Source organism: Muntiacus reevesi, chromosome 1 (genome assembly GCF_963930625.1).
Source record: "Muntiacus reevesi chromosome 1, mMunRee1.1, whole genome shotgun sequence".
NCBI classification, from domain to species: domain Eukaryota; kingdom Metazoa; phylum Chordata; class Mammalia; order Artiodactyla; family Cervidae; genus Muntiacus; species Muntiacus reevesi.
This window is the reverse complement of record NC_089249.1, coordinates 84,330,085-84,402,173: the sequence shown is the minus strand read 5'-3', so window position 1 is coordinate 84,402,173 and position 72,089 is coordinate 84,330,085. Positions and strand designations below refer to the sequence as shown.

Genomic DNA, 72,089 nt, shown 5'->3' with positions numbered 1-72,089 from the left:
TGTGTCGCCTACGTAATCAGTGGTCACTCTGCATCTTTGCTTTTATTTCCCTTTGTCTTTCCTGGGTCTCTAGCAAACCATGTGCTTACTCATCTCACCCCACAGGGCCACTGATTAACCCTTAGGAGCTGGTGGAGTAAATGTCTTACATCCTCAATGCCCCTTTGATAAGGAAGTCTGGCCTCCAGGAAACAGAGCCATCTTTATCTTTTCTTTTTGTCCTTGGACTTCCCTTCAGCCACCTCCATGTCTTCCTCACTGTCCCCTTCCGTGAGCTCCTGTACTGAGGTCCTTTGCCCAGAACACTTGCACGTCTCATCACGGTCTGAGCAGTGGGTGTCGCTAGTCTCCAGCTTTTTCTCTCTTGGGGCACTTCCTGGTCTCCTTTCCTCTGGGTGCAATGTGCTCCCGCCTCCCTGCAACAGCCAGTGATGTCAGGAAAATCAGGAAGCAGAGACAGATTCTGGGCAAGGAACTGAGAATGCTACAGTGTGGGAGCCCAAAAGACACTGGTCCAGGAAAGAGAGTCACCCCGGCTCTGCCTCTAGCCTGCTGTGTGACCCAGGCGAATTTCCTTTCCTGGGTGGGAAAAGGAGAGTGCTGGATGAGGTCAGTAGTTTGCAAACTCTTCACCACCATGGACCTCTTGTATTGTTTCTATCTGCATGAACGTTGTTTTGAAAGATTTGATCTCCCCTTCCCCTAACCCCTGAGTTTTAAAGAATTTATTTCTCCATATGTAATTAATCAGAGACTTTAATCAGCAAGAGAGAGCTTGATAACACAGAATTGACAAAAGCTTAACGAAAACATAAATAAATCAGACTTTAAAAAACTTGGGGGTATAGTTGCTTTACAATGTTGTGTTAATTTCTGCTGTACACCGAAGTGGACCAGCTATATGTGTACATATATCCCCTCCCTCTTGGACCTCCCTCTCTCCTCATCCCACCCATCTAGGCCATCACAGAGCACCAAGCTCAGCTCCCTTTGCTATACAGCAGATTCCCACTGGTTTTCTATTTTACACATAGTTGTGTATATATGTCAATCCCAATCTCCCCAATTCATTCCCTCCTCCAATTTATTCATTCCTTCCATTCCCACCCCCATGTCCACATGTCCATTCTTTACATCTGCGTCTCTATTCCTGTACTGCAAATAGATTCATCTGTACATAAATCAGACTTTTAAAGAGAGTTTTGTCATAGGATTCTTGGTAAGCGTACGATCTCCACTGGACTTTTTGAAATATTGAAAAGGACTCTGGCTCTCTCATTGTCCCTTTAGTATATTCATGAGAATGTAAGGTCTCTGGCCTGGAAGAACTTGGTCTCTAAAGTCTCTTCTGTTCCACAGATGTTCTAAATTTGTGACATCTTATGTGGTTGTTGAGTTGAAATGCCAGGAGGCTGGAGATCTAGCCAGGAGAGGCTTGGCGGGTAGGGGGCTGCCTGCAGTTCTGTGTACAGAACAATCCACCTCTGGCCATTTTGATGCCATCACTCAAAATTGGTGTTATTTTCTCAAAGATTGAAGTGAGTCTATCTTAACTAAGTTGATGAAATTAGTTTACTAACCACAATAGCATATGCCAAATCTCCCAGTAGCTTATGGGGGCAATAATAGGGCAGGCACAGAGTTTTTAGCCTCTTAATCTTCTAACCCTATTTATGTACCCCACAAAAATGATACCCTAATAATGAATCATTTTTGCTATTGTAAATAGCTAAAGTTCTCTGGCATTTTATAGCATTGATAAAACCATGTATTAACTGATGAAATATTTTTTAATTTATTTATTTTTAATTGAAGGATTGTTGCTTTACAATGTTGATTTAATTTCTGCCATACTGATGAAATATTTTTTGAGCCAAGGACTGTGCTAGGCATTGAAGAATGGTCTACAGGAGTATGTAAGGCATAGCTTAATTGCATTTCTACAAAAAAATTTTTAGCAGAAAAGCCTTTTCATGGGGCTTTCCAGGTGGTGTAAGTGGTAAAGAACACACTGCCAAAACAGGAGATGTAACAAATGCGGGTTTGACCCCTGGGTCGGGAAGATCCTCTGGAGGAGGGCATGGCAACCTGCTGCAGTATTCTTGCCTGGAAAATCCCATGGATGGAGGATCCTGGCGGGCTACGGTCCATAGGGTTGCAAAGAGTCAGTCATGACTGAAGTGACTTAACATGAACGCAAACCTTTTCATATGGTGTGCATTAAAGGTTTTGTTCCTATTCTCACTTATGGGGAAACACAGAAAAGAGATGAGTAGAAAAGAGAGACTGGAAAAGCTAACTAAGGGAGCTAGAGGTTGTTTACTGTTGCCAAGGCAGCCGACCCAACAAAGAAGTTAGGACAATTGACTTCTGCTTCTTGAGGCTGGAGTCAGCTCCACTGCACCTGTTGGGCATCATTGCTAGTAGAGGTATAAAAAGAGATGTTGAATGCAGACCAGAAATACTTCAATAGGTCTATAGAAGAAATATTTCTAGCCTAGCTGCCATATGCCAAACCCTGTGTGAGAATAAAATGCCAAATAAGTCCCCATCCTTGTCTTTAAGGAGTTCTGAAGCCCAAGAAGAAGTCACACAGGGAAATATGTGACTTTCATATCCCCAGATAAAAAGTGCCACAGGAGCACCCAGAAGCACATAGAAGAGAATGATAAATTCTGTCATGGTTATTGAGGCCACCCCATAGAGCCAGTGACATTGAGGCTGGACCCTGAAGTAAGTTTCAGCCAAATTACTTAAGGCATTCCAGGCTGTGAACATTCATAGTCAGCTGGACTTGAAGGGAGGGCAAAGGTGAGAAACTGAAGATGAGACCAGCACGTTAGGCCATATTGAGGAGAATCAAGTATTGCTACAAGGCATGGCTTTACTTAAAATATTTAAGTATATTTCCCCCAGAACTCAGTAGGGTATGGTTCTCAGGTGACTAGCCAAGCCAATGAATAGACAGACGTTCAGTAATTATGAAAATCATATTTTAGATATTGACAAGTAATAAGTAAGGACTTCTATTTAGAAGCATTTTTACTTTGTCTTCTTGAAAATAATCTTAGAATCCCTATAAATTACTCATTTTGTGTAATATAATGTATTAAAATCACACATTTTATTTAAATGCTTTTAAATAAAAGCACCTAAAAAATTGAACATATTTCAAGTCTGTCATAGGAATAGTCACTTTATAGAAACAACTTATACCATCGAAAACAGTTATTAATGTGTTAATTAATAACCATATGTTGCTCTCTTAAGAGTTTTATAATTGGGCTTACCAAGTATAAATTAACTGTATTTATAATAATTACATGAATAAATACAATATTATTAATGTTTTATGGTAAGTATTAAATTCTGCTGAAAGAGGTATATGTTGAACTGTCGATCGGAAGTTAAAGGCATCTAGATTATGGTATGTGTTGTGTGAGTGTGTGTGTGAGGAGGAAAGGGAGAAAACAGAATAGTAATACATTGAGAAGAGAGGCTTGGGAATTAAGGAAGCTCCTTGAGGTTATTTTGTGAAAGCAAATGCCAGTTGAAAAAGTAAAGCAAGAGGGTACTTCCCCGGCAGTCCAGTGATTAAGTCACTGCACTTCCACTATAAGGGGTGGGGGTTTCATCCTTGGTCCAGGAACTAAGATCCCACATGCTATATGGGGCCAGGGCAGTGGGTGGGGAAGAGAAAAAACAAAAGCAAGAAAAGAACCAGAGAGGGAAGATTGCATGAATTATACAATGAAGAAAAGAAAGGAAATTTTTTAGAAGTTTAAGAAAATACAGGTAAATATACATAAAGCATGCCCAAGACTCTGTGTTCGTAGTACATACAGTAGGTTAGACACTGCCTTATTGAATTTGTACACTATGCAATAAATATTTAAGCATTTGCTGTGTCCTAGGCACATACATGTTTATTTCTTCCTTTCTTGGCATTTTTACTTTATACATTTAACAGAAGAAACATTGTAGAATTTTCTACAATAACTTGAACTTTTCCCCACCTGTATTAAAATTGCAAGGAGAATTTTTTTTACATTTTTAAATACATTATGTCAGAGCCAGGGTGTGAGTATGGGTGAGTTTTAAAATAACCAATGGGCTGTCTCTTTTGTGAATGAGAGGTGCCATTTTTTTGGTCTCAGTCCAAAGCATTCTTTCAGGATTTAGTTTCTGAGACACACCACTTTCCTCATTCATTCATTCATTCATTTTCTATTAGACCTCAGGTGCAATGAACTGAATTGGTCACACTCCCCAGTGCATGGCTCCTCATCACTTGTTTACTCAAGGACTTTTAAAACTTTTCTATCCCGCCCCCCTTTCATCTCCTCTCTATTCTTTGCCTCTGCCCCATGAGTCCCTCCTCCTGTGTTTTTTTTTTTTAATTGGGATATAGTTACTTTTATAATGTTGTGTTAGTTTTTGCTGTACAACAAAATGAATCAGCCACATGTGTACATATATCCCCTCCCTCTGGGAACTCCCTCCCTGCTACTCATCTAGGTCACCACAAAGCGCCAAGCTGAGCTCCCTGTGCTACACAGTAGGCTCCCACCAGCTATCTATTTTACACGTTAGTGCACATCATGCTCCTTTTTTTTTTTTTTAATATCTATCCTTTTTATTCGATTTTTCTTCATTTATTAGATCTAGGTTAGAGGACTCACCAGAATGGCAACTGAACTGGTTACTCTGAATTCGCTTTACTGACAAATCAGGAAAAGGGCAAAGCACTGCAGAAGGTACTCATCAGAGGAAGAAAATGTGGGCTGAGTGGCTCCCTGGTTCCTGCTGTGTTCTCGTCACGGACACTTGCCTGTGAAGCTCCGTGGTCTCAGCATCTCCTGAAGACTGAGGAATTCTCCAGATCACAGGAAGGCAGAACTAGAGGCTCACTGCCTTTTGCCCCTTTTTAGCCTGGAGGATCACGACCAAGGTTAGGGATGAGGTTGCTTCAGGCATCTCAGCCCAGACTCTATGATGACCTGTAAGAGAGCTGGGGTGGGGCTGGTTGGGGTGAGAGAGCGGGATGGAGTTTCACCTCGAAGGACAAGGTTTCGGTTTGGCAATAATATTCTTCTTTCCAGGTGTCTTAGATATTTGGAGATTTTTTTCATGCTATTCCCCTATTGAAGAAGAGGAAAGGAGCTTTTGTGGGTTAATATTTAGCAGAGACTCAAAGCTTGGCAGAGGCCATGTGATCGCCCCATGATCTGTGGAACATGGGCCTATAGCCTCCTCGGCTTCCCCGTGTGTCAGCAGCAGGTTTCCTGAGATCCTCTCCAGGGGAGTTCTAAAGGACCTTCCTAACGTTTTCACATCGTATGTAACAGTATCCTCCCACTGCATGGAACAGACAGCTTGCACACCTCTGGGATAAGGGACAGAGGCAGAAGCCGAATGGGGACAGAGGGGCTGAGGAAGACGTTGTTTTTAAGCCCTGACTCAGTCTGTTTTCTGTGGAGTCACTTCCGGTCTCAGTTTTCAGTTCTATCAGTCCCCCAGAGGTCACTGGGGACAGCTACTTTGACTCTTGCAAACTGAGCTGAGGGTGTGGTTGCCGTGACAGCTGGAGTTAAGAGTGTGGCTGGACGGGGCCCAGCCTCAGCTGTGCCTGTGGTGACAAGGACACCGCCGCAGTCCCCTCCACCTCCCTCTCCTGACTCTTCCCTACTCAGTGAGCGTGCCAACAAAAGATCCCACCCCGTGGCCTCCTGAAGGAGGCGAGGGAGGCGGTGGAGCCCACAGCAGAGGGTGAGGAGGGGGTGAGGAGGGTTTGCATTCTGCTCCGATGCCCAGTGAGGCTCAAGCCCCATTCCTGCAGGAATACACGCAGCTCCCGTCCCGAGGCTGGATGGGCACCCAGGAGTTTTATGGCGGGGTGACTTGGGCAGAATGAGCCTCCTTGGTGACCTCTTCTGTGATTTCTTATTGTTGTTCAGGATCATGTGAAGTCGGGCAGGGTTCTAGCCCCCAGCCTCTGGGGGCACTTCAGACTGGTATACAGAGGGGACCCCTCTGTCCTCAGAACTTGGTGACCATCTACAGCTGCTGCATGCAGGGTCCTCCCCAGATTACACAACCCACGTCAGACCACAGTAAGCTCTGTCCTGACCTGAAACGAGAGCTCAGAACTGTGAAGGGTGACCATTTTTCCATTTTATGTGCACAAGAGCACTTCTCATAAACAAAGTAGTATACATTTGTTTTTAAGTCAGTTTCCAAGAATTTCACAGACCAAATCCATTGACCTAGATAAACATTACCAGATCCCACTTCCTCTGTCTATTGGCTGTGGGACCCTGGGCAAGTTATTTGAGTCTCAGTTTCCTCCTTTGTAAAATGCGAGTAAAAACTGCCAACCCACCTTGGAGGGTTATAATAAGGATTCAATGAGTTCCCCCAAGTAACAAGCTCATCACAGAGCCCGGGATATTCACTGAGCCATAAATGTTAGCTCTCACTATGATTTTTACTTACCTCTGTTCCATGCTTCACAAGAGATAACACATTAGTCATGAGATTTCACCAAGAAATCACTACTACCCACCTTCAGAGAGAGATGTTGGGATCAACTGGGCCACTAGCAAATTCGGCCAATCAGAACTCAGCAAGGACTTCCTTATAAGGCATGTGCACCCAGATGGGTGGGCTCCCACCAGCTCTCAGAACCCCATAACTGAGCAGTGGTGGTGAATGGAATACTTTTGAAGGTAGCATAGAGCAATTGAAAAAACTAGTGACCCATCAATGGCAAGCAATTACAAAATGTTTAACTTATTGCAGGAATGTCTGCAAGTGGGAGGGGATGGAACATGGGCAGATTCTAAACCAGCTTGCTCAAAAGGGCAAAGTGGGCACCAGAGGAAAATGGTTTGTTTCCCAAGGGCCTTCTTCTGAGGACTCCCTGCTTTCTAGTGCCTTCTCCTGAGAAACACCAAGGGGCCATTCTGACAGGCGCCTGGAGGTGTTTCTAGTGTTGTCCCAAATAAGATGAAGCATGCCTCTTATTTAAAATTGGAAACTTTTCCAGGAGACTAGGCTTCTCTTGTTTGGATTAGAAGAGTGAGCATTTTTTTTTTTTTAACAGCTTGTCCAAAGAGAAATGTCAGCTTTGGGATAAAAGTATGGAAAAACAGAGGACAAGAGTTAACAAGCCACACCTCTTAGGCTAGTAGAAAAACAGGATTGGGTGCTGCCTTTGGGTATCCTGACTGCACATCCTGGCTTCTGTATCACCTCACTGCACCACTAAGTTTGAAGAGAAGAATGAGAGGCAGTTAAGGGTAATGGAAAGAAAAGTAGCTTCCATTCACATGGCCTTTTGCAGTTTACAAAGATTTCTTAAGGATGTCTTCATGAGCACCTCCCAACAACCCTGAGATTAGGAAGGATCATTGTTCCCACCTAGCAGATGATGGAACTAAACTCGATTTGCTCACCTGTAGAAGGTCTGGGTTCACAGCCTGGTTGTGCCACTCATTTTGTGTAACCAGAGACAAGTTGGTTAACTTCTTTTCAAAAATTATCTAATTCTTTATTTGGCTGCATCGGATCTTAATTGCATCTTGCAAGATCTTTTGTCATTGCGCACAACTCTCTAGTTGTGGCACAAGGGCTCAGTAGTTGCACACAGGGGCTGGAACATGCTGACTTAGTTGCCCCGTGGCATGTGGAATCTTAGTTACCCCCCCTGGGATCAAACCCAAGTACTCTGCATGGCAAGGTGGATTCTTAACCACTGGACTACCAGGGAAGTCCCTGTTTAACTTCTTTAGTGTCAGTTTCCTCTATAAAATATGGGGGTGGGATTAGCTTATCTTAAAGATTCTTTCAGTTCTAATGTTCTCCAACTCCTCTTCTCAGCTTACAAATCATGGTCAGTGAATGTCCATTCCGTATGGATGGCCAGTCCAGTCAGGACTCCCATCTCAGATGAAAACATTTGAGTTCCCCCTCTTCCGTGCTGCTAGGGACACTTAGGCACCCACTTAAATACTAGAAGCTTCAGAGACTCTTCCTCGCTGCCATTTATACTTACTGAGGAGCCAAGGCGCTCAGAGCTTCTGCCACTGTGGTGGCCCCAAGGAAAGGGACCCCGAGGAAAGTGGGCTCTGCCCACTGTGGTGGTGCAGAGGAAAGGACCTCCAGGCCTATGCTAAGGCTGTGCTTGGTGAAGATGGCATCCCATATTGGAAGGCAGAATGCCTTCTGTTGGAATCAGACTTTAAAGGCTGCTTGAGTTCTATAGTGTTCAGGTACTACAGTTAACTGCATTGTGAGTTCAATGGGCTCTTGTGTGAGAGCCCGGAAGCCTCACCCTCCTGTTCATTGTTTCTCTGAAGCAAGCATGCTAAGTTTCAACACATGTGGTTCAGGAACACAACCTATTTGTAAGCGGCAGACTGTCCTGACTTGTATTTCACCATCATTCTTCTTTTTTTTTTTTAATGTTTATTTATGGCTGCGTCAGGTCTTAGCTGTAGCATGCAGGATCTTCATTATGGCATGGGTTCAATAGTTGCAGCGCTCAGGCTTAGTTGCCTTGGACATAGCCTGTGGGATCTTAGTTCCCCAACCTGGGATTGAACCTAACTGAGTCTCCTGCATTGGAAGGCTGATTTTTTTAACCCCTGGACCACAGGGAAGTCCCTTCACCATCATTCCTAACCTTTCAGGGTTGTGTTTTCCCAGTTTCAGATCTAGAGCCCAGCATATAAGCGTGCTCAATAAATGACCTCAGATGGCCGCTGTTCCTCTTAAATAACCATTCTCCTCATTTCTGAGTGGCAGTGTTCTCCCAAAGTCTTTATAAGACTAAGCAGCATGTCAGCCTCAGGTTATAGACGCACAGTGGGAGGAAAGGGACTCAAGCCGTGCAGTGGATCACATCCTGGTGTTTGGATACTGATGCCGTGCCTGTCCTGGCTCCAGTTAGACACAAACCTGGACTGGGAGGGCTGCGGGAGATTCTTGGCCTTCTTAGTAGCATTTCTTATCTAGTGCTGGCCTCACCTACCACAAAACAAGGGGGTAGGAAGTGTTTGGGGCTTAAAAGTTCAGAGTGTCCTGAGCTCAGAATGGCTACTCTTACTTTTCAAATATCTATAGAACTGTCCCCCATGAAAGTTTATAAACTCTACTAGCCAACACAAGATGGTCAAGTATGTATTTCAACTCTATTTGTGCTCACTAAGAGTGCACAACATAACAGGAGGAACAGGCACTTATAAATAACTCTGATACTAGGCAGACAGATAAGTGCTAGACCAGATACACTGGAGATACAAATGCAGTGTCTTGAGAGACTATTTTAGACTAGAGGATCTTAAAAGGGTTTCTAGGAGACATGAGGTTAGACCTAGGCATCAGAGAAAAACAGATTTTCAATGGTAGGCTTGAGAAAAGGTAAGGGAGGCTGCAGAAGGGAAGGAGAATCAGCAGAGAGGAAGGCATGAGTCAGCCAGGAAGGTGGGGAGAGACAGGGGAAGCGCTGACTGGCTGGTGTGGGTAGGTGTCTTGAGGAGAAAGCCGGAAAGGGTGGCTATAGTGTAACTGGGGAGAGGGCTGTAATGTAACAGAAGGAGGCTGTAGTGTAACTGGGGATGAGGCTATAGTGTAACTAGAGGAGGCTGTAGTGTAATTGGAGAAGATTGCAGTGAATCTGTGGAGGAAGTGGGAACAGGCTTAGGAGCTGGACTGGAATCAGTGAGGGTCCACTGAAGGAGCTGAACGCGGGAGTGCCATGCCATGCCATATTTGTGTTCCAGGGGAATCACTGCAGTTTCAGGATGGAGGATGGGTTCATGTTGGGTGATGGAGCCTGGACACCTGAGCAGAAGCCTGGGCAGCATGTTTGGGCATCTGAAATCAGACGGGCAGAAATGTTGGATGAGAGGAAGAGACACCATGAAGTGCTTGTAAAAGGTTTTTGTAGTTCAGACATGTGTATTTTTAGAGATGATCTTCCCTGAGCACAGCCACTGTTCTTCTGGTAACCCTTTCATGAGATGTTTCTCTGCTCAGAAAGTTACAGCAGTTCCCTATTGCCTACAGGATCAAATCCAGGTTTTCCCTACTGACCTTCAGAATTGTCGATTAACTCGACATGGCTTCATGACTTCCTTCCCACTGTAGTTCTCTTTGGACCAGGACAGCCTTCTCTGGTCCTGCCAGGGCTCCTGGCCCTGCAGGCCTCTCTCCTCTCAAGAGAGGCCATATAACACCCCATCTGCATCTCCCACATAGGCTTGAAAAGATTGGCCCACATATAATTTAGTTCCAGTTCCTGCCCCATTCAGCATGTCCCTTCCTGCTAGGGCAATCTGGGCCTCACACTGATCCTCCCTGAGCTATGATGGAAGGGATCCTAATAGATCATCCAGGCCCACAGGAGGGAGGGATTGACATGGAGCGAAGTGGGTAAGGCCCAGCCACACATCGCTCCCTGCCTCACAATTTGATCAGTGTTGCTCAGGTGGGCCAGTGGCCTATATGAGCTTACAGGACATTGTATTCAAAGAGTTGCACAATACAAAAGGACTTTCAATACATTGACCTACACCTGACCAACCTCTTTTTTATGTAAAAATGGAGTACAGAGTTGGAAAGACTTGCTCTTTCCATTTGCTTCTTGGTCAGGCACCTACAGGGCTTCCTCTGCTCAGTCGTAAAGAATCTACCTGCAGTGCAGGAGATGCAGGAGACATGGGTTCAATCCTTGGGTCGAGAAGATCCCCTGGAGGAGGAAATGGCAACCTACTCCAGTATTCTTGCCAGGAAAATCTGAAGGACAGAGGAGCCTGTCAGGTTACAGTCCATGGGGTCACAAAGAGTTGGACATGATTGAAGCAACGGAGCACAGCATTATGATAGTGCTAGTTTCTATAACAAAGAATGGTGGTTGAACACAAATAAATATTGATTTCTTGATCATGTAATTGTCCAGTGTACATGTTTCTCATTGGTAGGTTGCAGCATTCCTTCATGTAGTACTTAGGAGCTGTCTTGTGGCTCCACTCTTTCCTGGAAACTCAGAGTTCTTAACATCCATGTGGCAGACAGGAGAAGAAAATGTGGATTTCCCTCATCAGCCTCTTTAAAAGTCTCAGCCTGGAAATGCCATCATTTCTACTTATATTCCGTGGATGATAGTTGCATAGATAAAAGGATGCTGGGGAATGGAATCTACCTCATTGTCAGTTCCATACTATATGAATACTGGGTGGACCACTAGCCATGAGCAAGTAACTCAGAACAACACATCACAGGCATCTACAGGGGCACAGAGGCAGGGGCTTAAGCATGAGGGAGGGAAGACCCTGTCCCAGGGCCTTGGAATTTCCACTCAGTCTCTTTCTGGGGACAGCAGTTGTTCAGTACAACTTATTTTGAGAAACTATAATCCTGAGTCAGAAGGTGGTGGCTTCAGGAATCTATATTGGGCAGGAGGTGGGGAAGGAATGTGAGGGGAGAATGATGGGGCTGTGGTATGTGATGGTGTTAGAGGTGGAGGGTAGGTGGAAGTCTTGGGCAAGAAAGCCAACTTCACTGCCACCATCAGCAGCCCTGCCTCCTGGCAAAAAGGCCCTCGGAGGTAGTTGTTTTCAGGAATCAAATCCTACTTCTCTGAAGCACCTGTTCCTGACAATGTCTGTTTCAGGGTTTATTTTTACTCAATGTTAGCTACATCTGCCCTCTGCAAAGTTCTGAAGAAGCTATGGATTAAAGTGGTACCAGGCATCGGGTTTATCTTCTCAGAGGGAAACATCTAGAAGCACCACATTCCCATCCCTTCACCTCTCAGGAAAGCCTGCCTTGGGTCAGAAGGAAGTGAGGCTGCTTGTATTGAGGGGTGGTGGCAGCCGCAGAGTTCTCTCTATACACAGGTTGTCAATGGTGGAGTTGCCCCAGCCGGACGGCACCTAGTGGGCGAGCTCTACTTTACCTCATTTCCCCCCATTGTGTGTTCTCTGCTCTTCCCAGTCCCAGGCACACACCATGTTCATTCTTTCAATGAGGGCTGGGAATGGGCCAACCAGGCAGGTTCCCAAAGTTCCATTTACAAGAATTACGGAAACATGACCAGGTTGTTAACCATCCCTGCATATAATGAAATGAAAGAAAATATGTTTATCAGAATATCTCTTTTGTTTTTAAACTAGAGGATATTTGCTTTACAAAGTTGCATTGGTTTCTGGCTTACAACAAGTGAATCAACCATAAATATTCATATGTCCCCTCTCTCATACCTCCCTCCCCACCCTCCTCAGAATATCTCTTAAGGAGAATACTAAATGTGTTTCATTCATTTACTATGGGGCATCCCTGGTGGCTCAGTGGTAAAGAATCCACCTGCCAATGCAGGAGACATGGGTCCGATACCTGGTCAGGGGATCTTTCTGGAGGGGGAAACAGCAACCCATTCCAGTATTCTCATCTGGAGAATTCCAGGGACAGAGGAGTGTGGCGGGCATGCTGTAAGTAATATTCCTGACAGAAGCATGGTGGGCAGAGATGGCAAATGCAGAAATATCTATTTCAATGGGACTTCCCTGTAACTCAGTTGGTAAAGAATCTGCCTACAATGCAGAAGACCTGGGTTCAATCCCTGGGTTGGGAAGATCCTTTGGAGAAGGGAATGGCAACCAACTCCAGTATTCTTACCTGGAGAATCCCATGGACAGAGGAGCCTGGCGGGCTATAATCCATGGGGTCACAAAGAGATGGACATGACTAGCAACTAACACACTTACTATTTCAATGAGAAGCAAATTTCTGCCTCCTTCATGATAAAAGCATTTAATGTAGTCAGTCTTCCAGGCAAGTGGTTGACAGGCACCTCTAGGTCATGGTACCATATTGAGGGTTCAAGGCTAGTCACTGCTTCTGGAAAGTTAGATTCTCAGCAGTGATGGTGGCGAAGTCAGCCTAGGTAAAGTCTATTGCATGTTGTAGACTTTCAATAATCTTAACCCTGCCACCAGGATGAGGTTCATAACCTCACTGAGCAAATACTGGGGTGACTGAGAAAGAGGCTAACATTCAAAGGGCAAGATATCTTGTACACTGTTTGAGAGCATCTTGCACTGTGCACACATTTGGAAGAACATTCTCATGGAACGAATCTATTTCACATCCTGGGCCCATTATGACTGGTCCGTTCATATACTTCTTTCCAAAAATTATTTGTCACACATCCTTTGGTCTTATTTCTTCAAATTCCCTGACTATTTTTCCAAATCATTAGTCATTGTCTCTGAATTTGCTTCAATCCAGAGGCCAGGTCATTTCCTCTTGCAGACAAAGTACATCATGACAAGAACCAATCAGAGCTCTGTACCATGGTAGGATTTCTCTCCTAAACAGTCCTTTAGGGCCACCCCTTAAATAGAGGTGTAAGCAGAACGTTATTTGTGATTTTGATGCAAGACCCCTTTTAGAACTGAAGGACTAATCTTGTCTCTCTAATATACTTGCAGGCCAGAACTATTCCTATATTTTAACCAACTTATTAGCATTAGAAAGATGAACAGAGGAGATGAGTGGGATCTCAGGGCAGGCTACAATTTATCTATATCTACAAATACCACCCTCTCTGATCTGCTAAGATGGAAGCAGGAGAGAGAAAACACCGTTAAAGCCACACGTGTAGTGGGACAGAGCACAGGCCTGGAGAGAAGACGAGATTGGAACCGATTCTGAACCTAACTAGCTCTGAGGCGGGGGAAAATTCACTCTCTTATCTCACCTTCTAAAATGGGAATAAAGACAACAGTGTTTTATTGTGGCAGATTGCTTTCTTTTTCAGTTATGCAGCTAGTATTTCAGAGAGAGCCTGGCCCATGGAGAGATTTGGGTTCTGGTCTCAGTTCTGCCATAACTCACTGAGTGACTTTGGGCAATGCACACAAGATGGAAACTACAGGAAAACAATTTTAACTAAAAAGGAAAATAAGTTTCTAACAGATCCATCTGAAGATTGACTGGGCTATTTTGGAAAAAGGCGTAATGACAACTAATACTTATTAAGTAATCATTTGATACTAGGTATTATTTCCTTAATTTATTCTTCACGACAAGCCTATGAGTTAGATACTATTATACTATTTCCTAGATGAGAAACAAGAGCTCAAAGAGGTTTTATAAGTAGAAAGCTAGGCTCTGACTCTGGGTCTGAGAAGCCAGGCAAATTAAACCTAACCGTTCCAGGGGCTTTGTCAATGGAAGTGTCAGGAGAAGCTGGGCAACCAATGGCAGCCAGCAGCAATTAGGAGGTTGGCCTAAATGACTGCTCAGTACTGAGGTTCTAGAACTCTTGATCCTCCAGGATTCAGTTTCCTGGAAAAAATGAGTTAAATTTGATTGCTAGAGGCCTCTCCCTATTTAAAAATCCTATGATTCATATGAGAGGGACAGAGGACAACAGAAAAGTCAGATGTACTCTGACATTCTGGGGTTTATTTGGGAAGACGAGTCATATACACATGCATCTATCTGCCCATGACCCTGGGGTCTGCTGGGTGGGGAAAGAAGGTCAGCAGGGTGGACAGAAAGTGTTGGAAGGAGTGAGCAGGGGGCTCGGGATGGCAGGGTCTAAGTGGGTGCCAGGAAAAGGAAGCAGAAGAGCGCACACTGGAAAAGCCAGAGGTGTTTTCCTTTGAAAGCTTAGCTGCCACCTGAGCTGCTTTCTCCACGCCCTGACAGCTCCCAGCCCAGCTGTCAGAGGGCGCCTTTCACTCTCTCTACCAGCTGAAGTGCCCTGGCGGTCTGAACTCAACATCTCCACACTCGAGGCCTCCTGCATGAACCCGACACAGAAGGCCCAGAGAAAAGCCAGAATCACTTGGACTGCCTCCCTCACCCAGAAAGCCCTTTGGCTTAAGGGCAGCTATAAATGTGAAGATAGAGGCCTCTGTGTGTGTGTGTGTGTGTGTGTGTGTGTGTGTGTGCGCGCGCGCGCGCATGCATGCATGCATGTGTATGTATGTAGCAATTTTTAATTTTCCCCAAATCTTTAGACTATTTGAGGAATGGGGAAGAAGAGAGGCAAGTTAGTGGCAGTGAAGTCCTTGGTTAACTGGAGAGGGGAGAATAGTTTCTTTCCACACTTTTAATTCCTTTCCCACTGAAAATTTGAACAGAAATAGGGAGCTGTCGTGGTTGTCAGTGGTGGGTGGGTGGGGGATCAAGGGAGCAGGAATGCTCTGGATAGAGGGATACAAGGGCATAAGAGCAGCAAGCAGCCTGAATATTTCCAAGGCTGGAGCTCCAGATCCACTGCCTGGGGGAGGCAAGCTCTTGGGATAAACCACGGTATAATGGCCCAGGGTCTGCTGGAGGGCCGCAGCACCACCATGCTCCGTGGAAGTTCCCATCGGTGCCACTTCGCTGCGCACAAGCAGTACAAGCAGAAGGACATGCCCTTTTGGAAACTAGTCTCTAGATTAAGTGAGGCCGCTGTAGATTATGTGGAATTCAGGGAAGTAAAAGGGAACAACTTCAGTTCAACTTGGCAGATGTTTTTTGGCATCTTCTGCCTACCCCACAGTGTCCTAAAGGCCTGAGGCACAGGGTCTTGGAGGTAAAGATCCACACAGGCAGACAAGACTAACACATAAGAAACTATGAGAATGCCTATACGTGCTGGACTTCTGAATGCTGTCAAATGTCAGGATTTGTGACCTGCACACCTATACTTGTTCTAAGAATGAACTGCCAATTTTGGCTTGGACTGAAGGCTCTACACTTCTGAGTAGAGTGAAAAAAGCTAGATTTTCAGATTTGAATTCTCTGATTTGAAATTTCCAGATTTCAAACTGGAATCATTGGTTCAGTCTGGATTCCCCAGGGAGCAGAGCCCGAGGCAGAGACTGATGTGGTAACACTTTATCAGGATGTACAGTTCCAGGAGCAAGAGTGAGAACCAAGGAGAGAGAAGCAGGGAAGGACTCAGAATAGGAGACACATTATCAACCTGGGTATTGGTAAGTGCAGTGGGCTGCTCAGCCCATTGTGGAGAAACCCTAGTGGCCAGGGCTTGGAACCATCAGGGGCGTGGTGGCAGGGGCGGAGGAGGGGCTTCTGTCTCTACTACTCAGAGGTGTATCCTGTGTTTGCACTGATGACCCCCCACTTCTGGTTGTCCACATACCAATGTAGGTACTGAGCAGAGCTCTACCACTGGGTCAGTAGGACACCCTGGAGTGGGGTCAGATGCACCTTGCGTGGCTGATCAGCACCCACTGGCAATTGAAATGAGAGGCAGGTAAGGTGATGGGCTCCCCTGGTGGCCCAGTTGGTAAAGAATCTGCCTGCAAAGCCGGAGACTACCTGCAGGAAACCTGGGTTCAGTCCATGGATCAGGAAGATCCCTTGCAGAAGGAAATGGTAACCCACTCCAGTATTCTTGCTTGGGAAATACCACGGACACAGGAGCCTGGTGAGTCACAGTTCATGGGGTCATGAGAGTCAGACTTAGCAACTAAACCACCACCACCAAGGCTGATAGGATCTGAAGTAATATGTAAAAGGGATCTAATATACCCATTACCCTCTCCTGGAATTAATTTTGTTGAATAAATAAATAAATGTTCACAGAGAGCTGAAATCTCTTAGTTATCTCTGGCATCCTTCTCCTACCACCATTCCCACTTCATTCCTCACCAGTCACCAAGTCCCATTGGTTGAGGCTCTGTCTGTGGCCCCTCACTTCATCCCCAGATCAAAAGGGGATGGATAGTCAGCCTCGATGGTCTTCCCTCCACAGCCCACTGGCCTTAGTTGACTTCAAGAACAGCACTGATCACCCTGCTCCCCAGAAAGAAACTCAGTAGCTCCTTACCACCTACAAGGTGAGAGGCACACTTTCAAGAATCCTCTTACCCCTTGCCCTCATCTTTCCCCTCAACGTTCCCTTCTGGGCCCCTCCCAGCTCCTGGAACATTCCATTCTATTTCTTCCCACCAGGAAGTCTTCTCTCTCTACATAGTAAAATCTTATTCATCTTGCACACCCAAGTTCAAGGGGCACCTACTTGGTGATTCTTTTCCTGAGCTCTCCCTCTCCCGAGGTCTCCTCCTTTCTCTGAGAACTACATTTCTTCTTTTCTCTCATTTACCATACTGTGCTTCTGCTCTGTGCTTTAGCATCATTCTCCTCTCCCACTAGGTCTGAGCATCTGAGGGCAGGCTTCTCTTCCCCGATAACCTTCTAAATCATCCCAACAGTGCCTGGTGGTCTACAGCCCTGACCTGATGCGGAGCAGGCACTGTCCACAACCACCACACTGAGGGTGCGGGTCATGCCTCCCACCCTCCCTCAGAAGCTCAGCTATTTCCAGAGACGCAGCTGGCAGACCATCCACCGTCACGTAGTCGGCAGCCCAGACCCTGGGGTGGGTGCCTCCTGCTTAGTCTTATTCCATTTAAGGGTGGCAGTCAGAGCCCAAACAAAGAAAAATGTTCCCAGGCATGAGAACTGCGGAAATGAAGAGAGGCAGCTCCTGGCAGCCACCCCAGGGAGACACCAAATTTAGCCCAAAGGTTGAATATAAATATAATTTAAATGTTTTAATTACAAAAATAACATAACATTAAAATACTTTAGAAAATAAGGAGAATTAAAACAACCCCACAGATCCACCATACCGGTGTAACTGTTTTCATTTTTGTTCTTTTCAGATCTTTGTTCTTATAAATACCTATTTTATATGTTATAATCATAGCATAAGTACAATTTTGTGTGTTGCCTTTGTACTAAAAATACATATGATAAGCTAGGCTTCCCTGGTGGCTCAGACGGTAAAGATTCCGCCTGCAATGTGGGAGATCGGGGTTCAATCCCTGGGTCAGGAAGATCCCCTGCAGAAGGGCATGGCAACCCATTCTAGTATTCTTGTCTGGAGAATCCCATGGACAGAAGAGCCTTGCGGGCTACAGTCCTTAAGGTTGGAAAGAGTTGGACACAACTGAGCGACTAAGTGAAGTACACTGTAGACTGAGAGATGAGTGTTTGTATCACAGTTCTGCCACCTATAAGCTGCGCAGGTTATTGCATCTTTCTGTCTCCTTATCTGTAAAGTGAGGTCAACTGATCTTACAGGATTACTGTAAGGGTAAAATGATCATTCATGAAATCTCAGCACAGAGCCAATGAAAGGGTGAGAGGTCAACAACTGCAAACTTGTTATGTGATTATTACCAAAATATGTGGAGCTTTTTTTAATTGACTTGTCCCTAGTCAATGACACCCTACACGGTTTTTTACATTGGGTTTCAAATGCATAATTTTACCTCAAACGTTTGCAAGCTTAAATCCCTCCAAGTTATATTTCAGCCTAATTTTTTTCTTTCTCCAATCTTTATTTTTTTCTTAATATGCATATATTTTATTGAAGTATAGTGGACTTACAATGTTTTAGGTGTACAGCCAGGTGATTCAGTTATACACATACATGTTTATTATTTTTCAGATTATTTTCCATTAAAGGTTATTACAAGATATTGACTCCAGTTCCGTGTGTTATACAGTAAACCTTTGTTGCTTGTTGCACATCTGTTTTTTTTTTAATTAGAAATCTAGCATTCTATTCATACTAAGTCAAACAAGTGGAATCAAAACATCATAATTTTTTCAGTTAGGCAAAATTCATAAGTTTTCTAAAATATATATGTTATACATACTATTTATATGTATGTATACAAAAACTTTTCTACGGTGCTTGATAAAGGCTTGAGAAAAAATATCAAAAGAAAAAGAAGAGATGAAGAAATTAGAAAACATAAACTGAATGAAATGGGAACATTGAATATGAAACAGAAAAAGTGAAAAAAACTAGATACAAGTAAAAGATCCTCATATAATCCAGTTGTTTTTAAACATGACTACTCATTAGAAACAATGAGAGAAATTATTTTCTCCAAGGCTCCAGATATGGTTCTAACATTTCAGCTCATTTGAAGAGGAGTCCCAGGAAGGCATAAGACAATTCCACCAGCCTTGAATGTCCCCTGTTGCTGGAACAGCAGCGACTGCCTGAATGGTTGAGCAATGGCCAGGCTACAGTGCCCAGGGCAATACCCTCTCCAGAATGCATTCACACATGGCTCTCAGCTTCTCTCTGAGGAAACTGTTGTTAGCAAGTAAATGTTGCCTACCCTGTCACACAAGGGTCTTGAATCAGGGTAATGGAAAAGTCAGCGGGGTTGAAGGGACAGAGGGGACTTAAGACTTGTGTCCAGGTCACGACTTCCCCAGGGCTATGCTTACATGCAGGTGAAGGAAGTAGATGCCAACTTGGGGTGATTTCTGACCAATGCTAAGTTCCATGCCAAAAATCATCTCCCCGTCCACCATCATGCTTGATGGGGAGCCTGGAAGTCTCAATCGGTCATTCCTATGGTTTAAGGTTTCAAAGGCATCTATTAAATCATACATATTACTGGCAATGACTTTATCAGCACCTTAGTAATTCTGATAAGGGGCACCCACCTTGTACTCTGTCCAAGACACTGACCTGGTGCTCCGCCTAGTGATCCAGCCCCGAGGATGAAGCTCTGCTTTGCCCAAGTCAACTCCCTCTCTGAGTCTGGAGGTCTAGCTCCAAGTCCAGATCCAGAGGAGAGATGTCCCCAGCACGCCTGCCTGCCTGGTGTCTTGCACGACTCCTGTAGCCTGGCTTCCCTGCGGATGTGCTACCCTCCCACCCACGTCCCCTTCTCTGTGCACTCAATGTTTTGCTGTTGTGATTTCTCCGATGCCAAGGCTCCTCTGGACCACGCCTTGCTGGCTCCTTCCCAGCCCCTCCAGACACAGTCTTGCGCCCACCAGTTTCTGCGGCCTTTAGGGAACAGGCCTAGTTTAGCAGGCCCCAAGTGTGTTACCAGAATTGATATTGGTGGAAATAATAGTTGTAGCATCAAACAGAGCTTTCTAGAATGTTAACAACATATATTTAATTAAGATCTTTTATATGTTCCTTTTGCTTCTTTGAGAAAAAGACTTCTCTGTCCCTTGAGGCTTGGTTGTGTTTTGCAGCAGTTGATGCCAAACATTCCTGCTTTAGGTGCTATCCAGGTGCCGTGTGAATTCTGTGTCTTTCAAAAATGTTGGATCAGATTGTGGTCAGGGACAGCTGGATTCTGGGGTTTCCTGGAAGTAATCTGGGTTCCCCTACTTATTACCCAAGTAATTTGGGTTCTTGTCCTCCTTCTCAACTGTCAGATCTGAGCCTCAACATTACCTCCTTAGAAAGGAACTTCTGCCCATCCTATCTGATAGCTATATGGACTATATGAGGATCTTTTACTTGTATCTAGTTTGTTTCACTTTTTCTATTTCATAGTCAATGTTTTACAGTTTATGTTTTCTAATTTCTTAGGAATTACAAACTTCCTCACCTTTGTTAGCTAAATGCTCCCCAACCCCACCCAGTCTGTTTATTTCTAGGCACTTACCACAATTTGTAATTATTTTGTTCACTTGCTTGTTTGAGGGAGTCTTCCCCATTAGGTTGTAAGCTCCAAAAGGAGGGAACCATATCTATTTTGTAAAACTGTATTCCTAAAGCCCAAAAGAGTGCCAGCTCAAAGTAGGTGCTCAATAAATATTTGTTGAATGCAAGTTTTCCTCTTTTCCAATTGAAATGACAATAAAAAACTATAGACCATACCCATCTCTGATGACCATCAGGTGGCCCCTGAGGATAAACCATCAATTCTATTCTATTTACATAGAATAGTTGTCATTTGTAAATTTGTTTGTTCACTGTATGGACAGTAAAGGCCAATACATGGATGGGCTGCAAGGGCTTCCAGCATCTCCTGGGGACTGGGAAGCAGGCAGCTTATCTTTGGCTCCCCCTCCAGCCTCGCTCCACTCTTCATTTCCAAATCACAAAAGCAAACCCTCAAGACACCTGCCAAGGGCCTAGTGCTCTTTTGTTTTTTCCTCTGCTATCAAAGTTTGCTATCAAGAAGAAATCTGGAAAAACTCATTCATACTATTAATTCTTCATAAGAGTGTTACTAGCACTAACCACATCAACACTTTAGCCATAAGAATGAAACACTAGTGGTCTTAACTGGCACTGGAGGAAGGAAAGTAAGGAACAGGGCCTGTAGGGACCTACAACCTAAGGTGTGTTCAAGCTCAGCTTACCTCTTTAGCGGTGAACATTTAGAGGCAGAAAGGAAGTAAAATGAGAGTAGATACATGAGGCTGAAATCCTACTCACTATAAAATAAGTCCCTTGACTTTGGAAGTCTCAGTGTAACATAAACTGTCAAATGTTAACAGTCATGTTTATAAAACTATGAGATTCACTATTTTTTTATCAAGGAGAAAAAATGGATCCCAGGTGCTTTTTCCAGCTGACCTGCTCAAGCACTTCTGGGCTGAGCACCTTACCTTTGGACAGGTGCCAGCTATACATTCAACAGTGGTGTTGCAAGATGTGTTCTGCGAGCACCTTGCAACCCCTCTTTAACAGAACTTCCCTGCCCTGATAAATAGACCAATTGGTAGTTCAGATAATACTTGTTTGCTTTTTCCCAGCCTTTGGTTCTTTGTTTAGGAAATGGCACCCATTTGCTGGTGAGGGACTGGGTGTTCCCTGGACATTTTTTTTTTTTTTTTAGCGTGAAGCATTTTTCTCTTCCAAAGAGATGTGATCCCAATCAAAGAGGCCAGTGAGAAGATGCCCACTGTCAGGGAACCTTCCTGGGACTCAGCTTCCAATTGTGAAATGGGGATGGTGGTGGTGGTTTAGTTGTTAAGTCATGTCCAACTCTTGTGACCCCATGGACTGTAACCTACCAGGCTCCTCTGTTCATGGGGTTTCCCAGGCAAGGATGCTGGAGTGGGTTGACACTTCCTTTTCCTGGGGATTTTTCCCAACCCAGGGATTGAACCCAAGTCTTCTACATTGCAGGTGGATTCTTTACCACTGAACCACGTGGAAAGCCCAATATCAGGCCTATTTCACTTTTGGGTTTTCCAGGTGGCTCAGTGATAAAGAATCTACCTGCAATGTAGGAGACTTGGGTACTCAGGCCAATTTCACAGGCTTCCCTGGTGGCTCAGATGGTAAAGAATCTACCTGCAATGCAGGAAACCTGGGTTCGATCCCTGGGTTGGGAAGATTCCCTGGAGAACAGAGTGGCTACCCACTCTAGTTATTCTTGCCTGAAGAATCTCATAGACAGAAGAACCTGGTGGGCTACAGTCCATGGGGTTGCAAAGAGTCGGACACGACTGAGCGACTTACACACACAGGCCTATTTCACAGAGTCATTTTTGAGGTCTTCACTTTTCTAAAACCTTAGCCACTCCTTAAGGACAAGTCAGGTATCTCCTCTTCTAATGTAGTTTTTTCATGTGGATAACTTCTTGGAGTCTTATAGCTCCTAGAATTGGTAATTAATGAATTTCTATTTCATTCTCTTTTGTTTCCTTTATGTAATTTAGTTTAACCATCTTAGGTAGTCTGTGAGCTCCATAATGGCAAGTTCTGGAATCATTCCTGAACATCCCAGGTTTTCAAATACTATGTAGTCAACATAATAGCAAAAATAATGAAGATAATAGCAATAATTTCAATTTAATGACAGACTATGATTTTCCCAGGCAGCCTGCTGAACTTTTTACAAACACTATCTCATTTAACAACCTGTGAGGTAGACATTACCAGGTTCAGTTTACAGATGAGGAAACCAAGCTTCAGGGATTAAGTAGCTCGCTGGAGTCCAATTGTAAATCAGCAGCTGCAATGTTCACCCTAGCATGCATGATTCCAAAGCCCTTTGCAATATTGATCAAGGACTCCCCTCCCCTATCAAATCTGCTACCTCTATCTTGTAGTCATACCATGAAAGGGACACAAAGAAGAGTTTTATGGAGGGCCAGACTTTATTTGGACAAGCTACACGTATTATTTCCTTTTTCCTTTCTGAAAGCCCCTTCATGAAGGACTGATATCATAAAATTTCTAGCCCAAGAACACTTATTTCATAAAACAAACACACTTGAGAGATGGTGGGAAAGATAGACTTGTTTTGTTTTGGAGAGTCTTAATGCCAATGCCAGACAATAGATTAAAAGGTGTTCCCTCCAGGGATCTGGGATAACCAGTCATTCTTCCATAAATGGCATCCCAGTCAGTTTCCTCCACCCCTCTGCCCACATCCTTCTCTCTCCCCACCAATAGCATTCAAGTCTCAGCAGAGGGGCCCAGAGATGGGCAGGTGGGGCTGAGTCTCCTACTGAGCCTTCAACCTCCTCTATCCTGGCCTCTCATGCCTATATCTTTAGGTTGATGACACTGAAAACAGTGAGTCTCAGCCCTCTGCCAGGAATCTAGAGGAAAGCAGGAAAACACAAGTGTCTCTAAGATATCCTTTCCTTATTTCAGGACTCTCCTCCCCTTTACCCACTTTATCAGTGTACACACACACACACACACACACACACACACACACACACACACACACATGCATTTTAAAAAGTAATCATCTCCCTATAAGTTTCAGCATCCAATTCTGAGCATCATTTATCTTCATCCTAAATGGCAACCACCCATTGTGGATGGACTGAAGAGAGAAACCCAGCCAGTCCCTGGGAAGGCAGGGCTTTTCTGCAGTCCCCACTGCTTTTGGCAGTCTCTTTGGGAGCACTGGGAAGACACAGGCATCTCTGTGCTCTTAAACAAGGGCCCTGCCAAGAGAGCTGTAGATTCCCTTACTGCTTTCATGCCCCTGCTAAATACTCCAGGGAAAGGGAAATCTGGGGGCCTCCATAGTTGTCATCACACCTCCTCTTGGCACTCTAAGTTGGCAGTCAGCAAGGGAAGCAAACAGGAGGGAAAAATAGTTTTCCAGTATTTTCTCTCCTTTTTTATTTCTATCTTCACAACAGAATTATTCTTTTTCCCAAGGGGAATCTGAGAAGCACAATGCCCTCTTTGTTTTCATAAGACCTAGGGAGATTCCACTGGCCTGCACGGCTGGTGATCTGGACAGGATTCAAGAGAGGACAATGGCTTCTTGGGCATTCTGGTCAATCAGGTGTTTAGGGGAGCACTCGAGGACCACCAAGGGGGTAATGGAAGGGATGGTGTCTATCATCAGCTTGAACTGTAAAAGAGCTGCAGGCTGACAGGTGGTGGCAGGAATTCTAGTGGAATTGTGTGTACAGTGACTCCCCTGGAGAGCCTTCCAGTCCCAGGGGCTGGTTGCACACCCTGGCAGAAAGAAAGACTGCAATATCACCAAGGTGAGACATTTGCCAGAGGTGCATACCAAGGCACTTGTAAAGTTGAGCCCCCTGGTCGAGTTCCAAGGACCTCTTTTTAAGTAAGACTGGGCAGAGGGAGGGGCAGCCAAGGGCAGACCATGGCAACCTCACCACCACTGCAAGGTATGGTCCAAGGAGACAACACAGTCAAGAGCACGTCTAATGCAAGTTCCTTGACTCATGCTCATTGTTGGGCTGGGAATTTTGGGTTCCTTCTTGCCGGAGGAAGAGTGTTCAGATCAAGGAAGCCAGAAGGACCTAGAGAATCCATCTGCTGTGTGGCTGTTGTGTAGAGAGTCATCCTATCCCTCTGGCTATCCCTCCCAGGCCAGATTTGCTATGATCCCCTCTCTTCTTCTGTCCCATTCACAGAGTAATCTGAAAGGCTTCACTGAGGATTCTGGGTGGAGGAAGGGGAAGAGACAGCAGGCTGGACAGGTAGCTATGTCTCTGACCGCATCCATAAAGACCTGCTTACATCTTCTGGAGAGAATGAGCAATGCCATTGAGACCCAGAGTCCAAAAATAGCATAGCAGTGATGAGAATGAAAGAGATGGGGTCAGAAAGGACATGTCTTCCCTCTCTGAGCTCCTCTGTTCCCATCTGGTTCTCCCACACTGGAGGTCACACCGACAGGTCATCTGACCTGGCCTTGCTACTGGCCTTGCTGAGACGGCGCTTGTCACTCTGATAGCCATGGGGGAGGCTGGGTCCTGGGGAGCCCTCATTGGGTACCTCGGGCTTCTGGGCATAACGGATGTGAATAAAGCCTTCTCTTGGAATCTGCTCCTGACTTCGCACCTGCTCCGTGGCCAGGTTATCAGTGTTCTGCTGGGAGGCCATCTTGTTACTGAAGGGACTGAAGAATTTCCCCCCAGGGCCATTCTCCAGGCACTGATTGAAGTCAGGGGGTGGTGTGCAGCTCTGGACCATGCCGGCCGAGGGACCAGGAAGCTGGCACTCACCCACGCCTGGCTGGGACTTGACAAATCGCTGCCTAATCTTTTTCCAGCCCAGGTGGTAAAGTTCAGCAAGGCTGAGGAAGAGGGACAGTCCAGCCACCGCCAGCATAAAGACGATGAAGACATTCTTTTCCGTGGGCCGGGACACGTAGCAGTTGACGGGATGGGGACAGGGACTCCTGCGGCAGACATGCAGGGTGTCCAGGAAGACCCCGTAGAGGAGGTACTGGCCCACAATGAAGGCCACCTCCATGGTGGTGCGGATCAGGATGCTGCAGACATAGGTGTTGAGCAGACTGCCCTGCAGGGCAATCCTTCCGTTCACTTCTTCCCAGCAGGACAGCTCTGTCTTCTCGGCCACCGGGTACTCGTAGGAGCCAGCGGCCCGCACCTCTTTGGCCCTCTCAGCCTCCCGCAGCAGCTTCCGCTTCTCCTGCACGCGCACCATGTGCACGGCGTGGCCCAGGTACACCAGAGAGGGCGTGGAGACGAAGATGACCTGCAGCACCCAGTAGCGAATGTGGGAGATGGGGAAGGCTTGGTCATAGCAGACGTTCTCGCAACCAGGCTGCATCGTGTCACAGAGGAAATCAGCCTGCTCATCCCCCCAGGATGACTCGGCAGCCGTGCCCAGGACCAGCATGCGGAATATGAAGAGGACCGTGAGCCAGACCTTGCCGATCACCGTAGAATGCTTGTGTACTTCCTCCAGGAACTCTCCCAAGAAGCTCCAGTCACCCATCTTGGCTCAGCAGAAGACAGACGCCAAGACTCCTGCCAATGGGGCAGAGAGAAAAACAGAGGGATGGTTCTGCAAATGTCTGGGAAGTCCGATCATGCCCTGTGATTCCACTGACCCAAACCAATGCGTTCCTTAAGAAAGGCAACTTAGAAATCAGATTCGCCTGAAAGGCTCTCCTCCCCCATGCCCAGCAAAAATGAAAGAGAAGACTCAAAGGACTCGTGATGGCAAGATTAGAGTATGAGTCCCACACTTTAATGGATCTAGAAATCAACTGAGATGTGTGTTAAAATGTGTGTGGATCCCGTGCTTTTACCTCCAGAGATTCTACTCTGGGGAGGTCTGGGATGGCCCCCAAGGGATCTTGATTTGCAGCAAGCAGCCTGAGTTATTCTGATGCAGATATTCAAGGACCTCACCGTGAAACATTGGAGTAGTGTAGGACAGGAATCTGCAAGTGTGACTCTGGACTTTTGCTTCACTGAGTCTGTTTCTTTGTCTGTAAAATGGGAATAGCTACACCAGAGGATTTGAGGGTTAAATGAGATGAGGTATGTGATATGCTGAAAATCATAACTCACATGTTCCAAATGGTTGAATGGCTGTTGGGTAAAAAACAATATTTTTCTGACTTCAGCAGGTAGAACTAGGTGGTAGAGAAAAAAGAGGGTGGGAGTAGCAAATGTGGCTCCTCAGGAAGCATTTTCTAGCAATTGGAGCCTTGCAGCATGGGCCAGTTCTGCAAAGGTGGCAAAGGTGGCTCAGATGGTAAAGAGGTGGCAAAGGTGGCTCAGATGGTAAAGAATCCACTGGCAATGTGGGAGACCTGGATTTGGTCCCTGAGTTGGGAAGGTCCCCTGGAGGAGAGCATGGAAACCCACTCCGGTACTCTTGCCTGGAGAATCCCCATGGACAGAGGAGCCTGGAGGGGCTATAGTCCATGGGGTCGCAGAGAGTCGGACCTGACTGGGCAACTAAACACAGCAGCACAAAGAAGACATTCAGGGGTTTCTCGGGTTCCCCCAGCAGGTGAGCAGCTGGTAGTGGTAATCTACTTCTCACAGCAGTGCAACCATTCCAGCTGTGCCTCTCAGCTTGTCCTTCTGCATACAGAAGGTATCCACCCCCAGACCTGACCACCTCACACCCAGAATAAATGCCCCAAACCTCTAAGTCTCACCTAGAACCTTCTCTCATCAGGTCCTTGCATATTTCATCAGCCTCATTTCCTGCTGGTCCCCAGCATGCCAAGTCCTGGAAGATTCCTGAATGCCCTCCTCCCAACCACCTCCTACATGTTTCCTCACCCCTAGCTGAATCCTATATACCCTTCAAAACTGAACCCAGTCATTGCTTCTCCAGCCGTCCCTGCTTCCTCAAGCTGAGTATCTTCAGTTCTGCAGTGACCCTGGGGACATTCAATCCTCTCCAACATCTTGTGATCCTCTTCCTGTCTATGTCCTTCCAGTAGGAGCTCCTTGAGAACAATACTTGTCTTTCCCCCTGTACCATCATCACCTGGCCCAGAGTAGGGGCTTAGTAAGTCTTAGTTGAACGAATGAAGGAGAGGGTGGCAGGCACTGATGTTTCCTACTCATGGCAAACCAATCCCCTATTCTTTGCCTGTGTCCGTTAGCAAGATAAGAAGGTCAGCTATCACTTTCTCAGCCTTCACTGCAGTTAGTTCTGCTCTGTGAGGTGAGGTGGGGAGGGTCTAATGTGGAGGGAGTGCTCTAGAAAATGTTTTTCCATCCCCCAGTAAAGAGAGAGAGCCTCCCTTGAAGTCCTCTTCACCCCCACGACTGCCTGTGGACAGGCTGTGTGAGTCAAGATGCCTGAAGCTGCCCAGAGAATCTCAGAAATGCAACCAGTGCCCCAAGGCTTCTGAATCAACTCCTGACTCTTCTATGTCCAGAATTTTCACTTGATGAGCAATAAATGTTCTTATGGCATAAGCCTTTAATCAACCAGTCCTAATGAAAAAAAAAAAAAAAGGAGGGAGTTGAAGATAAATATTCCCTTCTTAGAATCTTAAACCCTCAGACTCTGATGGGACTTTAGAGGTTGTCAAGTGCAAACCTTAACCTTCACATCTTTGCTGCCAGCATGCCCCTGATTCCTATCCTATCCCAGTTCCAGTTCTTATGCATATGAGGAAGGAAGGACAGGACCATATTTCATGGTCCACGTTTTGGCCTCTGAGTTGATATCTTGACAGAGACCAGCCTCCTGGCTCTGTCTTCTCCCAGCACTCCACTCCCCAACCCTGAGAGTACTCAGAGTCCCTGGGAATGAAAGGGTCCGTGAGTAAGCAGAAAGGACCTTATCTCTGCTCGCCTTCATATCAAAGACCCTTCCAAGTCTTGAGACCTTTCCTCTGGTTTGTGACCAGACATCTGCTCTTTTCCTCACATGATTAAGGGCCCCCTCCCAAAGTGGAAAATTGTGGAGCGTTTGTCCCAAAGGAAAATAGCTGATTAGATAAGAATTTGAATGGTCTGTGATCCCTTCTGGGCACGTGCGCAGTGTTCAGCACCTTCAGGGTCATCAGCACACATGCAGAGACAGGATGTGGCGAGTGTCAGAGAGAAGGGAGGGAGAGAAGGGGAAAGGGGAGGATTAAAAAGAGGGAAAAGACAAGGGAGTGATGGAAATGGCGGAAAAGAGACTCTGTAACAGTTCAGGGAAGTCAATTTGGGGGTTAGTTAGGTGGAGTTCAAATCCTTCTGAATATCTGCTGAGCTTGGAGAAGTTACTGGATCTATGTCTCAATTTCCTCCCATGCAAAATGGATATACTGCTATTTAGCTCATCAAGTTATTATGAGGGGATACATAAAAAGCACTTCACACAGTGCTCAGAATATAAGAACCAAATAAAAGGCAGCCATTTCTTGCAAGGAAAGTGGTGGGGAAAGACAAAAATAAGAGAAAGTGGAAGGTAGAGAGATGCACATTATCAAGCAGAAGAGAGAAACAGAGGAGAAGAAGGGGAGAAAGCCAGAAGAAAGAGAAAGGTTAATGAAAAAGAAACAAAATGAAACAGATGTATATTCTTCCAGGGCAAGTTTTTCAAACTCTCCTCCATCCCTGAAGACTTTTCCCTTGATCTTCTGGCACTGTCATTCATTCCTTGCAAGTCCCCAAGGAAGTATAAAAATAGTTCAAGGCAAAGAATGTGATGCTTTGGTCTGGTCTGCCAGGAGGCTTGCCTGCTGACTCCCTCACTTGTGGTCCAAGGGGTCCCACCTGGAAGAAGTAAAGCACAGGTACCAGAAAGGAACACAGTCTTGATAGAATATCAGAAAGACAATCTTTGTTGTTGTTGTTTAATCACTAAGTCGTGTCCAACTCTTTTACAACCCCATGGACTGTGGTCTGTCAGGTTCCTCTGTCCACAGGATTTCCCAGGCAAGAATAAGGAAATTTGTTGCCATTTCCTTCTCCAGGGGATCTTCCTGACCCAGGGATCAAACTCACATCTCCTGCATTGGCAGGTAGGTTCTTTACCCCTGAGCCTCTGGGGAAGCCTCACTGGGAGAGAACAAGAGAAACTAACTAACCAGGAGGTATGGGCTGAGGCAGACCTGGGAGCTCTGGTGGCAGTATATAGGGTGAAAACCCTCTCATCTGTAACTTCCTGGGCGACTCAGACAAGGTCAGAGAAACTTCAAATTGCTGCTATGTACAAGCTGCTCAGCTTATAATAGGAAAGTTCCCTGGCTAAAGTCAATTTCCCGACTCCTCTGGGTCTCTTTGTGCCCCCTACAACCTCAGTCAAAGAAACTTGTAGATTAGATACTCATTGAGTTTTCCGGGTGAATAGCACACAAAATACTTTGTAGATTACTATCTGTTTCTTGGCAGGAAGTGTGTTAGGAGGGCAAAGGAAGCTGCCCATGCCATGAATAAACTCTATCAAACACAAATGGTAGTATATGCCACTGCTTTGTCTGTGATCTTCACCAGCTTCCTACTGTTCATAAAGTTCAAACTATTTAACTTGCTCTTGAGACCCTCCACAGCAGGTGTGTGCTCAGTTGTGTCCAACTCTTTGCGACCTCACGGACTATAACCCACCAGGTTCCTCTGTCCATGGGATTTCCCAGGCAAGAATATTGGAGGGAGTTGCCATTTCCTACTCCAGGGTATCTTCTCAACAGAGGGGTTGAACTTGAGTCTCATGTCTTTTGCATCTCTTGCATTGGCAGGTGGATTCTTTACCTACTTCGCTACCTGGGAAGCCCTCCCCATCCTATCTATTTCTGCTGTTCCCCTCACATACTCAATACTTAAGCTACACAACTCCCCACACACATATTCATGACCCACAATTTCTCATCTCTTTATCTTTTTTTTCCCTATATAACTGGCATTATTTTCTTTTTAATTTTTATCGGAGTATAGTTGCTCTACAATGTTGTGTTAGACTCTGCTATCATACAGAGTAAAGTAATTCAGAAAGAGAAAAACAAATACCATATATTAATGCATATGTGTGGAATCTAGGAAAATTGTACAGATCAATCTATTTGCAAAGCAGAAATAGAGACACAGATGTAGAGAACAAACATAAAGACATCAAGAGGGGGGACAGTGTGGGTGGGGTGAATTGGGAGAATGGGACTGACACCTATACACTATTGGTACTATAAATAGATAACTAATGACAGTCTACTGCATGGCATAGAGAACTCTACTTAATGATCTGTGGTACCCTAAATGGTAAAATCACCTCTTTATCTTGGCTTCTCATATTCTCTTAGACTATGATGTCCTTCCCTTTCAGTTGTTCATTTAATAAACTTATTGAACGTTTACCAGTTATCAGGCATCATTCAGTGAGGACAACACTGAAGATACTGCAATTAAAAAGACAAGCACGGAGTCCCTGCCTTTACTGAGCTGAACTGCCTTTATTGTCCTTCATTAAGGAGAGAGAACAAACACATAATTGCAATAAAGCACAATGTGTGTTAACATTAGGGAAATAGAGGGGCCTGTGGCTCAGTGGTAAAGAATCCGCCTGCCAAAGCAGGAGACTTGGGTTTGATCCCTGGATCAGGAAGATTCCCTGGAGAAGGAAATGGCAACCCACAGCAGCATTCTTGCTTGGGAAATCACATGGACAGAGGAGCCTGGTGGGCTACATTCCATGGAGTCACAAAGAGTCGGACATGACTCAGAGACTAAACAACAACAATGATGGAAACAAAAGACAGGAGGTTGACTCTGGTTCAGGTGGGGCCTGGGCCCTTCATAGAGCCCTGGATGGTTGAATTCTACAGCCCTTTGCAACTGATACGAGTTCTGAAGCCCCCAAGGCAAAAAGAGATGGTCCCTAGAACCTGGACAAGAACATCCCAACCCTGAACGTTCTTTATTCCAAGAATTTCTATGTCCTCTTTCAATGTGTCACAGCGTGGGACAAAGCAAAACTTTTGGAGAAGTCATTAGGGAACTTGTTTGATAACAGTAACGTGGCACTTGGATAAGAGGGAAAGGGCCAAAGGAAGGTTTCTGTGCAAAGTGAGCATCATTTTATTCCTTCACTTCATGTATTATATGATTAGGAATAAAATTCAGTGTCTAGTTCCCAATCCAGCACTCCTCCTTATGTTGGCACTGAGGCCGCCCTACACAGCCAATGTTTTTAAAGAAAACCAATTTAGAGCAGCCCAAATTAACCTAAACTCATAGCCAGCAGCTCTTTCTCTGCCCCACAGTTCCAAGTGGAAATGGTGACATCGTCTCAAATTGACCTCAGTCCTCTTTGATATCTCCTGAACTCTGAAGATGCTAAATTACCATCCAGTAGTCAGGATATACTCCCACACTGGGTTATATGCTGCCTTACTTGTTCTCCAAAGACTTCTTGTCTATCAGCTAACCTGAACTATGTGTCTACTATTGTTCTCGGTACTGAAATAATACCTCAGAGCTACCAGGCCTGGCAAAGACTAGGCAGTCAATATCTGTTGAATTAATAAACAGATCAGGGGACATCCCTGGTGGTCTGGTGGTTACAACTCCATGCTCCCAACATAATGGGCACAGGTTTTCTCCCTGGTTAGAGAACTAAGATTCCGCATGCTGCACAGCCCAGCTAGCCAAACAAGCAAAAACCCAGATTAGACGTGATTTGTGCCCTCAAGGATTTAACAGCTTTCCCTGTAAGATGGGTAATAGACTTCTCAAAGTAAATACTTAGTATTTTTATTGCATTAGGTTTTCTTATTCAGTGTATAATAAATGCTTTCTTAATGACCAGGGAAAGAATATTTGATCTAGTAATAAAGTTGCATTACCTCTGACCCAGCCCCCAAATGGAGTGGGGGATGTGAGACCCTTCCCTTGGTAGTCATCCTGCTCGCTGCCGTCCTTTAGTCATGACTGCAGCATGAACTAGGCAAGCTGCAGGTGACAAATGCCACCCAGCACATAGCAGAAACTGCACCTTCATCTCTCCTGCTCAGGAAGGTGTGTTGCAAGTGAGTAAGAAGCTACTGTGAGGAGGCCTTGAAAATTCTCTTTCTTTTGTTGATTCTAGTTCTGTCCTCTGGAACCAAACATATCAGTCCTTACAACATGCTGTTTTTTAATTAATTAATTAATTTCTTTTTGGTTGTTTTGGGTCTTTGTTGCTGCACATGGGCTTTCTCTAGTTGTGGAGAGTGAGGGCTGTTGTCCTGCTGGAGTGCGCGGTTGTCTCATTGCGGTGGCTTCTCTTGTGGTGCACAGGCTCAGCTGCTCTGCAGCATGCGGAATCCTTCCAGACCAGGTATCAGACTCATATCCCTTGCATTGGCAGGTGGATTCTTATTGAGAGTACCACCAAGGAAGTCTATGGTATACTATTTGACAGCAAATTTGTGTTCCCACCTCAGGAGCTGGGGCTTGGGTTTAATTGTAAAACCATTGAGTTTTGCACACATAATGAGAATTATTTGCTCTGCTGACTCTATATCATCTCTCCAACTCAAGCCTGAGTTGAGTTGTCCTTGAAGACAAGCCATAACGATTCATCTTTGGATCCTCCCCCTGAAATCTCTCTATCCTCTCTTTACCCTTAGAGCTTAATATTGTGCCCTGAAATTGATAGGCGGATTTGTGTACTTTTTAGAAACAACAGTGGATGAATGACAGCATTCATGTCACTCAAAACACCTAATGCCAGTAGAGTCGGCTCCCTGGGAGGCCATCCTAGGGTCACCTGTGCAGTGACTGTGGTGACCGGGATACCAGGGAAAGAAAAGCCATGAGCTTTCCTTCTGCCCATGAGGGAGCCCTCCACTTAACTGAACAGGACTGAGTGTGTCTAGAGCAAGAGACTTGGTCACCACAGACTATTCTTCTCCGCCTCCTCCCCACCAATCACTGGGAAACTCATCCACATTTGTCAAAATTAGATTTTAAGATCACTCTGCAGAGTCTGCATCTAATTCTGGACAATGACACATGTTCTGGATAGTATCTACCAGACCTCTGGTTCTCAATAAAGATTGTTATTCATAGTAATAATAACAATCCCCTGGGCCCATGTTATAATTTCGCTCACCATGCAGTGGAATGCGGCAAGGGCAGGGTTGACTTGCTTCCCAATGAAGAGAATTCTGTCAGAAAAAGACCCAAAGGGTGCCACTTCCAGGATGCCTTAGATGTAGTCTTATGTCAGTGCAGCTCAGTTCAGAACGTGTTCATGAGCCCCAGTGCTACGCCAGATATCAAAGGTGGCTTTATAAAGTGAAGTGTCAACTGTAACTGTCATCTCAGAGCTCTCGTGAAGCTTACTTATGATTGTACATTTTTCTAATTTTCCTTCACCCCCAATAGTTTCTCCCTAAAATAGACTTGTAGGGAGAATTATGGGAGAGAGTGGTCTCGATCCTCAGCCACCTCATTAATCTTTATTATCCTCACAGATTCTCAGCTTCATTTGCTAGTTTACCCAGAGTTACACAAAAAGGTGAGAATAAAAAGAGAATCTAACACTTTTTGAGACCCTTCTATGTGCCAGACACTCTGCAAGTTTCTTTATATGTATTTTCTCATTTGATTCTCACAGCAACCGGAGGAAGTAGGGACTGGCTCTGTTCCCTTCTTACAGGCCTCAATGGGGGTAGACTTGAGCAAGATCACTTGAGGATGACTTGCTGGTAAGTGATGAAATTGGCATCAAAGCCAGCTCTTGTCTTTTCTGACAGCAGTGCTCCTGCCTTAAGAACCGTGCTAGATTCTAAATCGCCTGAAGTTCCTTTCTTTGAAAATCCTTACTGGTCCAAGAGTGGCCTCTTTTACATAAGATAACTGCCACAGGGATGTTTGAGAAATAACGATGAGACTAGGGAGTCGATTTGTACATGATTGAAGGTAATCCTTACATTTAGAACTTTCATTCTTTTCCTGATTTAGGTTTGCGGTAGCTACTTCAGCCTCAGGAAAAGCAACCAGCTGGATGTATAATATACCTATGGCTATTGAGTTGGGCGGTGTGGGCAACTCTCTCAGAATGAGAAGTCCAGGGGGCCTGCGCCCCTGAATCTTAATCTCTAGAGAGGGGAGGAGGAGTTAGAGATGAGAGAGGGAGAAGGAGGCAGATGGAAGAGATTAAGTATCACTTTAGTTTTCCTTTTACTTCAGCCAAGGGCAGATAATTAGCTCCTCTTTAAATTTAATTATTTGATTCTGGCAAGGACAGAGTGGGTCATTCAGAGATCCTGCTGGCCGACAGTTGTTTCAAAGCCAAGGAGGTAGAAGGGAGCAGGCAAAGTGGAGAAAGAGCATTATGCTAGGATAAGTAATTTTCTTAAAATGTTAGAAGACATATTTACAAGGAATGGATGGGAGGGAATGGCAAATGGAGATATTCAATTACAATGAGATATTGGGAGGTCTTTGTTATCCCAGAAGGGGTTGATTGATAATTATGTGGTTATTAATGAAAAATACATGTATGAAATGCTTTATTATTTCCAACATCTTGTCATCGATTCATAGTACAGTAGAGCTAAAAGGAATCTAGGAATCTAGGGATCAATCAAAATCAACCACTTATTTCTCAACCCAAGATGAAGACCAGGATCCAGGGAAGTTAAGTGGTAGTAATAACAGACACCACTATCTGAGTGTTTTCCATGTGTGAAGCATTTTACAAGTCCACTTTCTAACTCTTACATTAGCCCTGCTAGGAAAGCAGTATTATCCCACTTTACAGCTGAGAAAACTGACACTCGGAGTTTAAAGAACTGGCACAGAGTCACACAAGTAGCAAATGCTGTGTAGGAGACTTGAACCTGGTCTACCTGACTTCAAAGCCTGCCTTTCTCTCTAAAAGGGAAAGAAAAGCAAAGAGGCCTTAGGACTGACAGGACTGACAGCTGGTGACAAACTCTTGACTGGAGCTCCAGTGTCTTAACTCCACAAGCAGGGTTTTTTCCCACTTTCCCATAAGAGGCTCAGGGTTTTTCCTTTTAGCCTCTGGTTCATTGGCTGGCCATCCCTTGCATATGCTGTTCCTAGAACTGATGATCACATCGAGCCCTCAGCCCACAGTGCTCAGGATTCCCAGACTCCTCAGCATCTGCCACCATTTGGCCAGAAATCACATATAGAAAGTTATTTCCTTTTTTAGCCAGTAAATGCTCTTGGCTGCGGCACTGTCTACCGCCGAGTTCTCAGCTGGCCAAACAGCAGGCGCTGGAGTTCCATTGATGTCAGATTGCAACAAGAGCAATGAGAACAGAAATAGTTAGGTGTTAGGACTCATGGTTCCTAGGAAGAGTGGGATTCAAGCCTGCCTCCATCACTGGCTAGTAGTGTGACCTCAGGCAAGTAATATAACCTCTCAATTTCTTCCTCATTTGTAAAGAGGGAATGTTTCCTCATGGGGATTAAACAGTGTGTGAATAAGTAGAAATATCTAGAACTGTAATAGGCACATAGTAGCCACTCAGTGATGTAGTTCCTTGTTTTCTGCCATTTCCAGTAAAAACTCCTCTCAAATATGACCCAGTGAGCCAACTTGACTCAGCATTTGACATGAGCAGGCTGGCTAGAGGGACTCAGCAAGGACCATCCCCCATGTGCTACCGGGTAGGGGTGACTGTCAGAGGTGAGGAAAACATGGGCAATGGGAAGGATATTAATTTAACTCTACATCAGTTATGTCATTCGGTTTAAAGAAGAGTGGTGGGAGGAGAGGAAGAGACGTGTAGAGATCCACTCCAATCACACCCCATTTATACTCATCATTGGTGCAGCCTGCCTCCCAACTTTCCTTTAACTCAGGATTTTGGGTCTGGAGATGAACTCCATGAGTCCATGTTATAAAATGTGTGCTTTGTGTGATTCCTTCTTTCTGAGGAGCTGCAGCACTTAGGAATCTAATCACCAATCCAAAGGCACATCCACAAGGGTAGCTTTGAAGGTGACTCAGTTTTCCATGAAAAAGAAATAGGAGGTTGTGTACTCTGTGATCTGAGGGGAAGAGGCATCCTGACACCTAACTACACCTGAACTTTCCTAAACTTCTGAATCATGGAGATGCGAGGTTGGATTTAGCTTCTAGAAGTCCTCTGTGAACAAGAGCCTCAGAAGAGAGGCTCTTTCTGGTTCCCGCTATTTCGTTGTAACTCCAGACAAGACCCTCCCTCTCCCTGAGCCTCAATTCACTCATAGGTAAAACAAAATGGTTGAGCTGGACGATTGCTTAGGCCCTTCCAGGTCTGTTAGAACATCGGGGGAATTTGTGACTTGCCCAGTTGTGATCATCTGGCAAATCAGTGGCAAAGTCAAGAGGCAAATCCAGATTTTCTAATTCCCAACTTAGAGATCAGCAAAAGTAGACCCGGGGGGGAAAAAAATCTATGGTCATAAAAACCAAGCAGTACCTTCAGAATTTCAAGTCAAGGTGAGCCTTCACTGTGTAAAGACCTTTGCTTCAAACGAGACTCAATTCAAGAATGAGCACCAGGTGACCTGTATTCTCCTCTACTGTTCTGTCATTCATTGAGCAGTTACTGCATGGTAGCCAGTTAAAATACATCATTTTATCTAATCTTCATAAAACTTTACAAGGAAAGTATGTAGTCACTTCTTTGACAGATAAAGAAACTGAGGATCAAAGACATTAAATCCTTTCCCCAAGGTTTACACGGTGGAAATTCTAACCCAAATATGATTCCTTTTGCCCTGTCCCTGAATTAGAGAAACTCTAAGATCTTTCTGTGTTATTTCAGTACCTCTGATTCTGAGGCCTCCTGACTCCCTTTCCTTAGGAAGGTGAGTGGATTACTAAAGGCTGAATTTTTCTTGCCCGCTGCTTGCTAATATGTCAGAAACAATTGATTCTCACAGTGGCCTCAAGCTGTTCCTTGCCAGGAACAAGCAACTTCTGGCTATTGAAAGGGAAGTCAGCTTATTTCCTATGAGCCCTGAAGCTTTCCTGGAGAAGTGGGCATCTCTCCCCTTCAGTCAGTTCAGTCCTGGAGCCCAGACTGGGGTCAATTCACAGAGAATAGCTGGACTCCACGGTGGATGAGATCTTTCCTGGGACAGATGACAGAGCCTAGGCCTTGGGTCTCCCTAACCCTGAGGACTGTGAGTCTTCTAGTTCCTGTCTGATTGATCCACACCGACAGGCTCCCCGCTCTGTTTTGACCAGCTGGTCCCAGAGGCGGGATCAGCCAGGACTCATGAGGCCAGGCTGCCCTGTGGTAGCCCTGCTGGCTATAAAAGCCCAGAAGCCTCCACTGTGTGTGCCCCCCACCAGCCGGCGGAGATGAAGAGGAGCAGGTGGGCAGTGGTGCCCCTGCCAGGAAACAGGATTGTAGTGATACTCACATTCAAGGAGCAGGGAGGTTTGGGGGGAAATGGAAACTCAGAAAACACAGCCAAGGATGGGAGGCAGAGGAGCCCATGGTGTGAGTGAGCTGAGTATGGTGTTCTCCCAACTGCACTGGCCCTGGCTCTCTCTGTCGTTTCCAACAAATCATTTCCCTTTTCTGAGCCTTGTTTTCCTTACTTGCCAAAGGAAACCTAAGAGACCACTTCCAACTCTAAAGGCCTAGGACTTTAGGGCAGTATCTGGAGTGGGGGACAGGAGTGAGGCAGCTAACAGACAAGAACAATAGCCCGGTTTCAACAACCCAGCAAGAACATCTCTGGAATTTCAGGCAGTGGCCAAGCAGGGAACACGGTTGTATTACTGCCATGACTCTGTGAACTTCATGTGTCTGGGGAGGGGATGCCCAAGAGTGCCAGTTTGGAAGCCAGGAAACTCACGTCCTGGTGTGGTTTACTGTCTGCCCAGCAGTCGCTGGGGCTGCTCCTTGGCTGCCAGCTAGGGAGGAAAAGGCTTGTAGAGACACCAAGGGGAGCAGGTTCTGAACAGCAGTGGTGCCCTCGGGACCCTGGCTGGAGGGTGGCAGGTTCAGAGCTGTCCCTGGAGAGTGGCAAGCCAGGGGCTGGGCTGGGCTATGACTCCCAGGTCAGTGGGTGGAAGAGATGGAGGCCACTTGGCCTGATGATGTGAAAGTCAGACTGGGATGCTTCTAAATACGAGCCTATGTCCCCAGCTGTGAGCCCACCACCCCAGGAAGATGGAGGTGGCCTTGGTCTCTTCTCTGTCCAGTGTCGCTGGATCTCTCCCAGGTGGCCTGACTCCCTGCCTGGTGTCCTTTCTTGCCTCAGGCCAGTCAGACCCTGTGTGCCAGGGCTGTGTTCAGAAAACAGCTCGGTGCCATGCTGAGGAGTCAGAACCAGGAAGTCCTCCATTATGACGCGATATTGAGAGAAGGAATGAAGGGAAAACCGAGCCAAGGTGCAGTAAGGATGTCAAATCCTTTATCGGGCTTCCTATCTGTGGTGTTTCGGAGGTGCACTTGAGGTTAGGAATCTCAGCCTTGGACAATGTTACTGCTGATGGTAATGAGAGGGGGACCTGTTACTTCAAACCTTCCATCTTATAGCTGAGGAAACTGAGGCCCAGAAGGGGAATTGCCTGGTCCAAGATCACAAGCCCCTCAGTGCAATAGAACCCAGGTCTCTTGGCCCCCCGAGCCCGGGTTCCTTCACCACATGCTTGAAAGGGAGATGGAGGGGCCCACAGAAACCTTCCTGCCCTGTGCGCAAGAGGAAAGGAGACCTCCATGGGTGCTTCTCCCGGGCTTACTCTCTGGGTCTCACCAGCCTCTTTCCTCCAACACGAGGGGCCAGATTGCTACAATGTACAGCAGGGACATGATACTCCACAAGAAACCAGGCAGGGAATATTTTTAAACCATCCAACATGCCTTAGGAGGGAAAAAAAAATCAAAACACTCTCCTAGATGCTGTGGAAACATTTCAAAAGATTCCAAGCCTAGAGGAAGCATCGTAAAACAGTGATGGTTTGAGTTTTTAAAGGGCCAATTCCAGTCTTCACAAAAGTTCCTGGAAATGGCCTGGTGTCCTACTTAGAAGATGCCCCTGGAGCATGGCAACTCCGTGAGAGGTAGGCATACAGCAGAGGCCCTCCACTTGCGTTTCTGCGGCTCCTTCTAAATCAAGTACGTGATTTATCTACTGCTTCCTAAGCCATCCTCTTTAATATACCCAAAGCTGATCATCATAGGGGCTGGTGGTGAGAGAGGGGGGAGAGAAACCCACAGGTGCAGAGAAAGAGCTCTGTTGTGATCAGCCTGTAATTCAAGACTTTCTCTCTGGCTCTTTCCCATCAATTGGTAGTTTTAGCTCTTAAAATCCAAGTTTACTCTTACCTTCTTCTCCTCCTCCTGTCTGGAATTCCCGTAGGCTCCTTGGTTCTCTGGCCGCCTGTCCTCCGCTGCCCACTATTCCTCGCTCTCCAGCCTGTCACTTGCTCCTCTCCCACCCTCTTTTTAATCGCTATCTGTCACCCTCCCTCCGCCCACTTCTTCCTACTCTTTCTCTCTCCTCCCACTTCCCCCTCAGGATCTCTCCCTCCCCTCTCTCTTTTGTGTTCCTAGGATCTTTGCTTATTTAAAAAGTTTTCTTCCCCTGACCTGGCACCGCGTTTGCCCCAGAAGGAGACTGAGCCCTCCCCCTCCCCCCGACCCTCCCCCGTCACTGTTGCCACAGTCCTCGAGCTAGCCCTCTCTCCTTCAGGCTGGTGGTGCAGTGGCGATGCTAGTCTTTGTCTGCCTACCCCCTGCCGAGCTGCTTTCCTGGGGCATCAATGGGAAAACCGGCACTACCCCAGAGACCCCTCTTCCCCATCCTTTTCCTGTTGTCAGAAAAATGAACTGTGCATCCACAGAGCAGGTTTTTTAGGGATGTCTGCTATGCCCACATCAATGAGCTGAACACAGAAAACATGCTCTCACAAATCACAAACACCAGCACCCTAAATAGACACCAGGGGTCACCTGAAAGCTCCAAGGGGCAGGGAGAGGGCATCTCCACTGCCCAGGACTACTCTCTCCTGCCCTAATGGGAAGAGAATACTTTTATGTGTCATGCACTGGGATAGGGGTGAGACAGATATAGATATAGATATGGATATAGACATAATATCACAAGCTAGAATCAAGATTGCCAGGAAAAATATCAGCAACTTCAGATAGGCAGATGATACCTCTCTAAAGGCAGAAAGTGAAGAAGAACTAAAGAGCCTCTTGATGACGATGAAAGAGGAGAGTGAAAAAAAACTGGCTTAAAACTCAACATTCAAAAAACTAAGATCATGGCATACAGTCCCATCACTTCATGGCAGATAGATGGCAAAGCAATGGAAACAGTGACAGATTTTATTTTCTTGGGCTCCAAAATCACTGCAGATGGTGACTGCAGCCATGAAATTAAAAGACGTTTGCTCCTTGGAAGGAAAGCTGTAACAAACCCAGGCAGTGTATTAAAAGGCAGAGACATCACTTTTCTGACACAGGTCCGTCTAATCAAAACTATGGTTTTTCCAGTAGTCATATATGAAGGTGAGAGTTGGACTATAAAGAAAGCTTAGTGCTGAAGAATTGATGCTTTTGAACTGTGGTGTTGGAGAAGACTCTTGAGAGTCCTTTGAACTGCAAGGAGATCAAACCAGTCAAATATTCAGGAAATCAACCCTGAATATTCATTGGAAGGACTGATGCTGAAACTGAAGTTCCAGTACTTTGGCCACTTGATGCAAAGAGCTGACTCATTAGAGAAGACCCTGATGCTGGGGAAGACTGAGGGCAGGAGAAGAGGGGTGACAGAGAATGAAATGGTTGGATGACATCACCAACTCAATGGACATAAATCTGAGCAAACTCCAGGAGATAGTGAAAGACAGGAAAACCTGGCATGCTGCAGTCCGTGGGGTCTCAAAGAGTCAGACGGGACTTAGCAACTGAACAACAGTAGGGCCAGCCTATGCCAAGTGGGAGACAAGATTGTCCCTTGTCCAAAAGAGGCTGATTTCTAGTTGCAGAAAAGAGCTATTCAGAAAAAGCAGTTATTATAAAGGCAGTATCTATATGTATTTATCCTCAATGCATAATGATATAATAAAATGTTAAACTGGGTGAGGAAAACATCATTTGGACAACATGTTCACTAGAGTGATGTCTTTGATATGGTGAAGGGGGCAGGGAAAGGCACATTTACTGAAGGCCTTCTAAGTACCAGGCATTCTCACCTCACAACACTGCAGGGTAGAAACTATGTTATTATTTCCATTTTACAGAAAAGAAAATTCAGACTCAGAGAAGTTTAGTAACTTGCCCAAGATTATTCAGTTAATAGGTGGAGGAAAGGTTTGCCTGATGCTAAAGGCCAGGCACTTTCTCCCCATGGCTGTAGAGGAAATTCTCATGAAACCTGTTTACCTGATCAGAGAAGCGGGGCACAGGGCCCTCCAGCTGGAAGCAAACAGACCTACAGACGCCACAAGAAGGATGGGCTCCAGGCTCGAAGGAGAGGTTGTCTTTGACCATGACTGTGAGTCCTGCGGGTCCGACGCCATCTGAGGTTTCCAGGAAGAGAGCCAATCACGAGTCTTTTAAGGTGGCATTTTGAAAAGTGCTTCTTTTTTGCTTCTCCTGATAAGCAAGAGGGCAAATGAACAGACCTTTCAGTGTCTTCTCTACTCAATGTGTTTCTGACTCCATCAGTTTCCTTCCCAAGATGCTGGGGTCCAGATGTTCAAAGAGCCACTCTCCTTAGTGCCTATAAGGGTAACACATGCAATTAAGTTCTGTCAGCATCTCCTTTCAAGAGTGATGAGTCCCTCTTGACTCATTGGAGAGTGTTAATGGGTCACTGGAGCCCTGGTTTGTGGGCTGAGGTCACACACTTTTCTGCCAGTGGAGATTCAGACACCATAGTTGTAAGCTGTCCCCTTAAGGACTTTTACTTTCCAATGGTTAAAATGAGCAAGAATACCCTGATCCAAGAATCAGAAAGCAAAAGAAACACAGACTTCCTTGTCCCTGGTACTCTGGTCTATGAATCTACTCTCAACACATCTCAAGTTTTAGTACCCAAGAAAAGGCTTGAGTCACAACCAAGCCTTTTCTTGGGCTTAAGGCAGGTGAGATTTTTTGGGGGGGATTCCAAAATTAAGAACTCTGTGGTGGGCTTGCACCTGCAGCCTCCACGGAAATGAGAAGAGGAGGAGGAGGAATCCAGGATCAGCCAAGCCTGATGCTCTCCCACTGAAGCCAGGGTATGAAGACAACAGCTGGATGCAGTGTCACTGGGCCTCTGTGAGTCCCAGGTCCATTCATTGCATCCATAAAAATTGGGACCTTCTTCTGGGAAACCTTAGAATGACCTTTGTCCTCTATATCTGAATGGAAGTCTTTGAAAGCAAGAAGGCTGGGAATTTTATTTTGGTTAAATTATCAGCAGTGTCTAGAGTGTGCAGTGCATACCCGGAGCACACCTCTCTCTTCTAACAAATTATGCATTCTTGGTCTATCCACACCTACCCACCTCACAAGGACTAAAAAGGCGCTTGCTTCTCCTGAAAGATTTTTTCAGTCAAGTCCATGGTATCTAGGTGATCTATTGGCAAGTATCTTAAAATACAAGGTCAAGAAACTTTCTGTCAAATATGCCATTAATGCAAGTGCCTGCAGATACGTCACTCAAAGGAGAGGCATTTCCTTGCATGTGAAATAGATATAGCACTCCAGGCCTGTCTTAATAATCCAGCCAATAATAATAAAAAGCAAACTCATGAGCTAAAGTTTTACATCTCCTCCCAAATTAGTGTCCTCCAGGAGTCAAGTTATTACGCAAGATTAGAGGCATTTAGAAGACTAAGACTCTTCCTTGCTTTCTGTTTTAATTTTCTTTCTCTCCCTCCCCTCTCTCCCCAATCCCCAAAGGTTAATCTCATGTTCAGATAGCTAAATACTCAAGGTAGAAAACACAGGACTCGGAGCAAATAAACTTGTGGTTAGAGTGCTTAGGTCCAGATCTTGACTCCATTCAGCAGCCATGGGTCCTCTTTTGCCATGTGGGGACCCATTTGGAACATCAGAGTTGGTATGAAGAGTAAGTTGAAGACATTTGAGATTCATTAGGCAGAAAGAAGGCTTCTCAGAGTTTCCCTTATCTGACTAGAAGCAACAGCTTCTGGGAAATGAGACTACTATAAATTCCCTCTCCAGGGAAATTTCATGGCCATGAAGAAGACAGAACAATCACTCTACTTGCATAAACAAACATTATCACAAACTTTCTTGTCTCCCATTTGTTCTCCTAAATACCTGTTTGTCTTTTCTAAGGAAACCTATTTATTCCTCCCATAGAAGTCTTTTCTAGCCACCACCCCCTGCCCCCACCATGCTGTCTCTTCTCTAAGTTAAATATATAAGCCTCTAACTTTAACCATTTAGTGAGCTAACTACTTTTGTTAGCTCCCCTATGCATTTAGGGGGAAAAAAAATCTCTTTTTGTGCTATTAATCTCTTTTGTGAGTTTAATTCACGGGTCACTCTGCCCACCCCTACTCCCCCAGCCCAAGTACTGAACCTAAAGGACAGGGGATGATTTTGTTCTCCCTGACAGCCACATCTGGTCCACTTTTAAAATAAGGACAATGATAGTACCTATCAAACCTATAGATTATTTATGAAGATTGAATGAGATGTATATCCTATTTGGCTTATAGTGAGTCTTAAATAAATATTCTCTCTCATATGTAAAATACATAAAGATCTGTTCTGAAGATCAAAATTAAATTATAGATGGGAGAATACTTTGGAAAGAGAAAAAAGATTAACAATGGAACATGGTGTTGTCACCATTATAATAGCTATAACTATTATGGCCACTATTATTGCCTCCTTTAAGCAAGGCCACCAGATACGGCCATGTAGGTAGCACTGCACACATCCAAAGTTATCATTCAATTAAAATCATCCCTTTGTACCTGGGAACACATGACACGTGCCTTCCCAGCAGACCTGCACTTGCCTCACGGCATCCTCTTCCCAGAGTCTGAGGAACATCACTGTTCTGTAGAGTCATTTATTCACTTATCATTAATTCAGTGAAAGTATACTGAGGACCTACTATGTGTGAGGACAGGGCATACAAAGATACATGAGAGATAAATTCTGCCCTGATGCTCCCCATGACTGCAGAGATCGCTGTGTACCAGTGAGCTGAATGCAATGTAATTAGTGCTAAAGTGGACATATGTAGGACAACTGGGCTTCCCTGGTGGCTCAGATGGTAAAGAATCTTCACCCAATGTGGAGGAACCTGGGTTCAATCCCTGGGTCGGAAAGATCCCCTGGAGATGGGAATGGCAACCCACTCCAATATTCTTGCCTGGAGAATCCCATGGACAGAGGAGCCTGGTGGGCTACAGTCTACGGGGTTACAAAGAGTCAGACACAACTGAGTGAAAAACACTTTCACTTTCATGTATGACAAGGGTACAAGAGATTAGAGAGTTACCAGATTTTCTGGTATAGTCGTGATAGTGGTGAGGCAGAGGGCAGAGTGGTGATCAACAGTAGCAAAAAGTGAGAAGGTCTACTTCCCTTCAAAAATGAAAGTCCCTACCATCACCCTAATAAGAAAGAGTCAAAATGTCTCCTTAAAGGGCCCAGACTGCCAGAAAAAGTCAGTGGGGGATCACTGTTCATGGCAAGAAGGGACTGGCCACTCTGTGGAGAAACTCCATCAAGGCTTTCTGGCAGGAGGAAGGTTCAGAAAGAGCTCTTTCAGCACCAATCTCAGCCCAGCCCCAGCTCTGGGGTATGTGGAGGAGGAGGAGGAGAAGGGAAAGGATTCTATCACTTAAACCCCACATCCAGTGGATTGCAAATGTGGATTCTGATCTAACATGAAGGCTCAGTTCTCAAATGATAGACCAAAGTCTGCCTGTTCTCATCATATGGCCTCTCTTTGTATCTGCACCGCCTTCTTCAAAGAGGTCATAACTCAGAGTCAGAGGACTTGAGATGGAATCTCAACCCTGTCCCTTCCTTATGTGATCTTGAACAAACTACTGAGCCTCAACGACCTGGTCTATAAAATGGTCATAATAACACCATCTTCACAAGTTTGTTCTTCGGACACCACACACCGTTGTTACTCCTGCAAGCTCTGGGATGGAGGTAAGATCTCAGAAGAGAGTCAGAGGCACCAAGGTGCCTTCCATCCCCAGACAGATCTTACATCCCCAGAATTGCCTGCCCACCCTTCTTTCTGGAACCTCTGGGACTTTTCACCCAAAGGAGATATTGCTGCTGAGCAAGGAGCATTGTGTAAGTGACCTGGTGAGCTCAGCCCTTCCAGGGCTGCAGCGCCTTCATTTGTAAAGGAGGAATTCTGAGGCTATCAGAAAGGAAGTCAAATTGTTTTCGGAAAAACAATAGCAAAGTAACTACAAGTCATTAGCTTCCTCCCTGGGGCCAGAAATCAAGCTCGTCTGGGAAGCTGAAAGGATTGGTAGAGCTGTTTACCTAAAGACCTCTGAACAGGACCCATAAATTAATTCCTGGGCATGACTTTCTGGAATGAGAGGAGATGAGTCATGGAAGTGGGAGAACGCCTGAGAGTGGAGAAGAGAAGAGATTTTTTATTTGTTCAGGGCACAGCTGAATCCCTGATGCTGGCTTGCCTTTTCTGGTCCCCTGGGTGTGGGTTTCATTTGGATACACATGTGTCAGTGGGCATCTGCCCTCTGACATGGCTCTTAGTAAGTTTTTTCCCAGAGCAGAAAACCAAAAAGAAAGCCCTGTTCCTGCCCTCCCCCTGGAGGCCTCTGGGGAGCCAATTGCTTCTCAGTAAGGATGCTCTAGAAATTCCTCCCTGGACAGGAGTGTCCTCAGTAGCAGGAATAGACCAGAGTTAGGATCCAGGATCATGACTTCTTAGAGAAGTGTCCCACAGTTATCAAGGATCCCACAGTTATCAAGGACTCACTGGAGCTGGGAGAAAACTTAAAGAGCGACTGAACCGGATACTGAGGCCCCTGGTGGGGAAGTGGCTTGTCCAAGGTCAGCAGCAGAAGCCAGATCTCTCAAAGAATAGAGGAAACCTGGGACTTACTTCTGTAGGGGCTGAACAAGCCAATTAATTGATAATAGACCCTTTGACCTCTGCTAGGGCATTTAGCTGGAGAAGGCAATGGCACCCCACTCCAGTACTCTTGCCTGGAAAATCCCATGGACAGAGGAGCCTGGTAGGCTGCAGTCCATGGGGGTCTCGAAGAGTCGGACACGACTGAGTGACTTCACTTTCGCTTTCCACTTTCATGCGTTAGAGAAGGAAATGGCAACCCACTCCAGTGTTCTTGCCTGGAGAATCCCAGGGATGGGGGAGCCTGGTGGGCTGCCGTCTATGGGGTCGCACAGAGTCGGACATGACTTAAGCGACTTAGCAGCAGCAGCAACAGCAGAGCATTTAGCTGAAAGTCCCTGGAGCTTAACTTATTCAAAACTAGCAAAAAGACAAGATTTCCTGATCTCTGTAGGTCCTGAAACAACTCTCTGAGAGCTAGAAAATAATTCTAGATCCTGAAGGTTTTTGAAAGGAGATGCAAAACTTTTGCTCTTGAGCTGTTTTTAAACATCTTTGACCAAGTCATGTACTTGATAGTTTAGAGTTTAGCTGGAGGATTTTAATTGAATATTACACTCATGGACCTCTAGAAGACTTATGGTGGGCTTCATGGGGCTGAGAAACTCCTATATTCATACACAAAGCTTTAGGGGAAGAGGGCCCATGTTCTTGATCTAATTCACAAAACACACTTGCCTCAGAAAAGGGCAAAGATCATTGCTCTTGGTCTAGAAGGTCAAGAAAGGTTATTTTCCACTAACCTCTAAAGTAATTGAAATGACTGACAAATCTAACAGAGGCCAACATGTTGTCCCTTTCCCCTGACCTAGAAGTATGTTAGCAAACAGGACGAAATCTGTCCCATTGACGTGAGGTGAGTTTCTCTGCTCAAGGTCTGGAAAGGCCCTATGAGATTAGCTTGACCACTGCTTCCTTTTTATAACTTTAAACTTGCACAGCTAGCCAAGACCAGCGTCCAACTTTCATCACACCTCATTCAGCACTCTTTCCACTGCCTCATAAGGTATCCAAGTGTTTATTAAGCAACTTCTGGATGGTCATGAAATTGTCCCAAATGCTAGAGGAGCTTCAGGATTACAAACTCCAACTCTTACCTCAATGAATTTGTAAATGTGTTGGGAAAATGAATGAAAGAATTATATGTTCCTTAAGCTTCTCCCAACAATTAAAGAAAAGTACGTAAGTGTACTAGTCAGGGTTCTGCAGGGAAAGAGAACCAATAGGATATATAGAGATAGAAAGATATATAAGAAAAGATCTATTATAAGAATTGGCTCACAGAATTATGGAGGCTAAGATATGCTGCAACGTGCCATCTGCAAGTTGGACAACCAGGAAGGCCAGTGGTATAGTTCAGTCTGAGTCCAGAGGCCTGAGATGCAAGGGAGCTGATGTTGTGACTCTCATACTAAGGTTGAAGTTGGGGTAGGGAGTGGGGATGGTGTACTAGTATAAGTCCCAGAAGCTGAAGGCCCAAGACACAATGTCCAAAGGCAGTAGCAGATGGATGCCCCAGTTCAAGAAGAAAGTTCAGCCTTTCTCTGCCTTTTTGTTCTATTCAGGCTTTCAGCAGACTGGATAATGCCAGCCCAGAATCAACTGTTAATCTCTTCTGGAAACATGCTCATAGACATATCCAGAAATAATGTTTTATCAGTTATCTGGGCATCCTTAGCCCAGTCAAGTTGGTGCATGAAATTAACTATCACGGTAAAAATAAGAGAAATTCTGGGGAAGACAGAAATCACTAGCACAACTGCTTGATCCCTGGACAGCTCTAGCCAGCTTGACCCATGAGAAGTAATATTCATTCAAAAATTAGTTATTGGTGCTGATCTCTAAGATCCCTTTCAGTCTTGAAAACCCTTTGACTGTGTGCTAGACTCTAACAAATGAAACATAAGCCAGATGATTTGTTCATAAGTTTGTAATCTTTTACGAACTAATAGGGATTGTTGAAATAATTAGTGAATTAAGGAAAAAGGGACAAAAATGACTCCAAACTGAAAATGGTTGCATCCTAAAAGTTCCAATGTGAATTGATGGTGTGGAAATTGGAGCATATTTTCCCACAGAAATAATGTTGTAAAGGGTAGTTAGCTTCCCAAACTAGGCCCAGAATATTTATTTAAGGACTAATGTTTAACTACAGAGCTGAGAATACCTAGTTAAGATGGCCTCTGGATGGGAAATAATGCCAAACTCTGACTGGAGACACCAGGAGTACATCTCACACTTTAGAATTTCAGACTCAAGAATCTCTACCTACATCAAGGATACACTCCTCCTACCTCCCTCTCTTCATAGGAAAGGGTAATAGCATTTTATTGACCACCTAACTTTCTTAGGGGCTTCCTGGTGGCTCAGACGGTAAAGCATCTGTCTGCAATGCTGGAGACCCGGGTTCGATCCCTGGGTCAGGAAGATCCCCTGGAAAAGGAAATAGCAACCAATTCCAGTACTCTTGCCTGGAAAATGCCATGAACAGAGGAGCCTGGTAGGCTACAGTCCATGGGGTCACAAAGAGTCAGACCCGACTGAGCGACTTTACTTACTTAACTTTCTTAAGGCAAGGACCGACCTCCTCCTCCTTTCATAAACCAATCCCTGAGCCCAGCTACAAACAGAAAGCTTTATTTTTTCAAACCTTTATAGTATTTTCCTAATTATGAAAAGTAATAGTGTATTGGGCTTCCCAAGTAGCTCAGTAGTAAAGAATCCACCTGCCAATGCAGGAGATGTGGGTTCAATCACTAGGTTGGAAGACCCCCCTGGAGAAGGAAATGGTAAGCCACTCCAGTATTCTTGCCTGGAAAATCCCATGGACAGAGGAGCCTGGAGGGTTGCAAAAGAGTTGGACACGACTTAGCAAGTGAACAACAATAGTGTATTATTGTAAAAATTTAATGATACAAAAAAAGTATCAACAGGACTTAAAATCACCTGCAACCACTGTTAAAATAGTGGTATCTCTTTTTTAACCACCATATTCTTAATCCTTATAAATTTTTTTTTTTTACAAAATTGCAGTTGTATTACGAACACTGCTTTGTAGTCTGTATTTTTTATACTTAACAGTATGTCAGGGACATTTTCTATGTCAATAGTATACATCTTCTTCACCTTTTTAATGATTATCTAGAGTGTAGTGAAAGGAAATGGCACTCAAAGGTAATTTAACATGTTTGTGCCTTTCTGTCTGCGAGGATGTTAGCACTGCACTAGAATTCCCAAAGCTGAGCATTGGTGCGGGACCTTCTAGACTGATTCCAGCAGATATGTCCCCTTCAACTATTGCTAAGTCCTTGGGTTGCATAATTTCTTACTCTGTAGATTTAACAATGTTCCTTTAATGACATTATCGGGCATTTCAACTTTTTTGTTAATATAAATATCATCATGTTGAAGGTAAGTGGTGCCCTTTTAATTTCTAAGACAAGGTAATCTGGTGCTGCTGACACATTCCGCTGTCTACCCCAAATAAATTACTCCATGTGATTCCTAGCCCTCATTTCAAAGCCTCGCAAACTCGTGGGAAAAAGCAGAATTTCTGAACAAAACAATTCAAAACAAAACAAAAATTACTAGCCTCCCCTATTCAACATCCCCTTCCCCACCACATACATAACACACAAAAGGAAGTGTCTGAGTGAGTGGTGAAATGCTGGGGGAGATAAGGGTGACCTTGACCGATTCTGAGAAAATCCTTCAAAAGTCTTGAGGGATTACTTCTGTGGGTAAACAGAAGTAGATATTTAAATCCTGAACAGCGAAAACAAACAGCTCTTGCCACTGCCATCAGGCCCGCTGCCCTCAAAACCACCAGCCCTACCCATGTTTCTGTGAGCTCCCACACAGCCTTGGGATTGAGGTATCAGCTCTGCCCGTGATGGTGAAGACATGAGAAAAGGCAAGGAAGGTGATGGGACCATGAGAGGCTGGGGAAAAATGCACTAATCACAGACTCAGGAGACCTGAGTTCAGGCCCTAACTGACATGTAGAGAGCAGGGTGGCCTTGAGAAGTCACTCATACTCTCTGGCCCTCACTTTTCCATCTTGGTTAAAGGAAGGAATTGGGTTGAATTACATTCACCATTCCTTCCAGCTCTAAAATTCACCATCACTATGATTCTAAGCAATTGGTTCTCTCCATACCAAGCCAAAGCTTGGAAGAAGTTGAAGTTTGTCTTGGATGACCAACTGTTCTGCTCTTGGAGGTGTTCCCCTCTCAGCAATCTGGGAGCCCAAAATATGTTCTTAGACCTGTTTTATTCCAGATGGTGGCACTGTGTTGAGAACTCAAGTTTACTCCAGATAAGGACAATAGAAATGATCATATGCTTGGAAATGTATTCTAATTAGGAAGTTTTCAGCTGTTAGTTACAGAAAATCCAGGTACAGTCAATCTCATACACCACTACACTGTGGTAAAGCATAGGGAACGTCAATGCTAATGGATGACTCTATCACTGATCCATTTATTTATTCATTCGTGCCATCATCCATCTGTCTAGTTTTTAAAATGCACAAAGTTTGGTACTGTGCTGAGAACTAGATATTTAAGTGACTTAAACATAGCATGTAGACTAAAACTTAGTGGTATAATAAAGCTCCAGATGCTCCTAGACTCTTCTGAGAATCAACTGGGGGATATTACCAGAAGGGAGACCCACAGGCATGGAGAACTAGTTGGAGGAGAAATGCTATCTTGGTTTAGATTGCTAAGTCTACAAGGACATTTTGATACCCAAGGAGTCCATCTGGATTGAGGGGGCCTGGGCAAAGCATGCCGGAAGGAGCTGGCAAGGGATCCAGTTGGAGCTCTGGTCTAGAAGAACATAGAATAGAATCCAGGAACCACGCATGTCAACATCTATCCACCTACACACAAGGGTGCAGAGAGAGAGTCTCACTTACTTCCAGGTCTGGCTTGTTGACTATGGGCCTGCAAGAGGCCACATCTTGATGGTTGAAGCACAGGTTGACCTGAATAGGATGGGACCTTGACAGGTGACTTCAAACAGCTACTGATAATGATACCAACTAACACTAAAAGTGCCAGGCAGTGACCTAAGTCCTTAATATACATTAGCTCATTTAATCTTCATAATGACTGTGGTGCTATATCCCCATTTTACAAAGGAGGAAAGCAAGGACAGAGACTTTGTCCAGGGTCATCCAACATTTCCGTGGTTGAGCTAGGATTTGAATCCAGGCAATCTGGTTTGAATGTTTGTTCACTCACCACAAAATAAATTACATGACAAAATAAATTACAAGCAAAATAAATGTGAGAAGGGCTGCAGTAGAACTAAGATCAGAAGACTGTAGGAACTGAAAAAGGAGCAAGTAATAAAAGTGCCAGGGAAGCTCCCCAAAGGAGGTGACGTGATGATGCCTTGAAGAGTGAGCAGAAGTTCTCCAGACAGAGGAATGGGAGCAGTCCACCCCAGGCAGCATGAGCCAAGACCTGAGGTGAGAAAGGAAACTGGCATTTTTGAAGACCAAAAAATAATTCTACAACAGCTGGACCGAAAGGTTCATGGGAGCTTGGCTTGCAAAGAAGCCAGAGTGTGGGGCCAGATTGTTAAGGGCTTTGCAAACCACAGCAGTTTGTTCTGCAACAGCAGAGAGCCAAGGAAGGAGATGAGTCAGGACTATTCCAGTTTTCAGGGATCTGCAGGATGATTTCCTGGTTGCCTTATCCTGCCTTTCACACCCAGTGTAAAATCACTTCTGCCTTGGCCACCAGATAGAGCTCAGGGCTGGGTAACTTCAGTCCTACTGCCAGGCCAGGGTTGGAATGTGAGGGATGACAGAGCCAGGCAGGACAACCCATCTCCTTTCCACCATAGAAAAATGTTTATCCTGGGAGCCCTGAATCCAAGAAAATCCAAGTAGTGGCCAGCACTTATTTTCCTTAAAAATCTCTGTACAGATCTCAAAGAACACAGTCCCTCAGCTGGAAGGCTCCCTTCTTAAGCGGAAGGATGAAGAGACAATGGAACATGGCTTTCCCCATAACATGAATAATACCAATCCACCAGTCTATTCTTGTTCTTATTCTCTCCCGGACACACCTGCAGACTGACCGAACATAATGGGTCTGTCAGATCACAAGCTGTGTCTCTACATTCAAAGGTCTGTATGTACAAGAGCTCTCAGGCCACCTGTTTCTTGGTGTCTCTGCTGACCATTGGGAAAAAGGCTATAGGAGGTCCTGCAGCCTCAGGGGCAGAGTGATGCCATCACAGGAATAGCAATCCAACAGCAGCCCCAAAGCCTTCCAAACAAGGCATGTCACAAAGAAGTTGAAACTCAACTCAAATGTCAGCTCTGTCACCAAGTGGCTGTATGACGGGGAAGTCCCTTAACCTCACCAAACCTCAATGTCTCCATGGCAAAAAAAAAAAAAAAAAAAAGTTGGGGAGTGGATCTTTGTGTGTGTGTGAAAAAGCTATTCTGGCTCTGACAAATCCGTCACAATACTGTACCACACTAATGTGTTGCAAAGTGCCACACAACTGATGTTATTATCAATCAGACTCTTGCTCTCCATGCTGTGGGAAAAGCTCTTCCTCAAAGAGGAAGCCATGCAGGCTTATCTGTGGCATGTCAACAACCAGAAAGAACCTAGCACAGGGCTGTGTCCATGATTCTAGAGCCAAGCAGGCAGAGCAGGCAAAATGTAAGAAGTATACATGCTTCTGCACAAGCCAGGGTGGAGCCCAGCAGGGAGAGGAGAGTTTTCCCAACAGTTATTGTGTCCAGGGCCTTCTTGCATCATCCTCCTCCTGATCCCAGTCTCCACTCTCAGCCCAGGTGATGGAGTCTGACTCAGAGGCGCTGGGGTCCAGAAGTTGTGACACAGGTCCTTCCCGAGGGTGTGGGCAAATTTTAACACAAAGCCTTAAAAGATGTTTGTGCTTTATTTTTGATGAAGTAATGAGGCAGGCCAGTTAAAGACGGGCTGTTTCCAGTTTGATCAGTCTGGCCCACAAACAGTGGCTTACAGAGGAAGCAGGACTGAGCCTGTGGGAAAGAAGGAAATGAGGAAAGCATCATTATTTGAAAGGTTGGCATGAAGAGGAGGATTTAGCTCTTTCTGGGCAGCCATAGAGGCTGGAGCTAGGATCTGAGGGGGGGTTGAGGGTGAGGAAGGGGGCCGGCTGGAGCTAGGATCTGAGGGGGGATTGAGGGTGAGGAAGGGGGCCAACAACTTACTCTTACTAGGCATCTAAGTGCTTCTGATACATAATGTTCACAACAATACCATGAAGTGGTGACTATTAAATATTATCAATTTTTAAAGATGAAGAAACTTAGGCATAGAAGTTAAGCTGCTTGACCAAGCTACATAGCAAATAAATAACTGAGCCAGGCTCCAAACATTCTGGTCCCAGGGTCCTAAAAAGGTTTTCTGTCCCTGGTAGCTAAGACAGCAAAGAAGCTGCCTGTAGTGCAGGAGACCCAGGCTCAGTCCCAGGGTTAGGAAGATCCCCTGGAGGAGGGCATGGCAACCCACTTCGGTATTCTTGCCTGGAGAATCCCATAGACAGAGGAGCCTGGCGGTCCATGGGGTCGCAAAGAGTCAGACATGACTGAGCACCTAACACACCTTTTTTGCTATGAGGAAGTACTTTTAGAGTTCACCAATTTAAAGAGAGAGGTGTTTTATGGAAGGATTTAAGCCAAGGCCAAAGGGCCATTTTCAAGGGATGCTGGTTCAGTAAAGTTTCTTGTCAAGAAGTATCAGAAACTAACACTTCCTACTTTTAGCTAGAGGAGGAGAAGAGAAAGGAGAAGGAGAAGGAGAGGAAAGAGGAAGAGGAAGAACAAAATGAGGTGGGGGGGCACATTTGTTGGCAGAGTGTTGGGAGAGGAATGCAGAATAAAAGAATCTTCTGCAGCTCCAGATTCAAGAAGGACCAGACGAGGACTGCCCTGGGATCCAGGGAGCAGGAGCTGATTAACCACTTCTTTGGAGGCACAATTATCTGAGTAAATCAGCTTTAATGCTTTCTGTCTTTTTCTCATTCTGCTCAAGATTCAAATTCCAGGGAAAGAACATTCGCTCAGCCAAGCCTTGGAAAAGATTAATGATAGAAATCACTAATGTTTATGGTGTGTTTATTTTCTACCTGGCACTGTTCTAAGCACTATATTTATGCATATTTTCTTCTCACGGTAACCCTATGAGGCAGGTACTATTCTAATGAAGAAACTCTGCCACAGAGTTTGAATTAGCAGTCCAAGTTTGCACAGATGGTCTAGTGGCAGAGCAGGGTTTCAAGCTGAGGCAGTGTGGTACCCCCTTACTATACTTCCTCAAATATCAACAGGGAAACGGCAGGGCCCCCAAAGTAGAATTTTGGTGTTGATGACAAAGAGGGATGGATGCTAAGAGATAAAATCTACAGATGCTTCCTCATGGCACAGCCCTGACAGAGGGAAAAGGGGAGACTCCTGAGGTGACTTCAGGCCCAAGAATTCCACATTCAAGTTTCCATCCTTACCCTCTGGCCATTGCAAGTAGAAGATGAAAAAGTCAAGGAGCAAAAAAGAAAAAGAAAAAAAATCAAATAACCAAAGGAATGGCTAAAATACAGATATAAGAAAATAATTTCTGAATGAGAAATTTTTCAAATAACAAAATTCTAAGAAAATAAAAGGTATGCCTATAAAGGATAACTTGAAAGGTAACAAAGAAAAGATTCAAAATACTGAAGAACTTTGAGAAACTGGAATTAATTGAAGAAAAGCAGAGAGGCCAATTTCTCACAAACATTAAAGACAAAGTGAAGCTCTAAGTATCACAAGAGGTTCGACCCCATTGTGGTTCAGGGTGAGAGTTTGGAGTGAGGCTACAGGAATTAAATCCTGACTCCAGCAGGACTGTGTCACCTGGAAAAGTTGTGTCACCACCAAATTGTGTCACCTTGGAAAAGTTACATGGTCTCTCTGAGTCTCAGTGTCCTTATCTGTAAAATTCTAATAATGCCTATGTCAGAGGAATGTTGAGAGGATTAAACGATGAGTCCAGAGGAGTCGGGTGGAGAGGGAGGTGGGAGGGGGGATCGGGATGGGGAATACGTGTAACTCTATGGCTGATTCGTGTCAATGTATGACAAAACCCACTGGAATGTTGTGAAGTAATTGGCCTCCAACTAATAAAATAAAATAAAATTTAAAAAATCCATCTTGAAAAAAAAAAAAAAGAATGTGTTAAGCACAGTGCCTGGCACAGAGCAGGTGCCTCCTAAATATTAGCTACTTGACCACTATATGTTAGTTCCCATGGGTCTAACGTGATCTTGGGATAGGGACACATAAACAACTGTGGTTGGGTACCTAGAACCAGCCCCTCCTCGGGAATCATAAGTAGAGACCCTGGAACAGCAGGAATCTGTTATCCTGCATGAGATGAAGGAGGTGCCCCCAACAGGTGGATGATCAGTGTGAGGAAAAACATCCCGGGAGTCTGAAAGCATGCATGGTGGAACACCAGAAATGAAGCTCTGAGATAACATTCTACCTAGGATAGAACTTCAAGAACTCCTCTTTGTATAGCTCTCAGAAAACCCCTTTTGACATTTCCAAGGAGCAGGGAACAGAACTCTGGGTTGGCAGTCAAGAGCCCTGGCTTCTGACTTCTGCTAATGTCAACAAGACCTTTGGGCCCTGGTTAAACTCATTTATACTTTGAGGGTCTCAACTTCCTTGTCTGAAAAGGTGGGGATAATAGTATCCATCTCAAACCCCTGGGATGAAGATTAAATGAAGTGATGCCTATAAAGCACTGGGAACATGGTAGGCACTAAATAAATGTTTCCTCCCTCCCATCCATTGTTAGAATACAATAATACATCAAACAGACAGTCCAGGGAGCCAGATGAGTATGGTAAGTGGGTGCTTTTTTGAATTCAATTCCCAGCACATCGCTGTGTTCTAGTGAATCTGGGTCTTTAGCTAGTCTCACAGTCTGGAATGGCCTTTTCACTCCAACCCATCCTACCTTGTCTAGCAAAAGTCTTTTATCCTTCAAGGCCAAGCTCAAACATCACCATCTCAAGCATTTGTGTCTGGAAATTCCCTCAGCATGTGACTTGTTCTCCAGTTTTCCACTTATTTCCCTGTGCTTTGTGTTGTAATTAGTTCTTGAAGGCAGAGAGAATGCCTTATTCATCTTGGTGATATTCACAGTCTAGGCTACATCACACCTTTCTTCTGTTTAACACTTTACTTTCCTGGGGACCTGGGAGCCGCCTGTTCCCTGAATTCTTACCTCCATCTGGAACAACACCTAAGGCCTTCACTTTGGTCCCCCTCAGTCCTCCCCACGAAGGGAGGAGGGGATGATCTCATTGGGAAATTTGGCAACAAAGATTGGGCACTCAAAGCTGACTTACCCATTCAGCACAGTGGTAAGGGTCCACAATACATTTAGGGGCCCACCCTAAATCTAAAAAATGGTTTAATTTTTTTAAATTAAGAAAAAAGACAAATGTTTAGGTTAGGTCAAAGAAAGCATTTAAAATAGATCAATATCTTCATCTTTACGCCAGTGCACATATAATGTGGAAATTTCCCAGGTGGCTCAGTGGTAAAGAATCTGCCTGCAATGCAGGATCCACAGGAGACATGGGTTCAAATCTTGGATGCCGAAGATCTGCTAGAGTAGGAAATGGCAACCCATTCCAGTATTCTTGCCTGGAGAATCCTATGGGCAGAGGATTCCTATTAACAGAGAATCCTGTCAGGCTATAGTCAATAGGGTCGCAAAGAATTGACTGAACATGCATGTGTATATAATTTTTAATATTTTGTATGGGGAAAAGGGTCCCCAAAGGCCAATGTGCCTTTACCCACATAAGTCATCCTGCAACTCTCTGGGCATGGGTAGCTCAGCCCCTTCCTGCCTTGCTCTGGGAGAGCTGCCTTGCCTGTGGACAGGAAGCAAATATTTAGCCTGCTCCTCCTGTATCACCATTTGACAGGGGCAGAGCAGCAGCCAGCACTGGTGGGTGACTGGGAAGTAAAGCCCACTGTTACTATACACCCTAAGCTATAAGCCTTCATCTCATCAGTAAGAAAGGGCATGATGATTTCATTCCTCCTTGTCCCTCCTTGTCTCTCTCTCTCATTTTTCCTAATGTGGGCAGAGAGTGGGGATGTCATTTACTAGACCCCTTGAAATCACTATATTGATCCTTTAAAATTCAGCAGTCTCCAACCTTTTTGGCACCAGGGACTGCTTTTGTGGAAGACAATTTTTCCATAAACTGGGGGATGGAGTGAATGATAGTTGGGGGATAATTTAAGCTCATTACATTTGCTGTACATTTATTTCTATTATTATTACACCAGCTCCACCTGAGATCATCAGGCATTAGATCACGGAGGTTGGAGACCCCTGCTTTAAATGTTCTTATCAGGTAAGTGTGATCTTTACTCAACAGATGAAGATACTGAAGAACAGAGAGTTTAAAGAATTTAGTCAAAATCAAGCCTTTAACAAATGGGTTTAGAACACATACTTTTGGACTCCAAAGTTAAAGTTCCTTCTCCCTCTGCATTCTGTAGTCAAGGATCAATAAATGAGTGTTGAAATGAATCGAAAGGGTAAGAGCATGTTTACCAGGCAGCGTAGAACTTAGTTGAGTTTTTTCAAAATTGTTGACTTGGCAATTATAAGCTTCAGATGAAACCTTGACTTTCACCATCCCCTTAATAAATACTTTATAAAGTTCTGATCCATTTTCTTGTCTTGAAGAAGCCCGATCAGATGTCATATATTTTGATACTAACCTTCTGCTATCTTTGCAAGGAAGAGATTAGGGAAAGAAATCCTTTATTTGTCAGAATGCTTAGAATAAAATATAATGTTTGATTTTCATAGAGATGGGTAGAAATATGAATAATCATGCACTTTTAAAATACTTAAATTTCTATTCCAATAGGCCAACACTCAAGTTTAGCACTTTCTAGTATCTCTGGCCTGCAGACTTCCACACTGAGCCTTGGAAAGGAGCTTTGGGATGGAACTGATGAATGGCTATGCTTGTGCTATTATTACAAGAGGAATCTGTTTCCTCTCAAAGGCCCAGCAGATCACTGATCAAGTTTAGAATCTTCTAATATTTGCCAAAAGAAATGTTTTGGAGAGGAAAAAACCTCCCACTCTCCTTGCCAGATGGAATTCCAAGACTGTTGGGGAACGCAAAGTGAAGGATTTGCAGAAGGAACATCCTTGATTACCATAATGAGTTTACATGTGTTGTGCCTCACCTTTTCCTACCCACCAATTCCAACTGGTGTTAAGCCTGAATCACCCAAGAATCTGCAGCTCCCTAACAACAAAGATTCAGACAAGGTGTTGGGAAAGCCAGATTATGTTTTCTAAGCTAGACTTATGTTCACAGACTATTCTAGAATGTGGTTTCACACATACAGGTGAACCATCTGGCCAGCCTGGTGGCTGTGAGTGCTCTTTGCTGTGAGTGCTATAAACCTTGCATCTTCTCTCATTCCTATTTCACAGATATAAGAGACTCTTTTTTTCTCTTCTTCCTGGGAGTCTGTGAACTCCATGAAGGAAAGAATAATGCCTGTCTTAGTTACAGCTCTGAGCACAGGGTGTGGCTACACAGATCAGAGGGTAAGTGCATGGGTTCAGGGGAAAGATAGACCTGGGGATGAATTCCACCGAGCTACTTACTCATTGTGTAGCTTAGAGAAAGAAGCTCCTGGTACTCAGTTTTCTCATTTGTAAAATGGGGTGATATTAGTTCTTACCTCATGGAGCTATTAGGAAGATTAAATTAGCCCACCCATGTGAACCATTTACTTTGGCCCCTGGCACTTTATGAGTGCTTTATAAATATCCTCTACTACTATTACATTAAGTATTAAATGAGTATTTTGTGTAGAATTTTTTTTTTTTAATGAGAGTGAGCTCAGGCAAGAGGAATGCATGGGGCTAAGGGAAATTCTTCTGTCGTCAAATGGGATGTTGCCTATTCTGCTTCTGGGGGACCCTCACCTGAGGTCACAAGGGGCAAATGAGCAGTTCCTAGGCAGTCCTGGGGCACCAGGTCCTATGACATTAGCCCTCATCACCCTCTGCACCCATACCCAGAGCAGTGATAACTGAGACTGTTCAGTGAGACTCTTTGTTCCCCAGAGAACCAGCTTCAAAGCAAAGGAGGCAAGGTCCATGGAGGAGGAAGTGTGCCCAGGTCCCTCACCTGCCCCAGACACAACGTCTGGGAGGCTATCAGCTCAGAACTGCTCCAACTTCCCTCGCTAGCTCCCCTGATAGCTTGACTGTGGGAACCGCTGCCCAGACTCAAGCCTGGGTCAATGCAGGGGCAGGGTTGCAGTTGGGGGGGTGGCTCTCTTCCAAAGAAGGACTGAGTTCTATGTGTTTGTTTGTGTGTGTTGTTAAGGAGAGAGCAGATTGAGACGGGGGACCAATGTGAGGGTGCCCCAATATTAGCACATTGAAACACCCAATACAAATGTAGTGAGTTGAAGAGTTTTATAAAACTAAAGAAAATTAAGAGTCTACACAAAGAAATGTGTTACCCAAGTGTCAAAGTACTTGATTGTCCTCAAAAGGGTAAATTGTCCCTGCTTCAAACATTTTCTGGCATTTCCTAGAGGTAAGCAGTCCTATGAGTTCTCTGAGAAGCCCTAGAACTCAATTGGAAACAAAAAGATCTAAAATATTGCATTTAAAAACATGTGTTAGAGGTTTCTTATCTAAAGAGATTTTGGTATTCTTTGTTTAGGTTTTACATCAGACATTTTGTTAATTTTTCCTTTTAATAATTTCATCTTTTTAACCCTATATGCAAAACAGAAAAAGAGACACAGAAGTACAGAACAGACTTTTGAACTCTGTGGGAGAAGGTGAGGGTGGGATGTTTCAAAAGAATAGCATGTATATTATCTATGATGAAACAGATCACCAGCACAGGTGGGATGCATGAGTCAAGTGTTCGGGCCTGGTGCACTGGGAAGACCCAGAGGAATCGGGTGGAGAGGGAGGTGGGAGGGGGGATCGAGATGGGGAATACGTGTAACTCTATGGCTGATTCATATCAATGTATGACAAAACCCACTGAAATGTTGTGAAGTAATTAGCCTCCAACTAATAAAATAAAAAAAATTTTCATCTTTTATACCAGTATCTCTTTAGTGTCCTTTAGATACTCTTCTTCTCACCATGAAAAGAACCTTGTCTTCTTATTATGTAAATAACAGATACTCAGTGTAAAAAAAAAATTCCACAATACATAAGTCATAAGGGAAAATGTAGAAAATCACCTGAATGCCACCACCCGCAAATAACCCTGTTAATTGTGACTATATCTACATAATCTATATGGTTGTTCAGTCATTATGTCATGTATTACTCTTTGCAACCCCATGGACTACAGCACGAAAGTCTTCCCTGTCCTTCATTATCTCTCCGAGTTTGCTCAAACTCATGTCCATTGAATCACTGATGCCATCCAACCATCTCATTCTCTGTCTCGCCCTTCTCCTCCTGCCCTCAATCTTTTTCAGCATCAGGGTCTTCTCCAATGAGTCTGCTCTTGGCATCAGGTGGCCAAAGTATTGGAGCTTCAGCTTCAGCATCAGTCCTTCGAATAAATATTCAGAGTTGATTTCCTTTAGGATTGACTGGTTTGATCTCCTTGCAGTCCAAGGGACTCTCAAGAGTCTTCTCCAACACCACAGTTCAAAAGCATCAATTCTTCCACACTCAACCTTCTTTGTAGTCCAACTCTCACATCTGTACATAACTACTGGAAAAACCATAGCTTTAACTATATATACAGACCTGTGTCAGCAAAGTGATATCTCTGCTTTTTAATACCAACATCTTTATTTATATATAGACACATTAACTTTTCATAAAATTTTTAAAACCATGAATATTTTCTCTTTCTTAAGTGCACTACTCTAGATGTTTCTAGTGACACAGGATCTTGGAAATAGGTTGGTATCTGATACGTATCTCAGATTTATCTAACCTACATATAACTAGATATATGTATCATAAAATGTCTATAAGTAGATAGAGATTTATATAGCTAGCTATATACAACTGTCTAAACAGAGATTAGCTTATATGACGTGTATATTTTTATTTGGCATTCTGCTATGAATTCCTATGTTATCAACCAATCATCATGTACATATAATAAAAACTATGATACATTTTGTTCTTTTAAAAGTTTAACACATAATTTGTGATTTCTTGTGTTGAAGGGAACCTGGCGTATGGGCACATAGTTACATGGCCTATGTCAGAATCTAAGATTAGAGGGTTCCTTGTGATTAGGCTCTAAAGAGAATGCTTGAAATTAAAAATTCTGAATGATCACAGCTCAAAGTAACTCAGAACACAGTCAAAAAATGTCAACTCTGAAGGGAGCCTATGGGCCGTCTGTTCCAAATTACTCCCTTCAGAAATGATGAAACAGACACCCACTGAAGTGGACAGCATGTCCCACAGGGCTGAATTTATAATACAACCTGCTTTCCTGAATCATCACCTCACCTCTTTCCACCAAATTTTTCCCCCTATGATGTGTAATGTATGGCAGAGTCATTTTCCTTTTTTACAACCCCCACTTAGCCAGAAAGGATTGACATCTTTTTAATTTAGACGTTTTCAGAGATTGTCAGGGAGTGGAAATAGGGAAAACAGGATCCCTATGAATTCAGATCCATTATGTTTAGGAAGATAAGGGCAGAGGGAACGCTAACTCTCATAACAATAGCAAGTAACATGTAGCACTCACTGGTTGGGAAGATCCCCTGGAGAAAGAAATGGCCTCCCACTCCAATATTCTTCCCAAGGACAGAGGAGCCTGGCGGGCTACAGACCATGGTGTCGAAAACTGTCGGACTCCATTAAGCGACTGAGCACGCACACACAGCATTATGTTTCAAACACTGTCCCGCTACGTCATATGTTAATTTATGTAAATGATATGCATATATCATCTGATCCTCACAGCAATGCACCGAAGTAGCCACTGTTATTCTCTCCTCTTCGCAGAGAAGGAAATCGAGGCACCCAGAAGTTAGGTGACTTCCTAGGACTGTATAACCAGTGAGCTGGGGTTGTGACTCAGCTGGGTTCGTGTTCATCTCGAGTTCAGCCCTTTGATCACCACACCCCAGAGCCTCGCACAGAGGGAGGAGCTGAGTGATGAGAGGGAGGAGACTCCAGTGATGATACTGAAGTCACAGAACCTGAATTAACCAAGCCCTTGCCTTTGTCACCCCAGATACCTGGCAACAATAGTGCCACACAAAGCCAGGCAATGCCAGGGCAATTCCTAGCCCTCTCTTCACCCTGCCTGCATCTGAGCCTCCTGGCCAAAGCTTCCATGACTGTTTGTTGGTCCTTTCTTGTCTCTTTGTTAGTTCTCTCTAACTTTTTATTAAGAAAGATCTCAAACACATATGAAAGTGGTCCAAATAATAAAGCCCCATGTTCCCAGCTGCTACCAACAAATGTTGGCCCCTGCGGGTTCTTTTTTAATATATTTATATCACTTTTTACTCCCTTTGAATATGTTTTTACACGTTGTAATAATAATATACTTAATATAATTAAATATATGTACTGAGTAACACTGCCATACATTTTATAATTTGTAGATCAGTAGATATATACACATTGGAGGGCATGCACAAACATGTGACACTGCAAAAAAAAATGTGGCTATCAGTGATCTGCCGACACAAGTGACTCCTCAAAACAGAAATAGAGTGTCTGGGTTCTGGGTTCAGGTTCTGACTCCATTGTTTTGCAGTTTTACGTCTCTTCTTCATTTTTCTCATCTGTGAAATGGGTCTAATAATTCTGCCTTCCTCTCAGCATTGCTGTGTTGATCAAATGAGATCAGGAATGTGAAAGGCTTTGCATGAGGTTCATTGAACCTCACGAAGGCGTGGAGCAAATCAGGCCAACCCAAGGTGGGGTATCGGTGGCACTGGCATTGAAAGCAGAAATCCAAGGTCAGGAAGTTCAGTTAGTGACTGATCACTAACTGAATCATGTTTCTCTCCAACATGAAAGGAAAAAAAAAACCATGAACGAAGAGGCATGAAGTAGAGAATCAATTGCCAACTGGAACAATGTGGACAGGCTTTAAGAAATGGCCCCTTCGTCCTCTCCATGGGCACTTGAGGTGGTTATAGTCACAACTGGGCCCAGAATACCTCAGGTCAGTCTGGGCCGATGGGACGCTGAGGTCATGTAGTAAGTAAGGGCTGGAGGCCAGGCCTCATTTTATCTTCCCAGTCCCCCTTCTTTTCGCAGCCTATTTGGATGTCTTCTTTGGATGACATCCCCCCAAAACTTTAGGTGAAGAATTCCCTCTCCAGCCCTGGCCCACTAGCTGGACTATCCCCAGGTCACCTAGGCAGCCAAAAGGAATTTAGAGACAGTCCTCTGTTCTCAACACCATGGGTTCTATTGTTTAAATCATATTTATAATGTTTTTCAACTATCCTCTGACACTATGCTTTATTAGACTAGTGACTCCCTCCACCGTGTCTCCAAGGACACAGTCAAGGCAGGACTGGCCACCCACTGTAAGTGGAATTAAGATGGCACCAGGGCTGGTTTCCAGGGCCAGTGGAAATGACGCAAGGACAGTGTCCTCTCTTGATGGCCACACTGCCACCCAGCTCACACCCAGCCCTGTCCACTGCTGCCCAACCTGTCCCCAGACTCCTCAGGAGGATCAGTGCTCCCCTGATCTCCATCCCTGGAGTACGAGAGTCTCCAGCAGGACCCAGCACTTGTCTGAGGTTGCTGACCTCTGTTCTAAGGGGCTCCCTGCCTCTTATGGAGGAGACAGTGAGACAAATGCAGTCTCTCTGAATAAGCACAAGTCAGAGGAACAAATAAACACAGACAGGCCAGCTGCTGCAGCACACAGGGGTGGAAAGTAAATGAACTTGTACACATTTTATAAGCCACTTGGAGAATATTTTTAAATTGAGATATTTCTGCCCCAGAGCCACCCTGGGGACTTGGCTCACTGACGTGCCTGACGCCTGAGAATGGCAACTTTCCGAAAAGACTTATGTGTTGGGGTTACAAAGGCCACATACTATGTACGTTTCCCTAGTGATCAAGGCTGACAGAAACTGAAACAGCTACAACACGACCCGGGGTCTGCCCAGTTGTATAGTCCTAGGGCTCTCAGTGACCCAGTCTTGCCATATTGGGGTATGAGCTTTCTCTCCAACCCCAAAGCAGGATGAACATATACCATGAATTATGAAGCTCGCAGCCAGGACTATTTGATCCATGATCCCATAATTGCAGGTGTTATTCTTATCTGCGTGTGTACCCATGTGATGCATATTTGTATCTCAGCTCCTGAGAAATTATCAGGCTCAATGCAGACATGACAGATGGAAAAAACAGTCTTTTAGGACTTAAAGGATTTAGAAGCTGCTTGTGGCATGTGCCACAGTTTTGAAATGCATAATTTTAAAAGACCGTTTTCTTTATTATCACCAGAAGATGCTTAAGAATTATACTTGTGAAACAGTGCTTGTCGGTACATTTTTCAAGCTACTGCAGTGTCAAGGAGGGTTTACCAAGGTTGAAAAGACACAGTCCAGGCTCCAAGGAGTCTATGGTCTAGTGGGACGTCTAGACAGATGAACTTGTCATTTTATTACAGAGAAAATATTGCTTAAAAAGAACGAGTATAAAGTGTCTATGAGCACAAGAACGGGGCTTCCCCAGTGGCTCAGCAGCAAAGACTCCGCCTGTTGATGCAGGAGACACAGGAGAAGTGGGTTTGATTCCTGGGCCGGGAAGATCCCCTGGAGAAGGAAATGGCAACCCACTCCACTATTCTTTGCCGGGAAAATTCCATGAGGAGGAGTCCTTGGGCTACAGTCCATGGAGTTGCAAAGAGTTGGACAGGAATGGCAACTGAGCATGAGTAGAGAAGTGAGCACAGGAAGAGAGTGACTGAGTGTGCATGGGTGAGATTTGGCCATCAAGGAAGACTCTGAAGAGGAAGCAATGATTAAGGGCAGCATGTTGGGGCAGGAGGAAGAGTGGACGTCTTGTGCATTACATGTAAATGATCTGTCATCTCTAGTAGCTGGGTCCCACTGGGTCACTGACTTGCCGTAGCGCTATCAGAGATGAGGCAAGAGAAAGTGGCAGAGACCAAGTGGAGAAGGAATTGGGGTCAAGGGGTCATGTGTCGTGCTGTTCCCCAAACTAAAAAATGAACACTGCACATTTGCCCTGCTAGAGCAGCTTCATCCTGTTTCCTTGTCCCCTCCATCCAATTGATTGCTACCTGATGTCTCTTCAGCATAGAAATTCTGGAATTTCCACTGCTTGGATGTCTCTCTGCAGAATTCTCTCCAGTATGTGATAGGAGCCACAGTAGAATTTTCAGCCAAGGAAGGACTTGACTTCACCCGTAAATCTATTCCCAACAAACCACTGGTGGGACCTGTTGGAAATTTGGAACTTCAAGGGCTACCACTTAGCTCCCAGTGTTTTAATGTGAATTGGAAAAAGTTTCCCCTTCTTTGAGATGCTTTATTCCAATAGTCAGAAAAGCACTGTAATATATTGCTTTCATTAGAACACACACTTTACTGCCACCTACCAGAAAATTACAATTATGTATGCAAATTGAGAATGTGTGAAATATAAATGGAACCCCCTTCAATGTATCATTCTTATAGTATGCAACCTTCACAGCCATACATAGCAATCCTACTTCAGAGAAGGACTCCCCTATCTGCTTTGTTAAAATGAGGCTGATAGAAACAGGCAGAGATCCAGTGAGGCAGTGGTGGGGACAGAAAGGGTTCCTACCAACTGGTCCTATTAAAAAAAAATCACGGACCTCGCTGGTGAGCCAGTGGTTAAGAATCTGCCTGCCAATGCAGGGGACACAGGTTTGATCCCTGATCCAGGAAGATCCCCCATGCCACGGAGCAACCAAGCCTGTGTGCCACAACTATTGAAACCTGCTCTTTAAAGCCCATGTTCCACAACAAGAGAAGCCACCACAATACAAAGCCTGCACACCACAACAAAGAGTAGCCCCCACTCACTGCAATTAAAGAAAACACACAAGCAGCAACGAAGACATGGCACAACCAAATACAAATAAACACAAAACATCATTAGCACGGAGACTGCCCTTTGCTCTCTCTGATGTCACCAGGCACTGACAGTGGGACTGAGGCTGACTTGGAAGTGGACAGGCTGCCAGCCCCCCACCCGGGCTGCCCACTACCTTTTAGAGACATCCTCGTCTCCTTTGGTTTTTGCTCCAATGTTACCATCTCGGGAAGGCATATTTCACCACCTTGTTTAAAACTGCAAAACTCAGCACCACCCCACCAAAGAAAACTTCTCTTGTTTAGACACCTTTAGACACACCATGCATGCATGCTAAGTTGCTCAGTCGTGTCCAGCTCTTTGTGACCCCATGGACTGTGACCCACCAGGGTCCTCTGTCCATGGGATTCTCTGGGCAAGAATACTGGAGTGGGTTGCCATGCCCTCCTTCAGGGGTCTTCCTGACCCAGGAATCGAAACTGTATCTCTTACATCTCCTGCATTTCCAGGCAGGTTCTTTACCAGTAGTGCCACCTGGGAAGCCCTAAGCTGACATATCATGTATTTAAAATATTTATGTGTTTATTACCCACCTCTCCCAAGTAGAATATAAGCTCTGTGAGGGTAAGGGTTTGATTATGTCAATATACCACTGGATCTCCAGTCCTAAGAACAGTGCCTGTCATATCCTATTCTCCCTGTTTTTGGGGCCCACCCTCTTAGCTCTGTTGATTTTGGAGCTCTTGATCTTCTGACTCACGAGCGTGATTTACCCAAGACCTTGAGTGCCCTGTACTCCCATCAGAGCTTCATTCCCTGAGTAAGTTACCAGGCCCCACTAAAATGCCTTTGGAAGGATCTAGTGTGTGCATGCTCAGTCGCTCAACCGTGTCTGACTCTTTGTGACCCTGTGGACTGTAGCCCGCCGGGCTCCTCTGTCCATGGGATTTTCCAAGCAAGAATACTAGAGTGGGTTGCCATTTTCTCTTCCAGGGGCTCTTCCCAACTCAGAGATCGGACCCACATCTCCTGCACTGGCAGGCAGATTCTTTACCACTACACCATCTGGGAAGTTACACAAGGATCTAGAACTTTAAGTTAAAATCTTTAACTTACCTTTGGGTAAGTCTATTGATGAGATTCCTTCCCATAATACTATGACTTCAGATGAGCTATTTGTTGAATAGGCATTATAATACCTTATTCTATAGATGAGGAAAGTGAAGCTCAGAAACATTGAGGAACATGCCCAAGGTCCCACAGGTAGAAAGTATTAGAACAAGGATCCAAATCCAGGGTTGTGTGAGCCTGAAGGTAGAGTCAGCTGGTTGTGCACCTGTCCTCAACACTGGTGCCTCCAGCTGAATAGTTACTGTGGTTGGTTCACACCAGAAATTCACAGTCAACCTTACCCAAGCAGGCCCTCTCTTTCCACTACACACAATTCCAGAGATATATCATGTTCATCAAGGCAGATGGTTTCCTATCTGGGGAATTGAAATTAGGGAAACCAAAACAGAATCTGTCACTGTTTAACTTGAACTTGAGGGAAAGATTGGATGGAATAAATTTCAGTCATTTCAGCTACTCCTTTGAGGAGGTTTATTTCTCTCTTTTCAGTGAAGTGACAAAGCAGAGATGTACTATGAGCTGTACCCTGATTCCTTAATGCTTAGCCTTTTGTTTAATATTAAAAAAATATTGGAGACAGATGGGTTCAGAGTAGGGGGCACTAGCTTTGGATAGAAGGTCATGAATGGGCATGGTGGAGAGGCTTGACCAGCGATAGCATAAAGAACCTGAGCCAAATTCATTCATCCACTGAACAACAATGGGATACCTGCTGTGTTACAGGTTTAACCAGAGCTCGCACACAGACGAATAGGCTTCATTAAGAACCAAGTCCTACCCAGATCAAACTGCAGGATCAGGACCAAAATAGCTGTCAAATCCACAGGATTCAGATCCAGCACCAGGGGAGTAATGAAAATATTAAAAGGATTAATTTCATCCTTGCAAGTGGGTGGGAAGTGTGTATGGCTTACTGTTTGATGAATGGCAGACATAATTATATGCAGGTGCAGTCACCTCACAGCAGGACGCTGCTGGTGACATTCAGCCCCTCCTCAGTGAGGAATTGCTGGCAACCCTTAGCCTACAGTCCTCAGAGGGCTGTCTCAGTTTTTATAGATCCGAATTTTTCTCCTTCCCATTCCCTGGTTCCGCTGGCCCTTCCTTTCCCATGTTTCCCACTGTCCTTTCCTCAGCCCTACCTGGGGGACAGGTCACTTGCTTGTGTCACAGCCTCATCGCTGCCTTCAGGAAAATCTCAGCATTTTCACCAAGAGTTGGGTCTGAGCCCACCCTGAGTACAGAGAATGTAGCCTCACTATTTCGGGTGTTGATCTTTTCCAGTCCATGTGGTACACCGTCCGCCAGCATCCCTTCATCATCTTCGAGTCCCTCAGCTGCCTGCCGTCTGCCCCCATGTACCATGTCATCCTATTTGTCACGCGGCAATGGAGAGAGGGCTTATAAACCTCTTGCCAAAAGGGCAAGTGACAGGTTGGTTAGAGGTGAAAATGGGTCCCGCAACTTGAACATAACTGCCAGGTAATCATCGTTTCCCTTTGGCTGAGGCCACATGAGGTTTTGTTTCTGTTGCCATTTCGTGCCCAGTACTGTGTGACCCAAATGGGCTGGCTGTGCACTGAGCTCTGTGGATAGAGATGAATAAGACCCACCAAGGACCCCATGGTTAGTTGGAGAGACACAGTGAACAGATGGGGGCAGTCTCCGGTGAACAGGGCTATCACGGGGTCCAGAGATGACGCCTTGTCTGGGAGACTTGAAAACACAGTCTGAGCTGCGGATAAAGAAGAAACTTTGGAATGGAAGGGCTTTTAAGACTAACTTCCCTTAACATGACAGTTCTGCATAAGACCCAGCAGTCAGGTGCTGTCCTAGCCAGGAGAGGTTTTAGTTTCGGCACCCCCTCTCTCTAAGCTCCCTGCACTGTCAGCATTCAGAAAGAGCACACCCTCTTCCAGGGTCCCATTTTCTGATAGCTCTGACATCTGCCTTCAGTGCTTCTTAACTGACTTGGTGGCGAATTCAGGAATGCAGACATGTAAATAAATGACCTTCTCAGAGTGGGAATGTCTCCATGAGATGGAGAGCCGGCTGGGCAAGCACCAGGGCAACTTGGAACACACACAACCAACACACACTCGGAAGATTGACAAAAATGACTTTGAGCCACTAAGTGGTTCTCAGACCAGGATCGAGAGCAGCAGTGACCAGGCATGGCCGATCTCTACGCAAATCTAGTGTCATAAAATGACGCAGGTCTCAACTCCAGCATTTATCTTTAGACAAAGGAGTGAAGTCAGTGAGAATAATCCTTCTGGGAAACAGAAGCTATGCTCCTAAGCTATGTTTTCTCATGGAGGAAGTTAACTGACCTATTTGAGATTTGTTTTCATATTAGTACATTGGAGCCTGATGCTCTTTCTTACCTCCTTCGTGGTATTTAATTAGAATTCCTAGACAAGTGCATTAAAGAAACATTTTACATGAAGGGTTTACAATGAGAAACTATGTGAAGTGTTGCTTATCAGCAGTTTGTATTAATCCTGCATCCATGATATTTAGAGCTGGAAATAGAAGCAGCACTTTGGGTTCAGAGCCCAGCTCAGCCACTCCATGTGTGAGCAAGTTACTTATTAAATCTTGAGATTTGTCCTTCAGTGCCCTCATCTGTCAGGCTTCCAAGGTGGTACTAGTGATAAAGAACCTGCCTGCCAATGCAAGAGATGTAAGGGACTCAGGTTCAATACCTGGGTCAGGAAGATCTCCTGGAGGAGGGCATGGTAACCCACTCCAGTATTATTGCCTGGAGAATCCCAAGGACAGAGGAGCCTGGCAGCTCTAGTCCATAGGGTCCAAAAGAGTCGCATAGGACTGAAGTGACTCAGCATGTACGCCCTCATCTGTAAGGTAACAATAACACTTATTTACTTAGTTATTATTTTAATCATTCACTCATATATTTATTCCACAAATCTTTATTGAGCACCTAATATGTGCTATGCAACAAAAGTCAGTATACTTTTATGGTTAAAAGCATGAACCCTGGAACCAGGATTCATCCAGGTGAATCTGGGTCCAGGATTCACCACTAACTAGTTATGTGACTTTAGGTAAGTCATATAATCTCTCCATCCATAAATTGAAGATAACAATAGTACCTACCTCATAGAGTTGTTTTAAAATTAAATTTCTTAACATATGTAAAGTGCTTTTAATAAGGCCTGGAACACAGTACTATATAACTATTAGCTATCCTTCTAGGTACTGCATTCTTGGTTGAAACTTATATTTTAATGGAAGGGGGGCAAAAAAATCATAAATAAGTAAACTATTTTAACATATTAGAAGGTGACAAGTGTTACAGGTGGGACATAAAGCTAAAAAAGCTAGACTGGGAGTACCTGGTGTGTGTGTGTTGTGTCTGACTCTGTGACCCCATGGACTGTAGCCCCCCAGGCTCCTCTGTCCTTGGGATTCTCCAGGCAAGAACACTGGAGAGGGTTGCCATTCCCTTCTCCAGGGGATCTTCCTGACCCAGGGATCAAACCCCAGGTCTTCCACATTGTAGAGATTCTTTACCAGGGAAACCCAGAGTGCCTGGAGTGGGTTGCAATCTTTAACATGAAGGATAGGGAAGGCTTCACTGACAAGGTGACATTTGAGCAAAGAATTGAGAGTTAAAGGGAGTGACTCAAGCCTAAATCTGGGGGAAAAATATGATAGAAGAGAGATTGGCTGGTACAAGAGCCCTAAGGTGGGGATGTGCGCTTAGCATATTGGAGGAACAGTGAGTGTAGAGGAGAAAAAATTTCCCTATATTCTCTTATGTTCTGTACCTGGTGCCCTGCAAATTAAACTGACAAAAGACAAATTAACAGGAGTAGAGGCAAACAAATTTTATTTAAAGTTAATATTTTAATTGTGTCACGGAGGTCTCACAGAAAGTGAAGTGAAACCCCGAAGAAGTAGTTAGGTGCAAGATCCATTTTTTAAAAGAGCAATAAATCTGTGGAGAAGTAGAAAGACAAAGGAAAAGATCTGAGCTTCTCGGGGCAGTAAATTGTGGTAAGGTAAACACAGAGAGAAGCTAATGGAAGATAAGAGTTGTTTTGGTAACATTTATTTATGCAGATACAAGTCAAAGCTATCTACAATAAGCGTTGTCTCCTTTTTTTCTGACATGGGAGGAGGACTGGGCGACACCTTCCCAAGGGAAAATTTATACCCTGTTTTTAGGTAAACAGAGAGAAGATAGAGCTCAGCCTGGATCAACCATTTCTCAGTTGTCGT

The 72,089-nt window shown here is 44.8% G+C and overlaps 1 protein-coding gene across 3 annotated transcripts; it reads right to left on the bottom strand.

Annotated features, from left to right (window-relative positions):
* Positions 1-17,881: 17,881 nt before the first annotated feature.
* GJA5 (gap junction protein alpha 5) lies at positions 17,882-39,887 on the bottom strand. Of its 3 annotated transcripts, XM_065905563.1 has the most exons (3): positions 39,768-39,875; positions 26,328-29,259; positions 17,882-26,043 (listed from the first exon to the last, which is right to left on the bottom strand). In XM_065905563.1, exon 3 carries the CDS (start codon positions 26,009-26,011, stop codon positions 24,932-24,934), a length of 1,080 nt encoding a protein of 359 aa, XP_065761635.1. In that variant the 5' UTR covers positions 26,012-26,043; positions 26,328-29,259; positions 39,768-39,875; the 3' UTR covers positions 17,882-24,931. The 3 variants fall into 3 exon arrangements, with proteins under 3 accessions (XP_065761635.1, XP_065761644.1, XP_065761626.1); XM_065905572.1 differs by lacking the exons at positions 26,328-29,259; positions 39,768-39,875 and adding an exon at positions 33,569-33,592; XM_065905554.1 differs by lacking the exon at positions 26,328-29,259 and having other exon boundaries at positions 17,883-26,043; positions 39,768-39,887.
* Positions 39,888-72,089: the final 32,202 nt, after the last annotated feature.

Coding starts and splice junctions, on each gene's coding strand:
- GJA5 (XM_065905554.1), bottom strand. CDS start 26,011: ATGGGTGACTGGAGCTTCTTGGGAGAGTTCCTGGAGGAAGTACACAAG.